We start from the raw sequence: 68,234 nt of genomic DNA on the forward strand, positions 1-68,234 counted from the left end.
ATATTTACATGAATCAGTCATGGTTTTATCCTAAAATCCCTATAGGAACAAACGATGCAACATACATACTAATTGATTCTATTGGTGAGGCAAAAATTATCTTTCTAATGCCAAGATGTTTTCCAGTTGCATATTTACTGTTTCAAACATAGTTATTTATGATCTTTTCTTTTTTTTTTTAAGTCATTTCACTATGCAATAAATCAACGTCAAACATTTCACTGTCACTAAAATGCATAAGTGTCCATCTTTCAATGGGCCAAAGTAGAAAGAGATAGATGGGAAATGTGTGCATTGTGCTTAACAGTGCTAAAGACTAATAGTTTTTTTATATAGTGCATAACAAATTAGTCCACCTAATGATATTAATGCTATTTCACAATTAAAGAGTTGTAATCATCATGCTGAACAAATGCAAAGTGTCAAAAAAGCAGTTGAGCGATGTGACAAAGTATTTCTGGGCTACAGAGCCCCACGCCCCTCCCCCTGCTCGCGCAATGCTGTCTCATAAGAGCACATTATGCTCTTTATGCTGATTATATTTATGCTAAGGCTCAAATAATCTACCTTTATTCAGTCCCCTCTTACATCAGGGGGCTGGATATTTGTATATTAAATATATATTACTGTTCATTCCTGCCCTTTACTCTAAGGCATTCTCCTCCTCTGCAAGGACGATTCAGAGCCTGCCATAAACATCATTAAGCTCTACTCTGTGGGCCACTCAGATTGCTACCTGAATGGCTGCCCATTCAATGACCAGCCGTTTGGATATAAGTGATGCCAATGGCTTTATTTCACACAGTGCAGCAGAAAGCAGACTGCTCGGAAACAAAGGTGTTAAGTCGCGCCACGGCTGGACTACCCTAAAATATTTTGTGTTTCTAGGTCCCCTGTTTTATTCAGGCGTTAGACACAATGTAAATGCTGTTGGTTAAGTGTCCGACTACTTGCTACGTGCCTCCCCCCGACCTCACTGTAATGGCAAAATATGAATACTAAATTCCTCTTAAAAAAGCAATTCCCTTTCTCGCTATGCTATGACATGAACTGACACCCCACGGCTGTGCGGTGTCTTCACGATGCATTCATGCCCTTACCTGCAGAAAGCAGCTCATGGCTGTCCACCACCAACTTTTGCGTCTGGTTATTCGTCTCTTGTATTCCTGGCTGGATCCTAGACGTAATGCAAAACAGCTATTTGCTACAGCTCGCTCGCAGACCACCCCGGTTTCACTGCACTCTTCATGCTTTGGTTTCAGACGATCATGCTCAGATCCTCAGGACCAAAGTCAGCTTTTTATTAATGAAAGGCGCAATAGAGGTTTACAGCTGTTATTTTCTCATTCCGAAGAAAGACGGCGGCCTCAGATTGATACTAGATTTATACGTTTTAAACCACATTATCTCAAGACGTCCATTTAAAATGCTTACAGCCAAGCAGATTATGGCGTTAATTCTGCCAGGTAACTAGTTTATATCAGTGGATCTAAAAAGACGCTTACTTTCACATCCCGATAGCCCCACGTCACAGACCGCTTCTGAGATTCGCGTTTGACCGGACAGCATACCAATACACGGTCCTGCCCTTTGAATTATCTTTGGTACCACGCACATTTGGAGAATTTAGGGTTCAAAATCAACCTCTAAAAGAGCTTGTTTACCCCGATGCAAAGGATTTTGTTTTTTAGACATGATGTTCGACTCCAACAGGGCTCAAGCGTCAACAGAACACAGGCTCACGATCAGATGCGCCGATTTCATTCAAAGTGGGTTTACGCAGCCCCTCAAACAATTTCAAAGTAAGCTGGGTCTTATGGCAGCAGCATCCCCATTTATGTATGCCCGCTGGGCATGCTGTTCATGAGACTGCTTCAATTTTGGCTGAAAACAAGAATGCTGCCCCGAGCGTGGCGGTCGGGATGCTTAATACTCAAAGTTACACACAGCTGCACAAAAGCACTATCGATATGGACATCACCTTTTCCTCTCTGAGCTCAGTTCAGTCTGCAGGGGGAAAGTGGTGACCAAATATGCGTCTGCGACAGGGTGGGGTGGGCAATGCGACGGCAAGCTCAGCCTTCGGAGTGTGGAATCTGTCTCAATTACACATCAATCACCTCGAGATGAGAGGTGTGATTTTAGCGCTGCAATAATTATGACTGAAAATTTACCACCATCATGTTCTAGTCCAGTCGGACAATATGATCAACATAGGTCAAGGTTGTAAAAAGTATCATTAACATTTGCTTCACATTGAAAAAGTATCATTAACATTTGCTTCACATTTCATGTCTAAAACAACACGTGATCATCTTCAAAGAGTTTGGCCGCTCCAGAGCATCTGTCATTGTTTAGTAACCTAAGCATTGCTTGAAGTTGTGACGAGCACCCATAGGCAGAAAAGAAATCTGCGCCTATGAACATGCACGTTTGTTAAGAAACGTATATCTGATACTCGTTTGCATTTTTATATCTCAAAATATATGTATACATAATATATACTTTATATTGATTATATTGAACCGGGAATCGTAAGGCATAATTGGAACCGAAATTGGAACATTTCTTCTGATACTCAACCCTAGGGAGGACAAATGCACAGTGTCGCTTATCGCTCCGTTCTGGCAATATCAACCATGGTTTCCCAACCTGAGGCAGATCTCCTCTCCCAAGAGAAAGGGATAATCTGGCACCCTCAGCCAGAAATATGGAACCTGTATTTGTGGTCTCTGGACGGCAGCCTTCATGCCTTTCAGGACGAGTGTTAAATACTTTAACGGAGGCTAGGGCCCCTTCCACAAGGCGCCTTTATGCTCAAAAATTGTCTATTTTCTCTGACTGGTGTACAGTAAAGAGACTAGATCCCGAAAAGCTGTGGCATAGAACACATTCTCTCCTTTCTTCAGGAGCTGATAGACGGCGGTTGTGAGCCCTCTACGCTTAAAGTCTATGTTTAGGCTATAACATGCAAATTACACTCCTAGAGCCGACCATTCCATCATAAAACCCAACTTTATTGTTAAGTTTCTCAGAGGAGCCCATAGGCTGAACCCACGGCGACCATGCACGGTTCCGTCTAGGAAGCTATTCCACGGTCCTGAAAGTGCTGTGCAGTCCCCCCCCCTTAGAGCCCCTCAAACAGGTGGACCTGTGATCCCTCTTATTTAAAACCGCTATCCTACTCACGCTGGCATCAGTTATACGAATGGGCAATTTACATGCTTTTCCAAATGATCCCTAGACCGAAAGCTCGGTCCTAAAGTTTTGTCTACACCGTTTAGAGTTCAAGTGGTTTATTACTCGCCCTCCCTACGACGGACGGTGAACAATTGAACTCTGCCATATTTTAAAATTCAGATCAGCTGTTCCTGAGCTTCGCAGACCAGTCATTGGGTATGCCTATCACTAAACAGAGGATACAGCAGGAAAAAAAATTTGACACATCAGCATTTTTATCAGTAAAGGGATTTTTTTAAGTGAGCTATTGACACAAAATTTCCACCAGATGTAGGCATCAAGCCAAATGTTGAATTCATACAAAGAAATCAGAACATTTAAGTATACAAGTTGAGTCATAATAAATAAGTGAAATGACACAGGGAGTAAGTATTGAACACACTTTATTTATTACTTTGTAGAAAAGCCTTCGTTGGTGATTACAGCTTCTAGACACCTCTTCTATGGAGAGACCAGTCGTCTGCATTGCTCAGGAGTGATTCTGGACCATTCTTCCACACAAATGGTCTTTAAATCTTGAAGGTTCCTTGGCCCTCTTTTTTGAACTTTGAACTTCAGTTTTCTCTATAGATTTTCTATAGGGTTTAGCTCAGGTAATTGACTGATCACTTCATTGTTTCCTTGGCCTTGTGTTTGTCCGCCAAGGCTTTGAACCGGTTCATGGAAAAAAAAGAAACTTTTGATGTTTTGCAAGGAACAGAACAGAAACCAGAAACGTTCAAAAAATATATGTTACGGAACAGAATCGTTGATTTACAATAATAGTAACCAGTTAATACCGTTATTTCTTTTATTTTTTGACAAGATTTCTGTCCAATACGACACAGTGAAGTTTATTTCCAGTTGTTTATTTCCAGAAACGAGAAGCTTTCCCACAGCAAGTAGCCTACTCAAGCCCAAGTCTCTAATGCTCAATCATAAGAGGTAAATATTGTAGGCTACCAAGTATCTTAAGATGTTTGCTTTTTTAATACTAATTATTGGTGTTATGGATCGCAGTTAATCTGTGATCCTTACATATCACGACCCACAGTTTGGCTTGCATGCGATTCGCGGGTAAATACGCAAATTTAAATAACGTAAAAATGTGACCAGTCACGGAAAGTAGTGACACAAGTCTGGGCCATTTTGAGTTATTCCGAAAGTGCAGTTTCTAAGCTTTCCAATGATGTGTAACACATGGAAATCTCATAAGATTTGGAGAAGTTGTGGCCATTTGAATATAGGAACTCAGAAAAACTCATACCGAGAAAATCGAGATGAAAGGGACTCTTCTTTACAGCTGGGGGAGACAATAGGGCTCATTTACATCTCATTTAGCTAAGCCATACCCCCTGTAAACAGATGTTCTAGCATCATATGTAGTATTTTATGACAGAAGTCCGAATGACAACATGCAAAAATAAACATGACTTTTTACCTTTGTGTTGATCACAAGTCGAATCCAGTCTGTTTCAGATGTGTGAATTACCATTTTTGTCCACAAATGCGTATAATCCGTGAAATATAGATATATAGTCTATTGTTTGCATCAAATTTTGCATGAATGTCTGGTAATACAATATTATATACAATCTGAGGACTATTAACATCGTAACATGTAAGGGTATATGAGATTACACTCCGGTAATTTACGTTCCGTTAAACACATGAACCCGCCTTCAAAGTTTGTATTTAAAATAGGGAAGTAGTATAATAGATCATCCAAACAGCGCCGTCGAAAACGTGAAGTCTTTTAGGGATGTAGCCAATCGCTCGCTCGTTCCTCCATCAGCCAATGACTTCGTGGAAAATATTGATAGAGAAAACATGTAGCCAATTATATAACAAATTCTCTCTGTAACTTATGTGTGTTTGGACTCATGCTGACCTAGAAGAACTGACATAGAGATGACGTCAAAGTACCGCAAGAGCGAGTCGAAATGAAACTACTCCGTAAGATTCCTTGAAGAGCTCTCACGGTAGTTTGACGTCATCCGACTGCGGCGCCGCATAAAGTCAGTGACGCGGCTGACGTAGGACGCGGCTGACTGTTATTTGTTCCGCCCCAGCTTCTTTTATTTTTCTTTTGTTTTGTGCGCCAAAGCTTCGTTTACAGTCTGGGGAGACGCACGCTATAAGTTTGAAAAAAACAAACGTAGCAAACATGTCTGAGGAACAGGGCAGCCAAGTCACTACAGTCACGTGACTTCACGCTCGAGCCGGAAGAGAAGACAATGCTGAATAAAGTCTTAATTCTTGCTATTTTTGAACCAAACTGTATTTTCGATGCTTCAACACAATCTTACTGACCCACCGATGTCACATGGACTACTTTGATGATGTTTTTATTACCTTTCTGGACATGGAAACCGTACATAAATTATCAATGGTTGGGACAAAAGCTCTCCGACTAAATCTAACGTTAAAACATCTTAAACTGTGTTCCGAAGATGAACGGAGGTCTTCCGAGTTTAGAACGACATAAGGGTAAGTCATTAATTACATTATTTTCATTTTTGGGTGAACTATCCTTATTTAGTAGTCACGCTGTTCCCTTTGGGGGCGGGGGCGAAAACACAAGCCGCACAGTATGTAAATATACAAACAGACAATGACGCCCCCCGCAGCATGCTAGAATCTCTGGAAAAACAAGCCGCTTTCAACTGCAAAATGTACGCTTTTAAATACACAAAAACTGCTATCTCAAACATTGAGAGGCTTCTTCGTGATCTTAACTAACAGATTCTGCAATAAAACGAAAATCACAAATTTTGGAAAAAAAAACTCATTATCTCGAAAACTTGTGCTGCGTGGAAACAACGCGGCGATCACAATAAAACGGTGTCGCGTGTAAAGCGCTGTATGGAATGCATTGCATGTAAACAATGTCATATTACAGCAGATCCCGCAGTGCAGCATTACTCAAAGTTGCCATGAAGGATACGAAAGTGAATAACAGTGTCTAACACTGTACAGCATCTAACAATGAAATCCGCCATTACGTGATCGCGCAAACTAGTTTGTAATAAGCATGTACACATGGAATCATATTACAGCACACACTTAAAAGATACAGCAGTGCACTCAAAGTTGCCATGAAGTATACGAAAGTGAATAACTGTGTCTAACACTGTACAGCATCTAACAATGAAATCCGCCATTACGTGATCGCGCGAACCCGTTTGTAAATAAGCATGTAAACATGGAATCATATTACAGCACACACTTAAAAGATACAGCAGTGCAGCATTACTCAAAGTTGCCATGAAGGATACGAAAGTGAATAACGGTGTCTAACACTGTACAGCATGTAACAATGAAATCCGCCATTACGTGATCACGTGCGTACTCGTTCGTAAACAATGCGAAAGTTTTTCAATCCGAAGCGTGCAGTCTGCTGAGGTTGCTTATGTAGGCTGAACTGCATAAGCCATAACATATTACATGATAGCAAATATAAATGAAGACAAATGACTTACAGTTTCTTCAGGAATATATCCTCCTCCGTTGCGTTTTCCATTGTTCTTCTTCTTAGGTAACGTTAAAGAAAAACGCTTCTCTTCCACAATGTCCAGACATAAATGAAGATATTCCTCACTTGTGTGTATCAAGGTTATAATCCAAACATGCGGTAAAGTCTTTAAATCTGATCAAACTTTACGCTTCGTTTATTATTGTTGGAACTGCAGGTCTCTTCATTACCATCTCAACAGCCTGTGGGCGTGACCAAATTAAAGATAATGAGCTCAGCCAGGAAAAACGGTACTCTCTTTACTTCAATGCAGATTATATAAACAGGAAATATTTGTTTTTGATTATAATTAGCTTGATTAAAAGTAGACATTTCAGGCTTTCTTTGGATATGTGTATCATGTTTGTGTGACGAGTATTCGCGGAGTTTCAACTGATTTTTGTAACGTGTTTTGAGAGACAGCTGGCGGAGACAGAAATGTCTAAATGCGTACCCTGTTTATTTTCTTTATTTGACAAAAACACAAAGATCTCTTTTTATTGTGAATGTACATTAATTAAAGAGGACCCTTCAGAGTTTCAAATGATGTCAAACACGTAAGTGTTTGATTATTAATGATGGAGTATTTTAAGTTGATTCTGCTATGATAAGGAGAAAACACGTCAAAACGTGTCCCCGCGTTTTTGGACCCCTGGGGGTTAAACAATTTAACCGCAAAAAGGCACTAAAGTGAGCAATTTTCTGTACGCACAGACGCATATGGGGTGGAATGTGTCCGGTCCAACTCCAATCAAACGTGATTATCCCTATGCCCTTCAAAGATCAGAGGCCTCATTTATCAACATTGCGTAGAAAATGTTCTATATCTTAACCTACGGATTAAATTTAGTATGGAAACTAAAAAAATCAGGATTTATCAAACGTGCACACGTGGTTCGTACGCACATCAGTAAGTAACCCTTGTTGATAAATCCGATGTATTCTTAAGCACCATGCTCGTGCACGTTCATGGTCATTTGCATTCTGAAACGCCTCAAATGAGCCATATATGGTAACAATGCCTCTCTTTATAAGTCACGTGATTGTGATTTTTCCCTCACCGCAATAATGGCGAAGAGAGCGAAAAAGAGGAACTTTACCGACAAAGAAATTGATTTACTCTTGGATGAGGTTGAAGCCAAATAACACATACTGTTTGGTTCACTTAGTGCAGGAGGAAATACTAACACAAGAAAACAAATCTGCGTATGAACATGTTACCAGTGCGTTTAATTCCATTGGATATGAAGAGAGAAAACTTTCAGAAATAGAAAAGTGGTTTGACATTAAATTATCAGCCAAAAAACACATCACAGCACAGAAATCAGTGCAACTGGAGGAGGACAGACAACGATAGAACTTTCCACCTTGGACAGCATTTATCTTTAAAAACGCGCTCCCGGCCGCTAAAACCTTCCAATAACACAAGATAAGCCATTGCACTGTGTCGAGCATTTGTCTGAGCTTTCATTTATAGGGATACACACCAATTTGACGACAAATCACAAATAAATAAACTTTAACAATGTTTGCTGTTTCTATAATAACACTAATAATTTTCAACACCTGCTTATGGATAATAAATACACACTTCTTTACACACTGGGGATGATCCTATGTAGTTCTACCACTAGATTCTGTGCATAAGCATGCCCCCAGGTGTGTGTATATTTACACACGTTTCTATGTATAAGTGCAATTTGATAAATTCCACACTTTGCGTTAAACTGTTCCTACGCACACTTTACACACACTTCTGTTTGTACGCACGCTTGATAAATGAGGCCCCTGAACTCTTGATGTATAAACTTGAGAGAGAGTTGTGCTACTGTGTCTCACACTGTAGTCCATTAAAATACATTTGAAGAATAAAGCACTGAAAAACAATGTAATTTTTACTTTATGTGGAGCGACTGTTTATGCTGCATCTTCTTCCCGAAGCGCCATTTGGAATTCGTCCTCCATCTGTGTGTGTACGCATGTTTAAGTGCACTCAAAAGCGCATACACGGAAAGACGTGTTTCAAAAAGCAAGCGAACAATCTGTCTGTCCTTGACAGAACACATAGAAACAAAATTATATCGAATTATCCCAGTATTCTTTTTCTAATAAAAACATTTGTTAAAGTTGTTTGCCAATAAACGACATGGCAGAAATTGTCTTTGTCATAATTCCTGTATAATGCTGAAACAAATGTAGACATGTCAGAATGACAGTTATGCCACTTACATAGCCTTTTTCTTTATGTTTTTAATGTAATGTTTAACTTTTTAATGTTTGATAAAGATAGAGAGGAAAATTATGTAGAATAATAATTTAAGTATAATGTCCTAATGATAAGCCTACTTATTTGTATGTCCCTCAGCTGACATGGAACGTTATTAACCGGTTTGGGAACATCAATTTTAGGGTTGAACAGGAAACATTAAAATACTGTTTCTCTTTGGAATTAACCAATTGGGAAAAAATCTGGTTCAAAGCCCTGTTGTCCACCCTCTTTTCATTTTCAGCTTTCTTGTAGATGGCAGCAGATTTTTATCCAGAATGTCCCGGTACATTTCTCCATTCATCCTGCCTTCAATAATATGAAGTCTGCCAGAACCCCTTGCTAAAAAGGAGCCCCAAACCATGATGTTTCCACCCCTAAACTTAAAGGACAAGTTCGGTATTTTAGATTTAAAGCCCTGTTTTCAGATTGTTTATGGTGAAATAGAATGGTTTTGACTGAAATTTCGACATTTGCAGCTGCCCTGAGAATTTTCGCGTGTTTGTGTTTCACCTCACACCTCTACAATGGGTTTAATGGTGCACTGGAACAATCCTTCCTAAAATGCATTAAAGCAACACTAAAGAGTTATTGCTCTTTGCTCCCCCTACATGTTAGACGCGTAATTGTTCATTAGCACTGTCGTAAATACTGCAGCATAGCTGGCTCTGATTGGATTGTAGGTCTGCCGTAAAGCAAGTTTTTGTAGTTTTCACCAGAGATGTTCACAAGTCTCTGAGCTTGAGTCCGAGTCAAGTCTGAAGTCTTTGAGCTCGAGTCCAAGTCAAGTCTGAAGTCTTTGAGCTTGAATCCAAGTCAAGTCTGAAGTCTCTGGGCTCGAGTCCAAGTCAAGTCTCAAGTCTCGTTGTAACAAGTAAAACTCTAATAACAAATAAAGAAATTATAAACATTTATAAAAAAGAACAAAGTTGCACATTAAGTAAGGTCTAAAATTAGCATTAGGTACAGAAATTAAATTAAATGGATAATAACACTGTCTTTATTGTACAAATGAAATATTATTATTATTATTTTTGAGCAATAGAAGGGATTTTCTGTTTGTCTTGGGTTGTTTGATTAACATAAATGACACAGACTTAAGTAGGTTAATTGAGGTTACTGGCTCTTTATTAAGAACAAATAAGCCCAGACTGGTTTCTGACTGATTTCTTAAGACATAAACAAAAATGTTTTTATTAGAAAAAGAATACTGTGAGATCATTTTGTGTGTATGTGCCCTGACAAGAAAAGAAAGATTTTATTTTGGCTTAACTTTTGAAACAATTCTCTCTGTATGTGCACTACTGAGGGCACTTAAACGCGTGCTCAAACACAGGCAGAGTGCGAATTCCAAACAGCGCTTCCGGTGCAGTCGACATGTATGTTCGCGGCCGCGCGTGGAGCAGATACTTCACGTGTGACGTCGTGGGCAGGTTGTAGGTAACGGAGGGAGGGGTATGACAGCGAGCTCATCAGACGTTTTCTAAAAATAAACATTGTTCACGAGTCGCGCGGCTCGAGTCCGAGTCGAGTCTGAAGTATTTGAGGGTCGAGTCTCAAGTCGAGTCTAAAGTCACTGTTTGTGCGACTTAAGTCGCACTCGAGTCCGAGTCTCAAACTCGAGTCCCCATCTCTGGTTCTCACTCGAACTACAGGACCACTACCCGATGGTTGGAAACTTCTTTAGTGCGGTTTTGGCCGATAGAGGGCTGAAAAGCGAATGTGAAAGCGCCATTCACCCTGTTTTGAGTGGATGAACCACTGAAACTTTTTTGGAAACGTTATTTTAAGGTAAAAAAAACTCTTTGGTGTTGTTTTAAACTTTCGTTTACAAAGACGTGAAACTCACTGAGTGGTCAGGGGTGTTCACTGATATGCTCACACAAAAATCGCTGCAAAAGATGCTTTCCAACAGCATTCGTTGTTAACTTGTGGACCTATTTTTCCTAACGCCTCACACCCGTACTTTCTTCCGCTTAGAGCTTGAATAATAGACACTCCAGCCCAGGTGGTGGCGCTAATCCGCCATTGCCAATTGCAAGAATAGAAACAAAGTTCCTGGCGCGGAGTAATACCTTACCTCACAGCACAACTAAGTCAATAAGTCAATGGAGTTGGCAAAAACTACGATAAAACCTGTTGGAATGCGTCTTTTGCAGCGATTTTTGTGTGAGCATACCAGTGAACACCCCTGACCACTCGGTGAGTTTCACGTCTTTGTAAACGAAAGTTTAATGCATTTTAGGAAGGATTGTTCCAGTGCACCATTAAACCCATTGTAAAGGTGGGATGTGAAACACAAACACCAGAAAAATATGTCCAAATTTTAGTCAAAACCATTCTATTTTTATCATAAACAATCTGAAAACAGGGCTTTAAGTGTAAAATACCGAACTTGTCCTTTAACTGTTGGTATGGTGTTCTTGGGGTGGTAGGCAGTGCCATTTCTTCTCCAAACATGGTGTGTAGAATGACTGCCAAAAAGTTCAATTTTGCTTTCATCTGACCATACTATAGTCTCCCAATAATCCACAGGCTTCTCCAAATGCTCTTTCGCAAACTTTAACCGAGCATGCTTTTTGTTCAGCAATGGAGTCAGCAATGGAATTTGTTCAGTTAATGGATCGTGAAAGCCATCGTGTTGGCATTTCACTTTAACAATAAGAATGATCTAAAAAGATCATTCAACAAATAAGAAAATATGTAAATTATAGGGAGTTTTTCATCTAATTTATCTGAAGGATTTTGTGAGATTCGGACCAGCTTGTAGAACCCTTTAACTGTATTATCAACACAAGGAAGACGCAGTGGTAATAAATTGGAATTTATTAACAAAAGATAAACAAGAAAACTAAAAACACTACTCAATGATACTAAAATACTAAAGAATAGAAAAAGATAGAAACTAAAATGCAAAGAATAGAAAATGTAAGTGACTGAGTTGAATTTATGGCAGAATGTTTTCTATTTCTGATAACATGAAAACCTTATTTCTAATAACCCAAATAATCAAAGAATTATTTAATAAATGTTAAAGAAATCAATAATCATATATGGTAACAGTTACTGATAGAATACACCAATGCCATGGTTTCAGAAAATATTTGGTTGTGTTATATTAAGGTTCTGTGTGGTTGAATGAGCTGTCCTTTGGTGGCCCGTCGGCCACGTATCAGGCTTTTCTTCTGCTGCAATGGGGAAAGAGTCAGGTTCAGTTCAACAGCCTTGAACACAAAGTGCTGTGAAAATGCTGATCTCTGGGAAGCACCGAGAGGCTTCTAGAAATCTGGAACACGCAGACGCGATCCTGTAGTCGGTGCAGAAGGTCCTTAACAAATCTGGAACACGCAGATGATGCAAGGCCTTTTGAAGTGTAGGTTTCCCCTTCTAAACTTAACCTTGTTGCAGACGTAGGTTATTGCCTTTATGGACGTAAGGCTCGAAGCGAGGTGTTGTCTGCTCAGTATCTGGACGCACGGGCCAGAGACTCAGAACTTGTGGTCGATCTGGTTCAGTCTCTGTTGTCGAACTCAGAACGAGGTGCTGTAAAATCTCAAAAAGAGATTCACCAACTTGGTTGGATGATCTGTTATTGTCTTTCTGAGTGTGAGACAAGAAGTTGGGTGCTCTGTTTTAGTCTCTTAGCACAGGGCCTGAGATTCAGACCTTTGAGGTGTTGGTTTGTACTCTGCTTATGTCTCTCTTTTCAGGGGGAGACTCAGAGCTTTGAGGTGTTTGTTGTTTCCTGTTTCAGTCTCTAGCATGCAGCCGGGAGACTCAGAATGATGGATTTACTCTGTTAATGTCTCTTTTTCAGGATGAGACCAGGGCGATGAATGTCTGAAAAAAGGAAATTTAATAACATTTTAGATGAAGGGGAGTTTGCATTTTGGCGCTTTCCTGATGCAGAACCTTGATTGGCTGTTGATGTCACTTGCCAAACCATTTCCAAAATACCATTGGCATTGTCCTGAGTCCTGGTGGAAGCATGTACAGATTTGTCCTTTAGTTTAGCCAATACTTTGTAAAGCCTTGCTGTGTGTTTAAGAAATTTACGATCGGCCTGCCTTAATGAGATGGTGTAGGGTTTTTTGAAAGGATGATAAGCAGATGAGCAGAGATGGATGATAAGCAGAGATGGTGTGGGCGAATCAAAACGTCATGTTCTTCTCCGCTTTGGCACGGAGGTCAGCCATAAAAGAGTTGTCCGAGCAGCCTTATCTGATTGACTTGACACTTTATGTTAACCCACCAAAATCCTGAGCCATCCATGCGCACTGAATAAAATGAAATGTTGGAGCTGACAGAACCTGAGTTTGTAAGGCAGGAACACGCGGGCTGTAAAATTTGACAAATGCAGGTCCTGTCAACTAGCAATTTCATACACCTGTTACACGCTATGTTATTTAAATGGTGCTTTCACTTGAGCTTCACGTCAAGCTTACTATATACTGGGTTAATGGGGCCCCATTCGGCGTCTCTCTGGTAAAGGCACTTACAGTTTGTTTTAGGCACGGCATTATGGGATACGTTCCCCGTAGGGTCATTTTAGACGCAATACGAAGTGAACCGTTACGTAACCCCAGTTCCCTGAAATAACGGGAATGAGCACTGCTTAGCTGGCTGTGCTTAAAGGACAAGTTCGGTATTTTACACTTAAAGCCCTGTTTTCAGATTGTTTATGGTGAAATAGAACGGTTTTGACTGAAATTTCGACATATGCGGCTGCCCTGAGAATTTTCGGATGTTTGTGTTTCATCTCACACCTCTACAATGGGTTTAATGGTGCACTGGAACAATCCTTTCTAAAATGCATTAAACTTTCGTTTACAAAGACTTGAAACTCACCGAGTGGTCAGGGGTGTTCACTGGTATGCTCACACAAAAATCGCTGCAAAAGATGCTTTCCAACAGCTGTTTTAGCATTCCTTGTTAACTTGTGGACCTATTTTTCCAAACGACTCACACCGTACATTCTTCCGCTTAGAGCTTGAATAATAGACACTCCAGCCCAGGTGGTGGCGCTAATCCGCCATTGCCAATTGCAAGAATAGAAACAAAGTTCCCGGCGCGGAGTAATACCGTACCTCACAGCAAAACTAATACAAGTCAATGGAGTTGGCAAAAACTACGATAAAACCTGTTGGAATGCATATTTTGCAGCGATTTTTGTGTGAGCATACCAGTGAACACCCCTGACCACTCGGTGAGTTTCACGTCTTTGTAAACGAAAGTTTAATGCATTTTAGGAAGGATTGTTCCAGTGCACCATTAAACCCATTGTAAAGGTGGGAGGTGAAACACAAACCCCCCAAAATTCTCGGGCACCCGCATATGTCGAAATTTCAGTCAAAACCGTTCTATTTCATCATAAACAATCTGAAAACAGGGCTTTAAGTGTAAAATACCGAACTTGTCCTTTAAACATCATGCAGCGAGAGTTCCTTTGACTGCGCACTTCAGTCGAATACGGTAAATCTCCATTGCGTTCGACCTCGGATTTATATAGGGCGTAACCCTGCCCCTTTTCGCGGGCTCAAACGACATTTGTCGGTAATTTTTACTGACGTTAACCGATAGACTTCAATCGAGGGGTAAACAGTAGTTTCCCCTTTTAGCGTCAGCTAACTGACTCAATGCTCGTTCCCATTATTTCAGGGAACTAGGGTTACTTGAGTAACCTTATGGTTTTGTTGAAAACCATGTTAAATTTTGGCTGTTCAGATTATGGAAATAAAGTGTCTTTTGTCTAATCCTAATGTTGGTGAGGATTACAGTACTTTACAGTACTGCATTATGTATATTGTCATGCCTGAACTAATCTCTCTGGTCTTATAGACGTTTCATCAGACGCACGTGCAGTGACCCGATTACGTGTCTGAGTGGAACTTAACTCCCGGTCTCTGTTTGTTTAATCATCTGATGAGTTGCTAAACTGAACTCTTTTAACAAATACTTTGTTGAAAATAATAAGTGTTTTGGTTTCTTAAAGACAAAGGAAGACGGCGATCATGGATTATTGCTATATGATGGGAGGTTTGGCAGCCGATCTGTAGTTAAGATTGCATACAATATATAGTACACATTTTACACAGTAACTCAGTGTAGTTTTTGATATGCTTTAGCAATGATTTAAATTAAGGTAATCTTGTTGTTTATTTAGCTTGTTCAGAAATAAACTACTCTTAAAGGACTTTGTTGTTATTGATTTTTTGCAGAGTTTACCGGAAGTTACATGTGTTCCACAAAGCCATTTGTTTATGTTGTTACTGCTGAAACTGTCTATACGCTCTGTCTTTGTCCTTGCTTCCACCATTGTTACAGCCAGATGCATTTGATTTACAGTATATACGGTTTCATTGAACGCACGTGTGGTGATGCGATTACACGTCTGAGCGGAACTTCTGGTCTCTTTTTGTTTAATGGTCTGACTAGTTGCTAAACTTTACTCTGGAACAAATACCTCGTCAAAAATAACAACTGTTTTGGTTTCCTATAGACAAGGGGAGGCAGGGATCATGGATTACCACTAACATTATTTGAAGGGACTGTTTGTGTCTGTGTGTGTACCTGGTAATTATAGGAATGGGATAGGAATACAGTATTTTTGTGACCTTGTGGGGACATTTTGATGTCCCCATGAGGAAACAAGCTTATAAATCAAACAAAATTTTAATGGCCTAATTCAAAGTGCCATATCAGCATTAACCTTTCAGTTTGCTGGTATGAATGCACAGCACAGAGAGCACAGGAAACATCCCAGTTATCACATTACACATGCATGTATGTACTGTAATTATATAGACATTCATATTATTCCTTCAGGCAATATGGTAAAATTTCAATACTGGTGTTTACATAAACATTAGTTACTTAACAGCAGTAGCTGATATTCTGGGATGTCTGCCCATGAGTGACTATCTCTGGTGGCCATGTATCATCATGCCAATTCATTCACAGATGGTCCAGATTGGTCCATCGCCCTTCAGGTATGTGTCATGGTGCACATATAATCAGAGATTATTTTGTTCAAAATATCCTAAAAATATAATGAGGGTTTCGATCACATCTAGTTACCCTGCATGTCAGACTGTCCTGCTCATCCATTTATTTTTTCTGACAATATCAGCAAGATTTGGATTTTATGTTGTTACTGCTGTGTGGTGATGAAGTATATTATTTTCTTTTGCATCTGGCCAGCATGTTTTTTTTAGTAAATGGGGGGCAACTCAGTTGTATGGAATTTTATGTACGTCTTAAAATTAAACAAACTATTTTTGTTAAATGTGGAGATGGAGCCAACAGTTAGTCCACAAAGACCATTGCAAAGGAAACAGATAATTCATCAAGGCCCCATTCTCTGTTTAAAGTCTAGTTGCCTGTGTCCTGGAAGTCAGCCATGCAACTTTAAAGCCTGACACTTTAGTCAGTATACAAGATCTGTGTGCAGCCTATACAAAGACCTGCTGTCAAAGTTTAGCTCCTGGACATGTGCACACACCTCATGGTAAATTTACAATTATTTGCTGATGCAGGCATTTTCAGTGTGTTTTCTTTCCTCGAGTTTCTGAGCCAGGTGTTGTACAGGTATCAAGAGGACACAGAAACTATTCTTTTGGTTGGGTCAGCATTCCCCAACCACTCTTGGTTTCAGCAACTGTTGAATGGCCCTCAGAAGGAAGAAATAAAACACATTATTTTTGCAACCTGGAGATTGCAGGAGTCCCAAGGTGTGTGTGTGTGTGGGGGGGGGTGGATGGCTAAAATTTAAAATGATTAAATACAAATGTAAAACAACAAGGTGCTCGGGGTGAAAATAAATATGCATGTGAGGACTAATAAGATGAACCTGAGGGGGATAGTGAAGAGAGAGAGAGAGAGAGAGGAGAGAGAAACAAAACAGAGACACACCCACAGACGCCCCCAAAAGTTTTACATTCTGCAAAGGGCATCAGCTAGGACATTGTCTAACTTGGGAACACATACGATCACCAAAGCCTTTTGAAAATTGGCAGCGCATACAAACATTAGCTTTCACCAGCAACTATTGGGAAGCTATGAGGCCTCTGTTTGTTGCCGAAACCAGATCTTGAGACCGCGGCCTCACCCACAAAAGCTAACTGCACAAAGCAGTGATGCAAGTGGTGTGAGAGGGGATAGAAACGCGACAAGCGTGAAGGTATAGGAGCATGGCTAAGGGATAATCCCACGAGACTGGCTCTACCAACACTTATGCTCTAAAATGTATGCTCAATGAAAAATAAACTGGAATTAATTCAACTCAGTCGGTCTACACAACGTGAGACAAGGGATTGCTGTGTGGTGGTTTACACTGAATGGCTAAACGACAACATCCCGGACTCTTCCATTCAACCTGCTACCAAGGGGATAGACTTCCATCACTCTCTGGTAAGACTTGCGGAAGTGGCTTGTGTGTGTAAGGGAGCGTGCACACCAAAAACTTTAAAATGCGACTGAAAACGCCCGGAGGACGCCAAATGCCAGCTGTTTTTTCAGCTGAGTGCCAGCTTTCTTCAGCTGAGTGCCAGCTTTCTTCAGCTGAGCGCTTTGGTAGCTGTGATACTTCAGCTGTGAGCCGGTTGGTTGTTGTGGTAATGTCCCGCCCCTCTTCCACCGTGATTGGACAGCCATGTGAGAACTGACATTGATGAGCGGAGCTTTTCACCCAAAGTTTAATGTTTTTTAACTCTCGGCACTCAGCGTTATAAGGGGAAAAATCACAGAGCACTGGTTTTCAGCATGAAAGAAAATCGGTAGCTGCTGGCTTATTTGAAAAACGCAGGGCTTCCATTGGAAACAATTGAAACATGCGCCGGCCGTGGGCGTAAAGCTTTGGTGTGCATGCCCTCTTAATCAACAAAGAATCTTGCAACAATGCTGCAGTAGTGTCAAAACACTGCTTGTCACTGTTGGAGTGTATGTTTGTCAAGTGTCAACTGTTCTATCTGCTGAGAGAGTTTATGGCTATTGTTATTGTCGCTGTGTACATTCTCTTGTGTGCAAACGCTATATATGCGCTTCGCGAGCTGTTCAGCTCTATCAGCGAGCAACAAGCAAACAAGTATGGCTTAAAACGCTGATAAGAATGTGATACCCTAGTGATAGAACAGGGTAATGGCAGAACTACTGGTTAAAACCGGGATGATGCCACCTGCTCTGAAGATTTGGGGATAGATGGACCTATGCAAGGCATACCAAGTATGTATCCTACACGCCTGTTTGGTACTAGAAAGAGATCATTTTAGTTAAGTAACACAGGTTGAGTCTTTACGTTTAAAATTAACGAGACCAGACAGTGAATGAATGGGGAAGGGCAGTTAATAAAGGGAGTGAGATAATGGGGCATAGGTGATAGGGATTTATACTCTGTTGAGAGTGAACGAGGGGAGGAGAGAATGATGAGGATGATAGTGCCGGTGATGGAGTCCTGACACTAGACTTGACCCGGCTTTTATAACCAATTGCTTCTTTGACTGAAAATACGCCATGGAAACAAATAAAGGGTTCAACAGACACAAAACATCATAAGAACATTGCAGTATCGAACAAAAAAGGGTAAAGAAATCTTGACACTACTGAATGCAGATTATATACAGAGAAATCAGTACTTCATTTATTGATGTTGTGGAGTTCCTAGCATTTGATCATATTGATGAAGGTGGGAGTGGAATGTTTATGTCGTTACTGGAATTTAGCATTAGGAAAGACCCTCAGCTTGCCCAAATTGTTGAAACAATTCCAAAAAATGCCACCTAGACAAGCCATGAAATTCCAAATTAACTCATTGCTGTAATGAGCAGCATTGTAACTGATGCATAGTTGATGAAATTTGGTGATTCATGTTTTACATCGAAAGTAGACGGAACCAGGGACCCCACTGGAATGGAAAGTACGTGCACTGACAGAATAGTTCAAAAACATCTGTTTTGACAAGAATTTACGAAAGCATAATAAGCATTACAACAAACTTGCTGAGTTCATTATTAACTATCCATACAGCTTTGGCGCGAACATAACGAATTGTTTAAAAAGAACTTTCTCATTAATCTTCATCTAAATTAATAAATAATCAGATATTTGTTTAAAATTTCAAATAACAGTATGCTCCATTATTTAAAAAACAGTTTGGACTTAGTTCAAAACAAGCAAAATGATTTTAAACAATAAGTTATTTAAGAAATATTTAATTCAAATGTTTCAGTTGTTATTTACTTACTTTATGTTAATTGCAATTCATGTCATAGTAATCTTCAGTTTAAATTTTGCTTTTAAAATGTTAAATTTTCATATTTTTATCAATTTACTTGACAATGAAGCTTGCTTTAACTTGAAGTAATTAAAAGATAATCTGTGACCGAAGTCACACTGAGACATGGAGTTATTAACGAATATTTTATTATCAAAGTGCAGCATTTTATCAAATTTTCTGGTCTTGTGTAAAAAAAATGTTCATGGGTGAAATGGAAAAGCGTTTCAGTGAACATAATCCAAAGTTGGCCGCAGCGCTTGTCGCTCTTGATTCAGAAAATGAGCCGTTTTTTTTACGTTGAGTCTTTAAAGCCTATTATGAATTTAACAAATTGCACCATTGTGGAAACAGAATGCATCATTGCAAAGCAATATACAGAGGAAAGTCAACAGAAGATGATGGTTATGATGGAAAATCTAATAGACGTCTACCATAGCCCAAGAATAGACGATATATATAAGTTTAAAACAAATGAAAGCAAACACCTTGAACACCTGTTGACTTTGCCTACATGTTGGAATATCATACATCTTTAAGTAATTTTGGCCAAAATGGCATGTAACCAAATTCAAGGCTATTTAGGGTAGAAGTGGGTTACTCATAGCCGGTCTATATTGGGTCTATAGTTAGCCGTCATTTCAACGTCTTTGTTTTTGCTTGCTGGGGTGAAACGGCCTTTATGATAATGTCGGTCTTGTCTACATGTCATGATTTCGGTCTTATTGGCTGCTTTGTCTTTGTTTCACTATGTGTTGTGTTTTTGTTTTGACAGCTCCACACGTGCGCGTCCTCCACCTGGTGATCTCATTACCTCTGACTTCTCTCACCGGCGTCCCGCACCTGATTCTTATTATTGTCCAATCCGGTTTGATTTAAATTCCCCTCGTTTCCTTTGTTCTTTGCAAGTTCGTCTTTGTATGTTCCTGCCTGCTAGCTTGTCTAGTCCTAGTCCTGTCCTGTCCTGTCCTGTCCTGTCCTGTCCTGTCCTGTCCTGTCCTGTCCTGTCCTGTCCTGTCCTGTCCTGTCCTGTCCTGTCCTGTCGTAGTATCTGTCTCCTGTAATAGATTTTGGATTACTCTCCGTGCTCTCTGCTGCCTTTACACCTTTAGATTCCCCGCCCCGCTGTCAGTCTCTCCCGAGTGGTGTGTCTACCATCAAGCCTCTGTGAACACTCTGTCTGTGGATTCTCCAAGCGCCTGTCTCCATCTTGCGCTGTCCAGCCGCAGTGCGCTCTCGGGCGCGTAATTCTGCGTAAGACTCAGACTGCCGCTGTGCGCTATCCAGCACGGACTCTGCTGAAGACTCTGACCGCCTCTCTCTCTCTCTGTGCCCCGCCAGGATTCTCTCTCTCCGTGCCCGCCAGGAACTCGTCTGTGTTGACGGACTATTGTGGATGTCTTACAGTCCGGCTGAGTTTCCCACATCTGAGCCCTACAAGAGGATATCGCTGTGTTTCACCTCTCCAGTGTTTCCAGTTCCCCGCACCTTTTCACATGGACACAGAGTGTTTTTCTCTTATACATTTTGCATTTCATCTGAAGTCATTGAGTGTTTTTCTCTTATACATTTCACATATCATCTGAAGACATTGAGTGTTTGTCTCATATACATACCTGATTAAAAACCCTCTGTTCTGGGATTCCCGTGTTGTGTAGTTCCTAACACTACATCACCAATCCCAGGAATTAAACTGTTGCCTACAATCCGTGTGTTTGTTGTAGTCCAAGAAAAGAGATTACATTGTAGCCTATGACTCCCGTCATCGTTTACTTTGGGGTTTGTACCTTTTGCATATTGTTTACTTACTAATACACACACACCAAATGAAATGTAAAATCGTGAATCGGACCATTGGTGCTCTTTAAATGATGTAAAAATCATTTATGTATGTTCAGAATCAGAGTGATTTAAGTCTGATTAAGTTTGCGCAGTGATCAAAAAATAAGTTTTAAGTGCAAATAAATAGGTGTGGTTCTATATATGATTTACAAATTGACATTGAATATACCATAGACACCTTGGTATTGTGTTTAGACAGCAATTTCAGGTCAACATTATTTATCATTATTATTATTATATCAATATAAAACTTGAATTTATTGTTTTTCTACTTTTTAAAGTATTCCTGGCCAGACTTGCTGTGTTTTGGCAAGCAAAACCCATATTTGCAATGTTTTGAAATTCAACTAGTTTACAGTCTTTTCCCCACTAATTTGCATCCATTATATCTCCAGATTGAGGAAATGCAAATGATGCCAGCTTTCCCCCATTAAAGATAATATCATTCCTCATCCATTTAAACCCAATAATTATTGCAATTTGCTTGTTAATACACTGCCAATTATAAGTGGGCTCTTGGCAGGAGAAATTAGAGGGGTGTTCAAAGCCCTGATTGGGCGGAACATTCTTCTCTCTTCAATGATTTCACTATTCATGGGATGAAAATCTTCAGTTTTAAGATGAATGTACAGATGCATCAGTGATGGTTTCCTACCAAAAGAAAAAAAAAACATTTCAAAAGCCTGATGAATCTCGGTGAAGTTTTATTTTGAAAATTCCACGCATCAGCATAAACTTTGATTTTGATCAGTTCTCACTTTACAGAAGCAACTTCTACATATCCATTTACATCTCTTCCCAAGGTGGCAAGATACAGAAACTTGACAAATGATGTTTATTTGAAAAAACTTTGCATGCAGCTGACAATGATGTTATCTTCTTCACTTGATTTATGTTAGGCTTGTTTCCATATTTCAATGTCATGGCCATGTTGAGCATCTTTTGACACACATGCACTTTACTTTAAATGCACTTTTGCTGTTTCACTTCAATCTAATTATACACTACCTACACTTAATGTTAACTTAAAATACCTACAACATTCTAATTCCGACTCTTCACAACAAAGTTCAACACTGATATGTAGTAATATTACATATTATATATATAAACAAATTGATAAAGTTTAATTCATATATAAAAATGTGCATTTTTGGCCAATGCTGTTTACATTCGGCTCCAATCGGGTTTGAAAGAATTTGCTGTCTGGCCAGACAGTTTAATATTATTGCGTCTGTATCAGGTCGGTTTGTCTGAAAAGTCGACTGACTAAGGTACAGATCTTTGGACCCGAAAAGACCTCCATCTCTGCCCCCCAGTCTAGATTAGTTTGAACACTGACATGTTGTCATGGACAGAAAAGGACAAGATGGGTGTGATCGTTTACAAGGTTTATTAACAACAGTACAGATGGTAATCCAACAAGCAAGTGAGCAGAGGAGAGATTTACCCACCTTCCCTCCCCTGGTCCCGCCTTCGCTTCACCACCCTCCTGGACTCGTTTGATGTTTTTAGGAGTATCTGGAATAATTGGCCACTGATCATGTGAAAAACTCTTGACAATGAATCCACTCACAGATGATGCTATATTATTTCACACGTTATGACTTAACTGTAATTAATTATTACACAATGATATTCTAAACAGTGTTGTTTCACAGATGCTAGAAATGCATCTGCTTGACTTATCACCTGCAAACAGCCATAACACCATTTGTCAGACAAAAAGAGATCATCCTCAACCATTAGGACACAATATTATAGAGACATTATGACTGTCAGAGTTTATCGGTGGTCAGCGAATATCTGTCCTCATAACATTGTGATTAGTGTCACCATCGATTGGTTCGGTTTTGAAGTGGGGTGTGGAAAACTGAACCTTCTCTTGACCTTTAAGAGTAGTTGTGATAAAATGAGTGGCAATTCAAATGATTTAGTGATTCTTGCTTCAGTTATATCTTTTGCTCATGTCAGATGTCATAGCTGCTAATGTTCAGATTTTTTGCACACAAGCTTTCTTTTAGATGTTTTTTGGCAAAACTTAAATTTTGCTCTTTCCATTTCATTTGAGATGATTAAAAAATGAACAATAAAAGAAAACATCCTTATTTTTTTCTCTCTCTTTCTCTCTGTAGTTAGCATTGCTATTCTTTTATTAATGTGGAATGAATGCATTGCGATTTTAATTAGTTGCCCTCTAGGAACACAGAATGTGTTAAATAAAGATCCCAGAAAAATTTGTTTAGGGTCATGAATAACACAAAATATAAGAATATGAATGTTCAGTAGTGTCTGCTTTGTAACCTTGAATGAACCCCTTGAATGAAAACAAGTGCCTCCTGTGCCTCTTGTAACCGAAAGATGCAGCGATATGTACCAGAAGCAACACATTTCAGGTTATACAGAAATGTAGGCAGAGCCTGAATTTCCAACGAGCTTTTTTAGCAATAAACAGTATTGCTCCTAAATAGTCTCAGTCTAGTCAGCGCCATTTTGTTTGTACGCTGTAGTGTAACTTGCAATTTTTATAATATTTGATTTTTGTATTTTTTGTATTTATTTAGTAAACGCTCAGTGATTCAATTGAATAACACTATGAAAAGTATTTTGTGTAAGTGGATCTTAGTAATCCATTCTTCCTCACAGTCAAAGCAGGTTGCGGGCCAAACTCCGGTCATGCATGCGGCCTGGTTCTGCATTATCCCAAATCGTCTCAGGCCACAGAGCCACTTTGCCTGCCATTAGCTCACTGCTGCACTGATGAGTGTTGACAGACATCGAGACTTCAGCTCTTCATGTGGATCTCTCAGGTGCCTTTGGGACTCCCATAGTTGGATTCAGTTCCAGGTCACTAAGTCAAGGTGAGTGGCCCACACACAAACCCACACGCACGCACGCACGCGCGCACACACACTGCCTCAGTGAGCTGGAGGAAATGTCAGCATGTCCCATGAGGAACTGGTTAATGTCAGGCCGGGCAGCTGGCATGATGCGGGCCGAACGGAGAGTCGCTCCAGCTGTGCAGGTCTTGTGATTCAATACTAAGGGCTTCTAATTGTGACATTATTGATTGCTGTACCAAACCTCCACTTTTCCCTGGATAAAGAAGATTGATAGACTTGTCATCTTGTCATTAAGGTAAAAATGTTTGACCCTCATGTATTCATTTTGTTTAATAGTGGAAATATGTTTAAAATTTATGCTAGTCAAAATAAAAACACTTTGTTGTGTTGTATATGCGTAGATAAATACTGTACACCAGGGGTCTCAAACTCAAACTGGCTTGGGGCCATTTCCGAGATTGACATTTCATCGGAGGGCCGCAATATTTCTGTAAATGTGCTATTTAAATTATTTTATTTAACATATGATATAATACGATATGAAAAGCAGTGGTATATATCTTTTTAACATTATTTTATATAAGTAAATATTTTCCTAACCGTATCTCAAATAACTTAAAACATTGCACTAAAATAACAAATTAAATTTCTAAATACATTTATGAACTATTATACTTTTTTAATTATACTTTTGTTTTGATTTATTAAGGATATTTTTCAGTCACAGTTTTGACTGAATTATGTTCCATCTCTGTTATTCAATGGTTTTAATGAATTTGCTATTATTGTAATATTTGGAAAATTATTAAAAGTGAACGTGATCCTAAAAAATTTGAATGGGTAGTCAGTGTCACTGCTCTATGTGTAATTGCATAGCAAGCTACATAATAATATAGCCATACAGGTATAGATATGCTTCATGATATACTTCATTATATATAGCAGTATACATACTTTTATTCTCGTACGTTTCTGTCATCTCTCATCTTTTCCTAACCTGGACACTTTGATGGCTCTTTATCTCATTCTAGTTTAATATGTGTTGCATTACATCTACCGCTCTGCCTCCCAATGCCTTGACCTGGTGTGAACTCAACCCACTGGAGCTCTTCTCTGAGTAACAGCTAAGGATCCACCCGGAAGTTACAAATCTTCTCTGGACAAACATTACAAAGTCTCGACCAGATTAACTTATAGCATGGTGACAATAATATGATTGACACGAGGTGCAGATGAGGAATTAAAATCCGATCACGCATTCCGTTATCTTCACCATTATGGAGAGCTCATGGCTGCATAGCAACGGAAGACGCCATGCCACAGGAACGCAACCTCCCGAGCATTTGGAAAGTAAGAAACGCCTTGACTCGTCTTTAACATTCATTCTTAGATACAACATGTGAACCCTTAAACGTTTAAATAAAAAATCAAACCTTTCTGCGGGCCAGATTATGTTATATTGTTGAAAGCAGACGCAAATGTCCCGTGGGCCGGGAGTTTGAGACGACTGCTGCACTCATGTACAAAACCGATCTGCTAACTTGTTTGTGAAGAAGACTGCATGTGTTTCAGATGTGTGAAATAGCTGTCAAGAGCTTCATCTAATGAATATGTCATTTAGAGCTCCTTGGCGTATATTTACCTATTTACATGTGTAGCTATTTGCACAAATGTACTCAGTAAATTACCAGCAAGAACCTCACAAGTTGCACACGCTGTTTGTTAAATGCCAAAGTAAATTACCAGCCTTTATGTGGGATCTTAGTAAATCAGGGCCATAGACTTCCTGAATTGATTTGTTTGAACAAACAAGGTTTAGGGTGAGAGACGTCCTAAATACAGCTGAAGGCTGAATGAATAGAAACGTTAATGAATCTGTGTAAACTGAAATTAGGTTTGTGTGTGAAGCTGTGCTATGTTTCCATGTGGAAGAAGCATACAGGGGTATTGATGTGACTGACACGATTGAGATGACTTGAGTCTGCTGGATGTAATGTAAATTTGAGGAAAATCTCTGTGGTTAAATGAATCACACAAAAACAACAAGATCATTTCTTAAATAAAATCAGAAAGAACCTGTCATGTGATCATAAATCAGTCTGAATTCAGTTTAATGATTTATTTGCAGTTGTTGATTGTATTGCAAACAAGCCAGTGACAGTTTTGTTTCACAGCAAAAAGTGCAGAGTACAAAATAGTGTGAAAAGCTTACAGATTATGTTTACCTCATGAAAACAGCTTATCAAAGCATCATTAAGCCAGTCGACACTCCCTCCTCTATATCAGGAGCTAATGATCCGTGTAATGTCTCCAATTCCCTACGGATGTGCTGGGTTTTTCTCTCTGTGCGAGACTGTTTGGCAAGAGATGCTCATCCAGACACGGCTGACCTTTCGTGAGGTTTCAAAGTCCTTCCGTGAAGAACATGACCTCAGTATAAAGGGCTTTTAAAAGCGTGGGGACACAACGGCAAGAAATGAAGCAGTGCTTATAAAACCGAGAAAGAAAGCCATTGTAAATAGTAAATAGTTTGGGAATTGCGTGTGTGCATCAAATAAAATCTTGACTTGTGATCTGGGTGTACATATGGTAGGAAAATGAAGCAATTAACCTTTTTTTGCAACCGTGCCCTTTCACTGGAGTTGTGTAATTAGATGAGTTAGTGAGTGTGAAGCTGAAGTCATCATCACATAACCTCCCAACAGACTAAAGCAAATGTCTGCTGCCAACCTCTGCCACCTGTCCAGCAAACCTCTTATTCATCCAGGACCAGGTGAACATTGCTTACATGCTGAAACATTTCACCGATCATTTAACTGGATCATTCAGGTTAAAACACATCATCAACACCAAACTTATTCATCTACCAAAGAATCCTAAAACATTATTCCAGTCTTGTCTACTTGAAACTTGGTCTCGGTCTTGGACTCAGATTTGTCATGGACTTGGGTGCATCTTGACTCGTACTCGAACACACTTTTTAACCTGGATTTAACCCCAAGTCTTTTCGAATCCTATTAAACAAAGTCAATATGCATTGTCATGATCAAATAGTCCAGATCCATTGAGCACAAGACACGTCAGTGTGATTTGGCGTGTTTGATGTGTTTGACTTCAAACAGCCGCTGTACAGACCTGTTGGTGTATGACATCACAGTAACATAAGAGCACTTCAAGAACAGGAAGGTCTGAATGTTCTTGTGTCACTCTCGTGGTGCTGTGATGTCATACACGGGTCGTTCGGCACATCACAGCATGAACTCAAACACACATATACATGAGACACACAAAACAGTGCTTGAGAAATTAACTTGGATGTTTAATAAGTTTGATTGAGTTTTAGATAATCTTTAAGTTATCAGGTCTGCCTCAGCCTGTCAGTTTGTGTGAGCCCTGTCGTACTTTCTCAGTACTTTAGTGTTAGAAAATCTGCTGGCAATCAACAACGTTTAAAAGGGACATTTCACAAGACTTTTGTAAGATAAATCTTTGATGTCCCTATAGTACAGAAGTTTTAGCTCAAATTATCACAAAGATAATTTATTATAACATGTTAAAATTGCCACATTGTAGATGTGAGCCATATTGTAGATTGATGCCATGATGGTGGTTTGTTGAAATTAAAACTCAATTGTGGGGTCAATTATTCTCTCTCTCTCTCTCTCTCTCTCTCTCTCTCTGAACTAAATGGCAGTGCCATGTTTGGATAGTGCAAATTAAGGTATTATCCCCTTTTGACATCACAAGGGGAGCCAAATTCTAATGACCTATTTTTTCACATCCCTGCAGGAAATAGTTTACCATATTTAAGTTACTGGGTTGTTTTTATTCACATTTTCTAGGTTGATACAATCATACGACTATAGCACTTAAACATGGTAAAAGTCAGATTTTCATGATATGTCCCCTTTGAGAAAGATTCTGTGAAGCATTAGGCTACTTAAAATTCACATCGAACCAGAAGAAAGCCCTTCATGAGGCTGAATGTAGCAGCTCAAGAGAAGGTAAACTTGTTTGTTACGTCCGCAGTGACACATTAAAACGTTCTTGTGTTATGTGAAAGCTGTCCGAGGCTGTGCTGTTGTTTGCCAATGTTGTATAATTTCATTGACCACTGATTAAAGTTCAGGTATGTTTTTATCTATTTATGTTTTATATGCTTCTATACATGTATTGGAAGGAAAGATTCCATGTTAGGATTTGAATTTACCATTTAAGTGCAATTGACTAAATGCAAATAAAGCATTATAAACGTATTTGAAGAGTTTGGTTCCAAAACGCAATAAATGTTACAAAAACATGTTTTCTATACCAAGAAAGTGACAAGATGAAAACCACTATTTTCTGTTACAAACTTTCACATAGCACACTGTAAAATGTAATAGCTAACTTTACTTAAAAATAAATAGTTATGATAACTAGTTGCTACATAATTTGTTGACTCTACTAGCTTACAATACGTTGACACGACATTTTGGTGTGGAGAGTAATTAAACTATTCATACTTAAGCAACCTTTACTTGAGAAGTATGAGTGAGAAAGTACCATCATCAATATTCGGGGAAACTCGATAGACATCGACAGACTTCGAAGATTGCACATGCGCAGTTCCTCTTGAGACGTTGGACACCCACCATCACCACGTGGCAAGAGAACGTTTGTCCGGGCAAGTTGTTTGAAGGTAAGAGCTTGCAAAAAGTTTAATTTGGGGAGGCCATCTATGAAAACTTAAGTCTGTTTGTAAATTAAATGTATTTCTACAATTTAGTAAAGTCAGTGCTACGTTCTATTAATATTCTGACTTTGCAGTGATGCACCCGACCGACGTTTTAAACTAACCCGCCCGCGACTCGGACCGCAATTTTTTTTTACAATAAATATTGTCCCAACCTTGCCTGCATTTTTTTAAAAGTAGCAATTGTTTAAAATAGTTAATTAGCATCTTTATTTTCAAACGACCCGAATATCATTAAAATATTTTTGGATGACTCATAACCTGCGGGTGAACTTTCTCAAACTGTAAATATGAATTGATATTGGCAAACGCAATGTGCTTGTTAACTGTTGCTTATAACTGTCGATGGTGCAGAAAACTTTAGCTTAGCTGTTAAGCAGAAGTTCTGGAGTTCAGAATTTTATATTCGTTCGGTGGGTTGCATTCGATTTTTAATTTTGGAGATTCTTATATTCTTTTTTTTACATTGTTATCGTTAAAGTTATTGCGGAGGATGTTCTTTTTTTGTGGATTTAAGACTATTGGTCTTCCTAGTTGTCAATCATTCTAGTAATATGTTTACGTAGGCCGTCGTACGTGTCCGTACCTTTCTGCCCATGCGCACTTTCAGGTGTTGGTGTTGTGAGTAACGGTTTGCGTTCTCGTCGTGTTTATTTCAAAATGTCTGAGGGTCGCAATAGAAAAGGTGTCTACAGATTTTAGGTCAAGAAGAGAAAGGACTCTGAAGAAAGAAACAAGACCAGTGTTTTTGGGAGAGTAACGTTATTTCATACGCTGGCGTGTGCTAAAAGCACAGGTTGGGCCTCCCACTGATGCCTCAGTGGCGAAGTTTCTACTCGACAGGTAGAGTTTGGCATGCTATTTGGAGAAATCCATTTAAAAATCACTGCTAGTAAAAGTTGATGTAAGCTATGATTAGCGATGCTACTGCACGATTAACCGAAAAAAAAAAAAATCACTATATGAATCAATAATCTCGATTCATACATACACGCGATCCTCTTTGTAAATGACCGCGATTCTCTTGCATGTTTAGTATTTTCCTGTATTCAGATACTGCGTTCATGTATTTACATTACAACAACCGAGATGTTATGTCATTTCAACTTGCTTACACTCCCGCATTGTAAAACCAACCCATACTCATTCACCAATCAGACCCGATCGTTTCTCTCATCTCTTCTCCTCATTTGCGGCATTTGGCTGTCACTCGCGTGACGTGGAACAAAGCAGCAAGCCTAAACACATCGATTTACTTGATGGATTTGCAGCGGCAATTTTCAAACAAAAGAGAGGGAAAACGTGCGCAATTGCGGAAAATCCTGGTGGCGACGGAGAGAGTGACGATGCAACAATATTGGTTTCGAAACAAGGCAAGGATATAAGTTACCTCTGGCCGTTTTTCAATCGGAAGGCTGCAGCCTCCGTATGCAGGCTGCATACGTCATCGAGCCTGGTTTAACTTAACTGACCATTACATTCGGAAGTCATAAACGTATTACAACAATTTACAATTAACTAGTAATAATAATAAACTTTATAATTTTTCATATTCTGAAATAAGACAGTCTTGATGACGTATGCAGCGTAGAAATGCGACCCCGGAAGGCTGCAGCCTTCAGATTGAGAAACGGCCTCTGTGTCATCGGTTAGTTCTTTAAAGGTTTCGTGTTTTTAAAATTTTAAGATGACCAGTTTGATTAACATAAATGGCACCTCTCCTTTTTTGTACAATTACTTTTATTTATTAGTGTCAACATTCTGTTGTTTATGTTTAACAGCAACACATTTTAAGTTTCTCATCTTCTAAAAGAAGGAAAAGCAACTTTAAAGACACTTTATTATAACTAAAAGTCCGGTGTAGCACATTTTTCTTACAATAAACATTTTTCGTGCAATAAATGTTTTTCGTGCAATAAATGTTTTTTGTTGAAAATATGAGAATCGTTTGAGAGAATCTGGATCTCAATTCCCATGGAGAAAAATCATGCAGTCCTCCACGAATCGTGCAGCCCTAATGCTAGCCCTGGCACAAGCAGAGGTGTAAAGAGTAGCTGAAAGCCATACTTGAGTAAAAGTACAGATACCTTACTGTAAAAATTACTCCACTACAAGTTACAAGTCACCAATTTAAATACGACTTGAGTAAAAGTATTAAAGTAACCCAATTTAAAAGTACTCAAGTATTTTTACTCGTACTGAATGTTGGCTCAAAGATGCACTAGTCCTCAACACAAAGAGATTTGTAGGTCAGTGAAAACCAAGAAAGTTTGTTAATGATGTTTTACTTCCTAATTTAGAAAAGAAATCAAACCAAATTTTACCTGGCAGAACAAACACAGATTAAACATTGTCATTGTCTTTTGACAAAAATTTAAAAGTTTTAGTCATATTTTTGTCATCTGAATTGATTTAGTTTTAGTCTAATTTTATTCAACTAAATGACATGATATTTTAGTCTAGAAATCTACATTTAATTTAATTTAAACCCATTTAATTTTAATCTAGTGTCATTGTGTACTTGAATGTGCCATGCTGACAAATATATAGCCTAACTTTGTGATATAAACATGGTAACACTTTACAATAAGGTTCATTAGTAAACATTAGTTAGCTACATTAGTTAACATGAACTAATAATGCTGCTGTAGATTTATTTATTTATAGTTTGATGTTATATTGAGGTATGTTATCAAATGGATGGATGGCTATGATTATATTCAGTATCTATGATTAATGTAGTTGGCTGAATAATAAAACTAATTCATTTTATGTTGTTTCTTTTGTAGGTTCTGATCATTAGCAGAAATCGTGGTATGGACTGGAAGTGTAAGTACTGCTTCTTGTCTTTTGAAAAGAGGGCTCAACTCTTTAAACACTACCGCTTAAAACATGGTAGCTACACCAGAACTACTCCAATTCCTTGCCTCCATGCAGACTGCATGTTATCGTTCAAATCGTTTAATGCCCTCAAAGTGCATTTAACAAGGAATCACAATAGGCAGATGAGTGCATCCGATGAAATCCCTGTGGTATTCCGTTGTCCTCATTGTGATTTTGAAGAACCATGTACAGAAACTATTGTTTTATCCCATTTGCGCCAACATCTCAAACAACAGGAAATGGTGAATTGTCCATATAAAAATTGCACGTTTCAGAGCAATGTCTACTCAACATTTAATGCTCATAAAAGTAAAGATCATAGGCTTCTCAGTGAGAAGGAATTGAAACCTGACATCGCCCTGCACATAATTGCTCCTCACAATTCTGATCCAGATGAAACACTTTGCAATGATCCCACAGATTTTGCCATAGAGGAAAATGAGGAAGATGCTCCAGTGGAAAATCTGGATGATTTACAGCATCAACTAGAGCATAATTTAGCTTCACTCTTTCTTAAACTTCAGGCAGTCTTGCATATATCTGACATGGCACTACAGGAGATAATCCAACAACTAAATCAAATTATTCTTCTATCAGAACCCCTACTGCGTAAAGACATTCAAGCTATCCTCAATGAACATGGTGTCATTGACAATGAGTCAGTTGTGAGGGAAATTATGAATGCCATCAAAGACAATAACCTGTTTTTTAAAATGACTGATACTGACCAAGTGCTCTCCACAGCCAGTAAAAGAACATCATATTTCCTAAACGAATTTCCACTGGTAATGCCAATTGAATACAAGTCGCTGACATATGTTCCAATTCTGCCGATGTTGCAAACATACCTAAACAGACCAGATGTTGTTGATAAAATTCTCAGTCAAGATGGTGCTGTTGATGGATTCAGCTCGTACAGAGATGGCACTTACTATCACCAGAATGATTTCTTTAATACTGAGGCCTTTAGGATAGCGCTTGGCTTCTACATTGATGACTTTGAGATTGCCAATCCTTTGGGCACTTCAAAAAAAAAGCACAAACTGTGTGGCATTTATTGGGTTCTTGCCAATCTTCCTGCAAAACACCGATCCTCTCTCCACTCAATTCAGCTAGCAATGTTATGCAAAGCAAGTGCAGTCAAAGAGTGTGGCTATGCTAATGTCCTTCACCCACTACTTCATGACTTGGCAACTCTAGAAAAGAATGGGGTTTATGTTGAGCAGTTGGGTGAGTGTGTCAAAGGAACTGTGCTGTTTGTGTCAGCTGATAACCTGGGTGCTCACTCTTTAGGTGGTTTTCAGGAGTGTTTCACGGTGGAGCATCCGTGTCGATTTTGCATGGCAAAGCGGAGTGACATTCAAAACAAAGAGGTCCGGTCAGGGGCATTTCAGCTCAGAACCTGTCAGGATCATGACCGGCATGTTTCTGAAGTTTTAGAGAATCCAAATGTGGCAAAAGAGTATGGTGTGAAAGCTCCTTGCGTTTTTAGAGAAAATTTGGAACATTTCCACACGATCACTGGATTTCCACCCGACATAATGCATGACCTTTTGGAAGGTATAATTCCTGTAGAGATGTCATTGTGCATTAATGATTTAATCTCCAAGAAGTACATCTCCCTTGAGTCGTTGAACCAAGCCATCAAAACATTTCCCTACAAATTCACAGACAGAACTGATCAGCCTCAGACCATCCCAGCCACATTTGCCTCTAGAGGTACCATTGGTGGAAATGCCCACGAAAACTGGGCACTAACAAGACTTCTCCCACTTATGATTGGTTTTGAGGTCCCAGAGAATGACAACACATGGGAAATATTAATGTTGTTAAAAGATATCCTAGAACTGGCATTGTCATTCAAATATTCAGAAGATTCCCTTGACTTTCTTGACGCAAAGATCTCAGACCACAGAGATTTACTTTTAACAGCGTTTCCTCATTTTACACTGCGACCCAAACATCATTTCATTGAGCATTATCCACATTTGATGAGGATGTATGGGCCACTTAGAGATATGTGGACAATGAGGTTTGAAGGGAAGCACAAATTCTTTAAGCAAGTCATCCGCAATACAAAAAACTTTAAAAATGTCCCGCAAACTCTGGCTGTCCGGCATCAAAGAATGATGGCACACCATGTTGACTCCAGTTCATTTTTCAAGCCACAAATCCAAATGGACAAGGTGACTGTTTCTCTTGTGTCATCGTTCCCTGAGAATATTCAGGACTTGCTGAAACAGAAGTATGCAACTCAGAACACTGTCCTTGTTGCATCATCTGTTAGCATTGACAGCATCAAATACAGTCCAGACATGATTGTGTCTATTGGTGCTTTTTCATGCCTACCTGAATTTAAGCAAATTCACAAAGTTCTTGTCATTAGCAGTGATGTTTTGTTTGTGTGCAAAGATCTGACATCATGGTATAATGAGCATCTGCGTTCTTATGAGCTATGCAGTCATGTTACGGTACTGTCAATCAACAAGCTGTCAGATTTTAATGACCCGTTTCCTCTGGCAGCCTACAGAATTAGGGGAAAAACTTTTGTAACCCTTAGACATTATATTTTTTGTTGATTGAATGCTGAAGGATTTGAGGTCGGAAACTAAATTGCACTTTTATCAATCCTTTACAGAATCACAGCAAGAAATGGAGAAGACAACGTTCAGGATAATTGTACATGACACTGATATCAGGAAAATTACTCTTACTGGGAAGCCAAAGACCCTTGATTCACTTGTTCAACAGCTTGAGGTGGTGTTGGATCTTCAGTACAAGTTCTCCCTTCAGTACGAGGATCCGGAATTCAACAATGCTCTCGTCAACCTCACTGACATTGCTGACCTGCTTGACAAAGCAACCTTAAAAATCATCCCCCTAGTGCCAGCAGCCACACCAAGCACACAAAGCTCACCAACCACATCTACAGCAGACACAGAAATTCTCCCTATTTTCTCTCCTCCAAGTCGATCCCCATGGCCAGAGATCTTTGAAATTCCCAATTTCCCTGTGGATGTAGAGTACAGATTACGCCAAAGAAACCTACTGTATATGAGAGACAAAGCATACTTTACCGTGCCCAAGGAAATGAAGCATGAGATACTTCAGAAAGTTGTGGAGACAATTTTTACTTTCAAATCATTTATCACTGATGAAGAGTGCCAAGATGTTGCACGTGCACTGATTAACAAACATCCATGTCTCACTGAACCAGCCTCCTCCACTGGATGCGGAGCCTGGAAAAATAGCATTAAGTTCAAAGTTGCCAATTATCACAGGAAACTGCGCAGAGCTGGATGTGTAGACGTAGCTGTAAATCAAGGACAAAGAAGCGGAACACCTCAAAGAAGTGCTAAAAAACCCAAACGATGTGAAGTCAATTTTCTTCCCAATTTTCCTAATGGTGAAGATGAGAACAGCCTGGAGTCCAAACGACAGGAACTTGTAGAGGAGATGAAGAAACGGTGTCCAACTGCTACTTTGATATCCAAGATTATGGACAGCACATATGCCTTGAGAAGACAGGAGTTGGTGAACTCTGAACCTCCAGTGAAGGACACAATAGAGAGGTGGCCTGCACTCTTTACAGAAAGTCAGGTAAAAAAATCTTTTCCATCTTTAATGTACCAGGTTCCTAACTCAAATCAAAATTCCTTAAAGGAAAAGTCTGGTATTTAGCAATTTGGATCTCATTTCTGTTTTGTTTTGGATGAACTAGAGTGGTGGTTTCATTATTGTAAATAGCAGTTCCAGAGTTTGATCAAACAGTATACTAACTAACTAAATGCGAAGTCTCAGTGTTCCACTGCTGTACTTGATGGCTAAAAATGTTCTATGAAGCTACCTACCATTCTTTGTGAAGTGCCTTACTGTCAGCTTGCTTTCATTAGATCTGATTCGATGCAGAAGTTGCAGTAATGTATGTTCCTTTTATAGGCTAGTGTAATGCTAGTTTTCTGGACAGTGTGACCCAGTGATTTGTTCTTAAAACACCTCCAAAATGCCTTTATTAAATGCTCATTGTCTGTTTCTTTAGGTTATGGCAGAGTTCTGTCGCTTAACCAGCAAGAACCTCAAAATTGAGTTTTTTAAAGAACTGGACAAATACACTCCTCGCTGTCTTGACATTTTCAAGTCCAAGGGTGGACGTGCCGGCCAGACACTTAAGGCGTATTTGCATCAAGTCGCACCGGGGGTAAGTTTCTCATGCACATTAATTATTTAATGGTGTCAGCAAAATAGTGCAACCACATTGTATTTGCAAAGCTGTTAATTGATGGTCCTTAACCATTTATGGCTGCTATGTATGAAATTATCTTTCAGAATACAGATGTTACTGCTAAGCGAACAGCAGTCCTCCGTGGCCTTCTCATCCTACTTGGAGATGAGAACAAAGACTTCTTCATGACATGCTTTGTAAGTAGTTTCAGGTCCTAATTTACAGTGGCCGAGAGGGGTCACAACTAGTCTTGTTGCGATGGTCGGTATAACCGGTGATCCGGGAGTTCAGCCGTTTAGATCACTTGCCAACTGCATCATCGTCTTCCATTGTCGTTTTGATTTTTTTCTTGTAATTAAATCATTTAGTTTCGTTAGAGACGGCAAACACTAACAACTGTGTTAATTCAGCGGAGCTGAACGCGTGACACATCAGAGCAGCAGGAGTCAGATTTCATTTATTACTTTTAGAGTGTGCGGGGCAAGCTGACAGACCAATATATATCCAGCGACACAATTCAGGGCACCCGTCTCAGGCCGGAAGTGATGTTGAACATATATGGTTTTTGTAGCGTTCTTATTTTTACATCAATTTTAATGGGATTTATATGTATAGTATTTGAAAACAATATCTTGAAAATACTAAAACATAATTATATAACTGTTGATTTATTAACATTTATGTTCATGTAGTTAACTAATGCAACATCATTGCATAGAGTTTTCAATTTGACTATTAATTTAAAATATTTATGTATACAAATACTTAAAGGGTTAGTTCACCCAAAAATGAAAATAATGTCAGTAATGACTCACCCTCATGTCGTTTCAGACTTGTAAGACCTCCGTTCATCTTCGAAACCCAGTTTAAGATGTTTTGTATTTAGTCAGAGAGCTTGTTGACCATTCATTGAAAATACTGTCCATGTCCAGTAAGGGTGTAACGGTTCTCGGTAAAGAATCGAATCGTCCCGTTATCCTCCCACGGTTCGGGACGCACATAATTCCCATGCTGGTCCATGCACAGTAAATTGGTACATGTAGTATAACAAGTGCTCTTAACCCTGCTGCAAAAAGCAGCATACCAGCAAGACAAGCATTTGTTGTGTTTTGGTGCTGGTATGCTGGTGACCACCAGCTAAACCAGCATCAAATCAGCATAGAGCAGCATAATTCCTATGCTGGTTTGATGCTGTTTTTCAGCAGGGAAGTGAAAATGTTGATTTTGGCAGAAGTTAAAAACAGCTTAGTTTTTATTTTTGTGACCAAAGTGTACTGAAACATACCGAAACCGTGACCCTAAAACCGTGATATGCACCGAACCATGAGTAATTTTAACCGTTACACCCCTAATGTCCAGGAAGGTCCAAAAATTAAAATTATTCAGCATTGTCTTTTCTTCTGAGTCTGTTGTGAAGCGCATGCGTGAGACTAAAGTCACGTGACTGCTGTGATGTGGATGACGTGTTGTTCTCAGAAATTTTTACGAACGTTTTTTTTTTCAAACTTACAGCCATAAACGAAGCCAGGGTGCACAAAAAACAAAACAAAAAAACAGCTGGGGTGCACCAGATAACACGTCAGCCACGTCATACGTCATCCGTGTTACTGCAGTCACATGACTTTAGTCTCGCACATGTGCTTCACAACAGATGCGGAAGAGAAGACAATGCTGATTAAAGTTGTAATTTTTGTTATTTTTGGACATCTTAAACTGTGTTCAGAAGATGAATGGAGGTCTTACGAGTTTGGAACAACATGAGGGTGAGTCATTAATGAGATTATTTTCATTTTTGGGTAAACTCTTTAAAGACACAGTGTATACAAGTTTAATGTTAACCTTTATTTTTTAGAATTCAGATAAACACAAACAAAGTGATACTTGTTCTCTTCATATGAACAAACATTTCAACACCAAAAAAAAACAGGTAAAGTTTAATTTGATTGTGTTATTACAATAAAAATCATAAATGGCAATATATTGCGACTCTTGAAAAGAACATTTACTGAATTCACAAAAAAAATAGATTCCATGTTTTCCTGAATTAACAAAATCTTAAGGGTTCCCTGGAAATCTTACATTGTTTCATGAGATTGTAAAATCTAAAAAGAATGAACTGTCAGCAAAAAATAAAACACAAAAAACTGTAAAAGACAACAGGTTTAATGTTTAAAAATAAGATGTAAACATGTCTACAGAATTGATACTTGGCGATTAAACACTTCACTTAATATATATAGTGATTGTTTATTACTAACTAGGGTTGTGCCGATAGACGATAGTATCGTGTATTGACGATCTTCTGACATATCGCCAATGGCGGGCTTTCATGGCAATAGTTATGACGATAGTTTGCGAATGGTTATTATTATCATCATAGTTTTACATTAACACCCACATTGCATGCTTTTCTTCGCATGAGGGTTTGTGATGACACGCTCGCATTAATGGCATCAGTTTTAAGAAGGTTGCGGTCATGACGGTGTTGCTCTTGTTCTTTTTTGTCCACCAATCAAGTGACTTGTTATAATGAGTAAAAAATTAACAAATAAAAAACGAGTAAACTACTAAATTACAGTGGCGTTTAATTCAAAAGTGAAAGTAAAATATGCACATGTGCATTTATAAGCCCCCTCCCCCTGGTTTGTCATACGCTGATTAACTGGTGGGAAACTTTTGTCACCGCAACTACCCTAGTCACAACACATGCACTACAAATGCCACAGCACCTCCAAATTTGGAAACAACAGTGTCATAAAAGTAGTCTATTATTTTCATATATGCCATATGCAATTTCGACATGCAGTGCAAACTGCACAGTACAATGTGTAATGCATAGGTTATGCTTATCGGATCAAATTTAAGTTAAAAGGACCTCCAGCTAGTTTGACAAATTAGCCTTATTGGATTAGCCCTACCGTGTGCCCCACAAACGTGATAGAACTACACTCCAATGTTTTTGTTGTAGCAAGATATTTTAAGACAGCGTTTTACTAGTAAGTTGCCATTGTTTGTTTGACCCATAATGCATTCTGTAATGTGATGTAGACTGGTCCAAGTGCTGATACAAACATAAGGCAAATAAACTATAACATTATCAAGTTAAGCCTTTACCTCAGTTAGCGAGAGAAATATACCTTCCTCCGTATTTACCGCATGTTCAGGCTCGAATTGGAAAGGCTGAATGGCAGACTTTTTGCTCACTAATTGAGGTAATGGCTTTACTTGATAATGTTATAGTTTATTTGCCTTATGTTTGTAGCAGCACTTGCATTCTGGACCGTGACATAGACCAGTCCAGAATGCATTATGGGTCAAACAAACAATGGTGACTTACTAGTAAAAATGTTGTCTTAAAATATCTTGCTACAACGAAAACATTGGAGATGTTGTTCTATCACGTCTGTGGGGCAAACGGTAGGGCTATCTCAATAAGGCTAATGTGTCAATCTAACTGGAGTTCTTTAAAAGGATCAGGCCCAACATGTGTGGGTACATTTCATATGCTTCCATTAGGGTAGGATGCTTTGTTAGCAGCAAGCATAAAAGCATCAGTCATATGACCCACTATCCTCGCATACCCTTTTCACTAACTCCTGATCAGTTTGCATGTCTGTTTCATGGTACCTGTAAAAAAATATTCTTCCACATCTTCAGTTGTTAAAGGCGCTCTAAGCGAATCTGTGCGACGTCACTTTTTGTTGATGCTTGAACTGTTTTCAAACAAACTGAGCGTAGCTAACTCCTCCCCCTCCCTTCCGTGCTTTCATGAACACGCCCACATTTTTGTTGTCGTTTATTGGCTGGAACACCTTGTTTTTTTCGTGTTGTAAAGTTGAGCCACTGTGTTTTTATTGCCGTTTGTGGAGCCTGGGCTGTTTACAGAGATTGTATTTTTTTACAGTTTGATCAGCGGTCAGGCAGCAAGCAGATAGTGAGGAGATGATTGCTGTATGTAACAAAAAATTAAGGTCTAAAACGTGTGAATTCGCTTAGAGCACCTTTAATGAGAGGTTCTGCTAATCTCACACACTGTAAAAAAAAATTGCCGCTCTAACTAATTTTCTAGTGACTGGTAACCTTGAAATTTTTCACTTGGGCCAATAGATTTTCTGTGAATTGAATTTTATCAATTGTGGCAACGATCTGTAAACATTTAACTAAATGGGAAATAACAGGTTGAGCCAATTAAAAATAAGAAACCATGGTTTTTGCCCAAATAACTTTTTTAAATTATGGTAGCATTCTTCTTTTAATTTACCCAATCTGGTTAAATTATATTGGTAAGGAACCATGCTGATTTGTTTATTTCTCGTTGTCGTAATAGAAAAAGAAAAACTATTTTGTAACATTTTATTCATTTTTTATTTATTTGTAATACCTTAAAATTGTAAAAAAATTCACACAATTTCACTTGAATTTAACATTCTCACACCAAGTAAGAGCTTATGAAACTACTTCTTTAAACATCTTACAAATATTTTCAAAATTGTCAAAACACTATAAAATAAAATAAATAAAACCAGATCAATACAGAATATCCTCCAAGTTTACACTTCTGAACATTTTGAAAAACTGCTGCTCTTAGCTATTTTGCTGTTCAACATTATGAAAAAAGAAAATACAGATTTATAGAAATACAGTTATTTTGGTATTGGGAATTTTTCATTACTTTATTATAGTTTCACTGAAAATATCTTAGTTAAACTATGTTTCCTGTAGTGAGACTTTAGTAAATGTGTGATTATATGGTTATCCAACACAAACAACAGTAAAACTATGGTTAATTTTCTAAGGGATTTGCATTGTTCAAGCAAACCTGTATACTAAGCGCTACTTCGTGTTGGTTTTGAACTCGATTACTTACAGTACCGTCAACGCGTTGATTATTTAAACATCTCGTCCGTTTTGGTCGGTGTCCGTGCACTTATTTGAGACTTGAGCCGTTGAGTCAAGGAATATAAACATCAGCTGAGACAGAGAGCGTCGCTTTCATATCTACCCCTCGTGGATTTCCTGTTGCAAGATGACGACAGCATGTGCTGCGCAGATCGATTGGCACATGAGATCAATGTAACGCGAGAGTGATCAGCTTTTGAAAGGCTCTCGCCTAACTGATGTAATAGGTTGATTTGTCTGCGCAGTGCTGCATGTAGTTTAATACATGTAAACAATGCGCCCGCTTCGTGACGTCCAGGTCAACTACAGATGCCCCTACACTTGTAATATATTAATTAATTAAAAAACATGACATTTTATCTCTAGAAAAGGGCAGGTTCGCAAGCAGCCTTTCATGTAGTGTGCACGTGTGGGCGTCATACGGCTCAGCGGCTCTTAATAACAAACCGTGCATAAATCTCGAAAAAGCTAATAGATTTTCACACAAATATATTATATAATAAATATAAATGTAATCTACTCACTGTGAAAGTTGTAGTGGCCTTGCTATTTCCTCACTAAATGAAGCGTTGTTAGCTCAGTGCGTTACACTGAGGAGAAAACATATCTGTTTTATGACAAACAAACAAAATCTGGCTCTGCAATATGATTTTTATTTGTATTCTGTAATTTTTCAGATTTTCACTAATTTTAACTTACCATAACTTTATTGTGAAAATGTCGATCATCAACTCCCGTGCACCCACATTTAAAAACACTGAAGCCAATTATTTTCAGGTGCATGCCCATACGCTTTCTGGCTCAAACTACGTTCAGTCAACTCAGTTTTTTCATTTGACACGATAAATTGGCTGAGCAGAGTTGAATATGTTCTTTGAATATATGTTTTTGTTTTACCCCTATACATTAAGTTTTAATTGCCACAATGAATTTTTTGTTTGTGGAGAATTATTTGAAAGCAATTATGTTGAGTCAATACTTAACTTTCAGTTTCCACAATTTTTTAAAATATACATTTTTTACAGTGCAAATGACCAGTGTAAGAATGACTACCTATCAACCTCTTTTCTAAAGTGGCTGTTGTGTGTTTTCTACCTAAATGCAAGGTTGTATGTCAATGTGAAATTGTGTAATATCTCGTGTAATTGTGTTTTTAGGACTGTGATGAACCGGACCTTGCCAACACCTCCATTGGGATCCTAACTGTAATCCCTGAAGGTACCCCACCTCTTCCTGACTCGCTGAATCTGGAGTCTTCAGCAACTGCTCTTATTCTAGAGGGCACGATTGTCATGGATCATCTGGAAAATCTTCCAGCTGCATTTTGCCAACTGTTCGGGCTTATTTATGCCCTGAATTTGAAATACCCGGAACAGATTAAGAACACGATGGACTTTATCCAAAGAGTTCTACTCTCACTGGGTCACAAGACTTTAAGGCCCAAAATTCAATCACTCAAAAATCTTCTGTGCAGTGAGTAGTGAAGTTCTTTGTTTTACAAACACACACACACACACGCACATTTATGAAGATGTTTCAATGTTTGAAATGTTTTACAGCCTTCATAGGCTTTTGTTGAGCCTTTTGTTTTAGATCCGCAGTTCACTGTATTGATCTGTTTTGATCAATTGAAGTGTCTCTCCCTCTCTTCAGATTGCTTTTCATTTAGGGCTGCACGATAAATCGCATATGATTGTCACGCGCATCTCGTCAGTAATGCCGGTTCCTTGATTAGTAATAAATCGTCATCAGCTGCTTTCATATGGAGCAGCATTTACTACACAGAGCCGTAGTTCACTGACAATCGGGGCAATTTCACATTAATTATCTCGGACGTATATCGCCTGCGATATGGCCCAGCTTGTCAGTGAACTACGGCTCTGTGTAGTAAATGCCGCTCCATATGAAAGCAGCTGATGGCGCTTTATTACTAATCAAGAAACCGGCATTACTGACAAGATGTGCGTGACATTCACATGCGATTTATCATGCAGCCCTATTTTCATTTAATTTATGGAGGTGTTTCCATATTCGAAAGTGTTTTACAGCCTTCGTTGAGCCTTTTGTTTTAGATGTACAGTTCACTGTATTGATATGTTTTGATGGAGCAAAGCTTCTCTCTTTCTCTTCAGTTCAATGTATTGATCTATTTTGATCAAGTGAAGTGTGTCTCTCTCACTCTTTCACTCATTCTTACTCTCACACACAGAGAGGCACTAAAGATCTTAGATTGCTTTTAATTAAAAAAAATTAAAAGCAGGTGTTTTTAGTATTTGAATGTGTTTACAGCCTTCATAGGCTTTAGTTGAGCATTTTGTATTGAATGTGCAGTTCACTGTATTGATCTGTTTTGATCAAATAAAGTGTTTCAGTGATTCATTCAAACTGTTGTCTCTCTTTGTTTCAACAACTTAAAATATTTGGGTAAAGTTTACTCAAATATTTTAAGGCAATCGGTTTCCTAAGATTTCCTTAGTATTGTGAACACTTAGCCTTGTAAGGATAACTTGCCTTAATGAGTAATGCTAACTGAGCATAACTTTGTTTTCTGAACTGATATTTCCTTAGTGAAAGGAGCTAATGATTTTTGAGTTCACTGTACTACCATGACATAAGTTGTCTGGACTAACATTTTTTTAGTCATAATAACTAATGATTTTGCATTAACTGTACTCTAGTTTACTACAACGATATTAGTTATCTGGACTATCATTTTTTAAGTCATAATAACTAATGATTTTTGTGTTAACTGTACTCGAGTGTACTACCATTATATGAGTTGTCTGGACTAACATTGTTTTAGTCAAAATAACTAATGATTTTGCGTTAACTGTACTCAAGTGTACTACCATGATATGAGTTTTCCTTACACATTTCTTTTCAGCTACAACAACTTAAAAATTGATTGTGAACTTTACTTTAAAAATTTGAGGCAATCGGTTTCCTAAGTTTTTTTAAGTAAAGTCAACAAATTACTTTTTACAGTGCATATTTAGGTTATAAAAACATAAAAAATTCAAATCCATAACTTGATTTTCAAAGATTTATTATAAATATGAATTATTTTTTCCACAAATGCAAAAAGTTTTTGAATCAATATATAAATGTGCATTCATCTTTGCCATGTTATATTCATTAAGTTGACTAGTGGCATACACTGATTAAAAAAAATAAACATTAATGACATTAACCAAAACACTTACTTTGTCATATAGTCAATGCTGCGGTTATTCTTGGGACATTGTTGCTTAACATTTTTCACAGCGAACAGCTGTAAAATGTTTTGGTCCTGCTCGATTTTCGTTAACTTTGAGTCAAATAATGGAAAGTTTTTATGAGATCCCCTAGGGTCAATGTGTTAGCATGACAGAGTTTGATGCTGTCAGGAGAACAAGCAACCGGCTCCCGAGTGCCTCTCGTGTAAATTATTAGATGTTGATGGCTTACGTTTCTTTCCGTCACAGAAAACCACCACAGGTTTAGCAATGCCATCAAAGTATTATTTTGTTTTTGTTTGTTTGTTGATCATGAAGTACAAAGTAGATGAGGAGAACTGGAATTCCGTGTATTCAACGCTCCCCCATTGTTGTTTACATTGCGTGGAATGATGCGCTTTAATTTGTGGAGCGGATTTATTGCATTCTGCAGAAAAGGAAGAGTGGCGTTTATTGGGAGAAAAAGGGAGAAAAAATGACAGAATAAGACGGCGGATATTGGATTTTGCGTAAAATTAAGAATTAACTTTTAAATACTGACCTGATATAATACTGATTCTGGCAGTAACTCATTTTTTTAAAATAGCGTTTATTGCGTTTTTGGAACCAAATTCTTCATTTGTAAGTTTTGTATTATTTATTAATAAAGCAAATAACAGTAATCAATAATAATAATAATAATAATAATGGTGTTAAAGCAGCATAGCAAAAATAACCCAACAAATTTGTTATTTTATAACCCAACCAATTGTGTAAAACTTTCTACCCAATGCATTGACTTAAAATAACCCAACAAAGTGTTGATGCTATAGTAACCCACAACTGGGTTATCTGTTGGGTAATTTTTAACTCACTTGTTTTAAATGTGTAGTAGACCTGGTGTATGGTGACAATTTTATTTTTTTTAACTTAACTTAACATGTTCTTATAAAGATTATATAAGTCTCAGATCAACTTTATCTGGACTCAGTCTTGACTCAGACTCAACACTCTCTGGTCTTGATTTGAATCAGCTGGTCTCGACTACAATACTACATTATTCTTTTGAATAGTTATACATTAGGTAATATGATTTATTATAACAAGATAAGATAACAAGATATAACAAGATTTCCACATAGTGGTCATATAAAAATTCTTCAAAATTGTCAAAGTAAAGTGGTTTGTGCTTAAAACAAATCCCTTTTAAATTTAACATGATAAGATGTAATGTAGTTTTAAGCTGACACATTCAATAAAAGACTCTTTGGAAAGATTCATTACATTGCTACAGGATCACAAAGCAATCCATGCTAAAATGTGCAACATAAAGGATCTTTATCTTTTAAAATAACATTCAGAGTTAGAGATGATAGACACAGTTAAGAACAAAAGAAGATTTTGATTCTTCCTGATGTGATTTTATTTAAGATAAAACACTGGAGATTGTATTTTGGATCAGGTCATGAATCTTAATTTTCCTCCATCCACAACCCAAGCCAGCACACAGAGTAGATGTATATCACATTTATACAGGCTCCCCCTCGTCTGAAGTCATATGTGCAAGAGTATGTGCCACAGCTTTAATGGCCAAATCAAAGAGATTTACCTGACCTCTTATAATGATACAGTACTGGACCTACAATATCTTCTTCTCCAGCCTCCACAAACAGCACACTTTCTTTCTTAGTGGTTGTGTGGGAGATGCTATCGTGTAGACCATTAAACTACATCGTATTAAGGCTAGACGGCAAATTCTTGCTGCTTCAGAAACAAAGCTTTGTATTTTATGAGCATGAATGTCAACATTTATATTTTAAAAGTGATCGGCATGATAATCATACTGTATGACAGTCACAACAATCCCTTGGCATTTTGTGCATAATGTTACTTTACATTTTTTGAAACCAGTTTTAATCATCCACATTTATATTTGCCTTTTCGTCTATATTAACGTTTCCATCTTTGACAATTGATGTGTTACATGCCCAAAACATATCTCAACATACCCTACAGGATCAGCACAAGAGAACTTTTTAATTTTCTAAATCTGCAAATCTAATCTTGCTCAACATTATAAGCTCTGTTAAATATAAAGATGCTTTATGGCAGCCGTAGAAGATATCATGATTAAATCAGATCATTTTCAGAAGCCGTTTACTATAGTTAATGGCAGCTACAGAGAGTCACAGCAAGACATTGAAGAGAAAACATAAGAAAAGGGAAGAAAATTGGTAATGTGACAGATATTAGGGTATAAAATGGCGAGATATAAGAAAACAGAGCAATGGAAAGAGAAAGCAAGTGTGCTTTAGGGCTGTTTATATGGGCAGGTCAGGACCAACAGAAGACCATTTTCACTGTAAGAGTGACGTATGACCCATAAGAGCTAGCTGCAGGAGCTGTGTTGTTTCATCCAGCCCTTGCTTTCATCTTTCTTCTCTATATCATTGCCATCTGGGGTCCAGAAGCCATCAAATCAGAAAGGCAAAGTAAAAGAAAGCGAGCAATTGAGCAACATCAGGCAATGACTCAGAGATGAAGAGGATACCCTGAGACTTTGTCCTGAAGCTCCAACACTGTATCTGCTCTCTCTGCACTATGATTAACCATCCTGCAGAGGAGAGTGCATTACACCTCCCCTTAGGATGACATGAGGGTGCATGGTTCATAACCCTACTCAATGACAATCAGGACACAAAAATCGAGCAGGACTTAGAGATGAGCAAGACATCAAGGCCAGCCGGACACGGAGACCAGCAGGACACAGATAAGGACATGAGCAGGACAAAAAGATGAGGGGAACATGGAGAACAGAAGGACACAGAGACCAGAAGGACAAAAAGATTAGCAGGGCACAAAGATGAACTGGACACACAGAATATGAGAGATGCAGATATGAGTGGAGCCACGGACCAGTTGAAGACCGGATGTAGCATATAAGAAGTTCTGCTTAATACGTAAGTCCTATACTGGTTAGGGCTTTATGAGTGAGTATCAATATTTTCTAATCAACATAGATTTTAATTGGTAACCAGTGTAAAGACGCCATTAATGGGGTTATTTGATTAAACTTTCGTGACTTGGTAAAAACTCTAGCTGGTGTGTTTTTTACTAATTGTGACCTTTTTATTGATGATGAAGGACAGCTGCCCAGCAGAGCATTACAGTAATCTAATCTAGATGTCAAAAATGCATGACATCTAAGGCAGATAATATGTTTCACAGCTTGGCGATGTTTCCAAGGTGGAAGAATGTTGTTTTTGCAAGTATTGTTTGCATAGCAGTGGATGCTGATCAAATGCTTTCTAATAATATTTCCAAGGAGTACTGTAGCATGTATTTTGAAAATGACAAAGGCCCTAAGACAGATCCTTGTTGTGATCCATGTTTTACCTTATTTTAAATGTGTCCTAACTGTACAAATTAAACATACATTTACATTAACCCTTATTAAGTTACAAAGGTTAATCAGTCAAGGACAGTGAGTGTTTATATTATCAAGTATATTAAAAGGCACCCGTTTCATTGCTAAAAACAATGTTATTTTGTGTATTTGGTATAATACAATGTGTTTGTGTGATTAAAAACACATTATTTTCCACATTTTTGTAGAATCAAAGAATTATTTTGTACATTTTTTCTTAGCTGTTTACATTTACTTAAGACAGAACATACTATATTTACAAGGATACTTGCAAATATAGGCATTTGTCATTATTTTGTGTGCATTTGCATTGCCACATTCTGGATCATTTGACGAGGCTTGGTTGTGCAGACTGGGACTGCAGTAGTCAACTCTTGACATGACAAGTCAAGTCTGATTTTTCTGACATTAAAAAGTGTAAACTTGCATCACATACTGTACTTGTTGTGGCAAGGTGGGTTGTAAAGTTCACAATTCTAAAAACCTCTCTCAGAAAGCTATATTAGGGTGGGGGATTTTAAACGCATGGTTTTGCACCTATTTAGCATCCCTTCAGGCTTAACGGCAACCTCATTATGAAATGCAAGCATTTGACGCTGACTGGCTGCCTTTACTGCCACTCAAAAGAATGTAAACTTCGCCTTCTTCAGAACACGGACAGACCATTTTACAGATAGAAGAGCACACCCCGGAACGCGACTCGACATTTCGCCTTGAACTTTGCAAACACTGCTGCAATTTACTGTACTTCCTGTTGGAGGTGAGAGTCCGGATGTATGCAAATTATTTTGAAGGGGAGGGAATTGAATGAGAGTGGGGGGATTGAGATGCATTTTACGTAACATGTATCCGTTGTTCAGTTTGTGCAATTTCTGGGCGGACATTTCTAAAGGAGGAATTTCTATGAAATGGAGATGTTCAGAATGTCTAGCACTTTCTGTATGTTCGTGAATGCGGGTAGACTACCGTTATTCAACTAAGGTCTAAGGTAAAAACTTATTTTCATTCTCTGTCCTCTTTAATATATTTTCCTTATTACTTTCAATTTATTTCTATACCTATAACTGTTTCATGACTGACTTGATTAATAAATTATTATGAATTTGTAATATTTGAGTTTAGTCTCCTTCTGGAAGTAGAGCTGACAGATTTCTGATTCTACTCTGATCAAGTCTAAGGGATTTCCAGAAAACAGGGTGGAGATACCTACCTCAGAAGATATGCAAAATCATCCTTTTTTTTAAAAGGATAGCCTCTGGGATTCAAGAAATAGATGACAGTGCCCAGATAATGCTGTTCGATTGTGATGCTTAAATAGTCCATAAAGTCCGACATCAGATAAATGGTCCTTATAATGTTTCTTCTGCTATCAAAACAAATTTGGGCTGGCTTATAGTTGGAGACGTATGCCTGGGTAATTCTCACAAACCAAGTGTGTTTAGTTAGAAGAAACATGTGTTGGACAATGCAGAACTTCATAATTCACCCCATGTCAAAATCACAATAACTTAAAGAACAGCTTAAGTCTCAAATGTGAAGTACAAGGTATCCCTCATGTCTATAAAGGGCGATTTATAGTCGTGCGTAGGTGCTACGCCGTAGCTACGGCGTAGGCTATCCGTAGCCTGTGCGTAGCTCTGCGTAGCCTGACGCGCACCTCACAAAATTCCTAACAGCGCGTCGGACCTACGCGGACCGCAAGCTCTGTGATTGGTCCACCAGAACCCCTCCCGTCAGGTAAAAAAAACTGCGTCATAGGTATTTCCGGTTGAGACGGTGAAAACAAAGATGAGCCAAGTCGAGGAGTGATTTAACTAAAACTGCAACATAAGTCGCTGTTTATTTACTTACATCATTGCTGGTCTTCTCAAATTATACACAACAAGTTGCTATTTTTTCTTCGTTTGTGGGTTAACTTGCTTAGCTTCTTCTTCTGTGACGACTTCTGCTGCTACTGTGGTTACACGCGTGATTACTGCCAACCAGCGGTTTCGCGTGTCTTTGCACGTCGACGCGGACGGCGACGCACAAGTATAAATGAAAACCGACGCGGAACCTACGCCGTCGCTGCTACGCCGTAGGACCTACGCACGAGTATAAATCGCCCTTAAGGCTGTGTGTGCAAGCAGAGAACACCACCATGGCCGTTCAGAGTTCAGACGCACAAAGGATTACAAGCCCGCTCTATCTGTTGTCTCCTCGTAGTAATCAAGTATTTTAGATATAGTGACAATAGCTGTGTCCCTTACAGACAACTAAGTCCTTTTCATGTATGCTCTTACACGTCTCTACTCTCTTTGTTGCATTTTGCTAAAAAGACCAGAAATTAAACCGCAAATCTTAGTTTTTATTCAAAGATTGTTTGAAAACCACCATCCAGATTATGCAGCTCACCTAAGTGATAACAAAGAATGCTGGTATTTACCATGTTTGGAGATTTATCACCCTAAAAGCCTAATTCAATTAGAGTGATGTTTGATTCCAGTGCCCAGTATCAGGGTTTTTATTTGAATAGCGTCCTTTTGACAGGACTCCAATAAACAACTGGGTTGTTATGTATGCTGATTCGATTCAGGAAAGAGCTATTTGCTGTGACTGCCAATATACAGCAAATGTTTTATTGTTTCACAGTGAGGGAAGACACAGAGATTATCCGGGGTTCTTGTGTTTCTGTGATATGATCTCAACAGGGATGAAATTCCATGTATTCAGAAATAGGAAGTCCCCAGCAGTAGCAATTTATGGACTTCATCTGTCAGCCAAAGAATGAGAGCTTATGGTTGTGAAACCTTTGTGTCTGATGTGATTTTACCTGTAATATAATATAAATATAGACATTTATGTGGACAGTGGTCTGAGATGATTTTCAACTGCCTATGAAGCTTTTAGCTTGTTTCAGAGGACACAAGCATCTGTGGCAGAATCCAATTTTTCGTCTTTACAAGATAATGTCAAACAGTCCATCAGTATTGGCAGCCTTTCCACCTGAAGACTGCACTAGGGATGTCAAAGATTTGGACTTCGGAGATGAAACCATGCCTGCTCAACATCTGTCTTCTTGTGGCATTCTCTCCAAAGTCAACAGCTTGTATGACCCTTTATGCTTTGCAGCACCAGTCACAATTCAAGGATGCTTCCTTTTAAAAGAGCTGTCAAATAAATGGGAGAAGCCCTTTCCAGAAGAGAAATGAAGGAATTGGATAGAAAGACCTGGATAATTCATGTTCAGAGAACATACAACTTGTGTCATAGCATTAAACTATCCACGAAGATGTGTTAACTGTCGAGACATCAGGTCTAATCTTTGATAAGATAGATTTTATTTCGGACTCTATTAAGTTTTTCTGCAACAGCAAGAAAACCAAGTTATATTGGGTAACATACACAATCAAATGTGTATGTATACAATTGTGTTCAAAGAATCAGCCAATCATCAAAGACATGTGTCTAATCAAACTGCCTGTACTTCTTCCGAAGTATCCTATCCCGAAGCATCTGAATAGTGTGACCTCTGCATCACCTGACACCTCCAGCTATATAAATGCATTATGGATATTCTTTTTTATCAGAAGGCCAGTGAGGAAATTTTGTTCAGATTATGGGACTAACTGCAAGCAAAGAACTGTGATTCTTTAAGATCGTGAAGGACACAGACATGCAAAATATCCCAGCAATTGCTCTTGCTCCTGGAAATTCAAATTTCTGCAATAAAAATACAAGGCCCAATGACTCTTGCCATGCTTTTGACACAAAAGTTTTCTGCTCCTTCATATCCTGGAAACTTCTCAGGTATTCACAATGCTCAGGCAACTGTGGAAGCAGGTGCAGAGCCTTGTTGACAATTTCTGATACCACTGAAGAAGTGAATATCTCTTAACACTAGAAAGTCGCCACAAGTGGAATAGTACTCAGCCTTTCTTAACATACCCAGAGCAGTTCTTGAACTTCTAAAGAAAATTGAAAGCCTTCGCAACAAGTGGTCTTTGACTATTTTGACTAAAATCTTTCTAAGAGCTGATAAGTAAGTGCAAAGTTGAGTTTCTAAAGGTGGAACTGTAAAAAAATGTAAAGTATCTTTCTACTGAAGAACATGGAAAAAACAGAATGGTGGGATTCCCGGAGTGCCAGGGTGCCTGGAACATACTGGAGTGGCCACACAACTGATCAAGGAGGCACGATAGGTAAATGAAGACCTAGCAGTGCTTTGGCTAGACCTTGCCAATGCTTATGGGTTGATCCCCCAAAACTGGTCAAGACAACCTTATACCGACACAACATACCCTGTAAAATTAAGGACCTCATCCTGGATTATTATGGGAAATTCAGGCTGAGAGTTACTTCAGGGAGCATAACATCAAACTGGCACCGGGTCGAAAAGAAAAATCATTACTGGCTGTACGATCTCCGTGATCCTTTTTGCCCTAGTCATGAAAATGTTGGTGAAGGCCGCTGAGGTGAGTGCAGAGCCCCCCGTCCAAGTCTGTAATCCGCCAGATCCCCATCAGAGCATGGATGATCTGACTGGCATTCAGGGCCTGGTAAAGCTCAATTCTTGGGCTACAACGAGCTTTACTAACAAAATTAACTAACAAAATCTAGGTCCATGGTCCTGAAGAAAGGCAAAGTGGTGGATTTCACTTCTCTGTGGATGGAGTATCAATACAATTTATTACTGAGAAACCTGTGACTAGGCTAAGCAAGGTTTTTGGTTGCAGCCTCAGAAATACAGAGTGAGTCCAATTAACCATCAAGAAGCTCGAAACTTGGTTATCAGCCGTGGACAAATTTGGCCTACCTGGTAGGTTCAAGGCAATGATATACCAAGATGGCCCCCCCGAACTCTTGTTCTGTATTCTATGGCCTTTGCTGCTATATGAGATGATGATGTTGACAGTAGAGACCCTGGAGAGAAAAATCAGCTGTTACCTACAAAGATGGCTGGCTCTGCCATGTTGCCTCACCAGTGCATTGCTATATGGCATTATGTAGCTAGCATTTTAAAGTGAGGGAACACTCTCAGGTGATGTTACCCTCAAAAGCCAAACAGTTGCAGTTTTGGGAGTATGCCATGATAGCTTACAGGAAGCAAGAACTATTACAGAAACCTATTTTTGTGATAATAGGTTTAACCTCTGGGGTCTAAGGGGGTTTTAGGGCCCTGGGGAAGTTTTGACATGCCCTGACATTTATGCTTTTTTCAGTTGCTTAAAAACATATTAATGGCAATGTTTTTTCTTTAAAATGATGTGAAAATCATTTGGCCTGCTCATTCACATAAAACCATATATTGATTGACAATTTCTCAGACAATTTTGCTTGGGAAAGGCTGTATGGAGGAACAAAAGAGTTGAATAATGAGCCACATAATGAGCCTTGTGGGGATGTTCTATATATTAATTCTATATATATATAGATTATTATTAATTTCACAAGTATACCTTTAAAAACCATAGTAAGCATGGTAAAGAGTACTGTTTGGCCATCGTAATGAACACAGGGTTAGTGTTTGGTTGGCCAGCGAGAGGTTTACTTTTGTGCAGTAAAAAGCTCAAAAGAAGAACAGCCTATCGTTGTCTGGACTCTTATTTGTGTTTTTGTAATCATTATAGTAGAAACGCAACAAGGGACATGCGTGATAAACTTATCAATGTTTGTTTACAGCCACCGCCATTGCTCCCTCACGTGTTGATCATGAAAGCAGTACATGTGTGCACACGCGAGTGATCCTGTGTTTAATAAACTTGCTGTGCGGATTGTAGTGTTTGCAATCGCGTATTTTATAAGAATTCCAAAAACCGCGTCGAATTTCCTGACTCGTGTGTTTGTGTCAAAGTTATAATCGTTAACGAAAACGAACGAAAAAACGAAAACTAGGTGGGAAAAAACATTGTCGTTAACTGAAATAAAAATAAAAACGAGGCATTACAAAAAAAATGATAACTAACTAAAACTGTAATGTGTGTCTGGCAAAACTAACTAAAATAAAATAAAATTATAGATGAAATGTCCTTAGTTTTCGTCTTTGTCTTTTATAGAGCAAATAATGTTCAGCTTCAAATTCCTTTCCATGGGTCTCTCACTCACGCGGTGTCACACACACACATTCGCTAATTAATGACTCGTTTAAGTTGATTCCTTACAAGGTGTTGCAAATAAATGAGTCTTTTGAGTCGATTCTTTACAAAGCAAACGGGCCAAACATTTTGAAATGGTTCGCGAATCAGTTTAAATGAATTGTTTAGATCGCTGCAAAAACTGAATCGTCTGATGCGGTTTTGCTTGTGTCTAGAAACACGCAGAACATAAAGAGTGTTGGATTACGTGAATATGAATTTACTAATCTTTTAACTAAAAGCAAAACTTCACACGTGTACCCGCCATTATATACGCACGACCTGTTCCTCGTCAGAAACATTTAAATGCGCGCAACCTCCAGAAGCACTGTAAACACGTGACTGAATGAAGAAAGTCCATCTATGATTGACGTCTGATTCGCTGTCTACTGTACTGTAAGTGCTTCTCACAACACACACACGTGACATGAGATTCACAACATAAGAAAACGTCTCGGTTACGGATGTAACCCTCGTTCCCTGAAGGAGGGAACGGAGACGTCACGTCGTGACCGACGAATTGGGAACTCGCTTAGAGAGACCAATCTGCTTCGAATACTACTAAAACGCCAATGAACTTGGCATTGAGATATTTGCATAATGCTGGCGCCGCCCCGCCAGGTGCGTATATAAGCAGCCGGTGCAAATAGGGAAATTAGCTTCTTATTCGCTGAGAAAGCCGGAAAGTGTGACCGGCCGTAACAGCAGGTGGCAGCACCTGTGGCGACGGGACGTGACGTCTCCGTTCCCTCCTTCAGGGAACGAGGGTTACATCCGTAACCGAGACGTTCCCTTTCAGTCGGTCACTACGACGTCACGTCGTGACCGACGAATTGGGAATCCCTACCAAAACGCCACTAGGGGCTGACCTCTTCCAGTGTCTGCGTAAAGCCCTCCGGTTCCACTTAAGGATAAGGAGAATTAGGTTTTAAGGCAGAAGGCCGGGCACTAGATGTTCCTTTAACCCCACAGAAGTGCCAGCGACTGGGAAGCGCCCTACCTGAGCGGGATAGGAACGCTGCGGAAGCCACCACCCGTCTTAAGGGTTAATGGTGGGCGAAAGTCAACCGTAGTTGAGGTAAAATGACAGCCGTGGCTGTGTAAGCAAAGCAGTGCTCTGCTAAGGGAAACGTGGGCTAGTAGGATTAACCCCACGGAAAAATACTCACAAAGGAACCCGGTGGGACACAATGTGGAGCCCGAGCCAACACGTAGGTTCGCGAGGATGCAGCTAGTGAAGGCTGACAGCCAATGCTCCGCAACAAAGGCTGCCAAGGCAGCGGAGGAAGAACAATTCAAACCATTACGCATTTTTGTTCTGAAGGCCTTCCATACTGACACAGTTATGAAGCATCAGATGGAGGCTGCAAGCCGACCTGTGAGACTGTTCTCCGTGCTCCCCCTGGTGAGGAAAGAACACGAGAGGATACAGGCTCAATACGAACACTGTAAAATCTAATGAACGTATTAGGTGTCGCCCAACCAGCAGCTCTACAGATGTCTGTTAGCGAGGAACCACGAGCTAGAGCCCAAGATGAGGCAACGCTCCGTGTGGAGTGCGCTCTCAAATTAAAGGGGCAAGGAATACCCTGAAGATTATAAGCCAGGGCGATAGTATCAACTATCCAATGAGACATCCTCTGCTTAGTGACAGCTTTCCCTTTCTGCTGGCCACCATAACAAACAAAGAGCTGGTCTGAGGTCCTGAGGCTTTGCGTGCGATCCACGTAGAGTCGCAGTGCGCGTACGGGGCACAACAAAGCCACGGTTGGGTCTGCGTCCTCCGGGGGCAGCGCTTGCAAGCTCACCACTTGGTCTCTGAAAGGAGTCGTGGGAACTTTGGGCACGTAGCCTGGTCTGGGCCTCAATGTTACGCTTGAGGCAGCAGGACCAAACTGAAGGCACGAGTCGTCAACAGAGAATGCATGTAAATCCCCTACTCTCTTCATTGAGGCCAAAGCTAGCAGGGTCAGAGCTTTCATTGATAAAAGCTTCAGACTCGCAGACTGCAAAGGCTCGAACGGGGGGGCCTGAAGGGCTTTCAGCACCATGGACAGGTCCCAAGGAGGAATAGAAGGAGGGCGCGAGGGGTTTAGCCTGCGAGCGCCTCTTATAGTGTAATAACCAAATCATGCTGGCCAACTGATCTGCCGTTGATAAGTGAGTGAGTGACGAGCAGAAATAGCGGCGATATCAACTTTAATGGCGAAGGGACAGCCTACCATCTAACCTATGTTGAAGATATAAAGCACAATGTTAATGGGGCATTCTCTGGGGTCCTCGCATTGCAAAGAGCACCAGGTGACGAAAAAGGTTTCATTAAGCGCGTAAGCCCGTCTTGTGGACGGTGCTCGAACCGCGTCGATGGTGTTAGATACCGTTTGCGATAAATCACCTAAACCTTGCGCGCGCTCAACGACCATACATGGAGATCCCACGGGTCGGGGCGCGAGTGCCAATGTGCCCCTTCCTAAGAAGAAAGTCCTTCCTCAGGGGAATCCGCCAGGGAGGGCTGTCGCGAGGAGCATTAACTATGAAAAACCAATTTCCAGTCGTCCAGTACGGACGATTAATAAAAGGCTCTCCTCGTCCTGCCTGACTTTGCACAGTGTCTGTGCGATTAAGCTCACTGGAAGGAATGCGTATTTGCGCATCCCCCGAGGCCAGCTGTGTGCCAACGCATCCACGCCGAGGCTGCCCTCGGTTAGTGAATAAAATAGGCGACAGTGGGTATCGTCCGGCGACGCAAACAGATCTATCTACGCACAACCGAACTTCTTCCAAATTAGCTGGACCGTCTGGGGGTGGAGTCGCCATTTGCCGGGGCGCGCAGCTCGAGAAGCGCGTCCGCTGCTGTATTGAGCGAGCCCGGAATGTGAATGGCACGAAGGGACCTCAGATGCTTCTGACTCCAAAGGAGGAGATGACGAGCGAGATGCGACAGGTGACGAGAGCGCAAAACCGCCTTAACGGTAAATAACGCAACAGTCGCAATGTTATTGGTGTCGGCTAATACATCCTTCCCTCGCATCTCCATAGCGGAGCGTACAAGTCCCAGATATACAGCGCACCGCTCGCGGCAGTTGGGGTGCTATGCACACCCCTGAGACTGCAAGCCCGTCATACGTGGCGATCATCCCGTGCTAAGGGCATACATGCTACAGAATGCCAGGAGACCTTTCAGGGGGCATTGTCTATCGGAAATGCCGGGTCTACCACGGGGAAGTTGGAATGACACGCAGGTGTAATGTTTACACGGTGTATGCCGGTGCGCCACGCTCTCCTCGAGACTCGATCGTAAGCCAACGCTGAAGCGGTCTCATATGAAGCAGCTCGGGCGGTGTCACAGCCGCAGCATGCTGTCATATGTCCAGGAGCTTCTGAAATTGTTTCAGAGGGACCGCGTACTTCCCTCGAATTAAACCGAGGCAAGTCAGAACTGACTGGTTGCGCGCTCTTGTAAAACACGCCATTTAGTCGATCGAGTCTAATTTCCATACTGAGAAAAAGGATCCTCTGCACGGGGCAAAGGACTCTTTCCCAGTCGACCTGAAGATATAAACGAGCGAGATGCCGAAGCATTAACTCTCTGTGTTCGCGCACGTCTGCCAAGAACGGGCTATTATAAGTCGACGTACATAAAAGCAGAATGCGAACAACCCTCTCTCTGATATTTTAAAGCCGTGACTAGCACATGGAGACACGGAGAGAGAGAGACAGCTCGAATGATGTACTTAGTATTAATATGCCCACCCCACGACGCAGAGCGAAAAACGGTCTAAAGCGAGGGGAGATGGACACATAAAGTACACGTCTTACAGGTCTAAGGCTGCAAACGATCTGAATATTGAAACACGAGCCTCGGCGTTATCGCCCAAAAGAACACCTTTGTAGAGCCGGTGCGTAAATCAAATCGACCGTAACCCGCCGCGTATTTTGGGTACTATGAGATAAAGGCTGGAAAAACCCTATCATCATCATCATCATCTCGGTAAGAGGGACCGGCTCGATACATCCTTCGCCAACAGGACATCGACCTTTGCACGCAGTACATGTGCATCGGGCGCTTTCACCACAGTGAAATGAAAGCCCGAGAATTTTGGGGTGTGCCGGATCTTGTAATCGAGGCGGATTGTGCGTAAAACCCAACGAAACGGGCTGGGAACTGAAGCCAAGCACCCAGGCACCGTACGAGGAGAATTAACGACACTACCGAAGTACCCGCGGTGGGGCAGCGAAGCGAGACAGGTGGGACTGCCGGTGCGTCTGCTGTGACAGCATAAGCATCTACAGTATGTGTGTGTGACACTGACCTGAGCCCGCTGAGGGTGACGGTCGTCTGGTCTCCTCAGCGGAGAGCACAGACTCCGAGGAGGGTGCTGGTGGTCCCGACTCCTCAGCGGAGAGCTGGAACTCCTCAGGACACCCGCTGGCGACAGAGGAGAGGGAGGAAGAGCACGTAAATGCCCGCTCACATCTCTCTCGATCCTCTGGAGACCTGGAGAAGGAATAGGAATGCACTCTTTTTGTGGTTTTGTGGGTGCCGGCTGAGAAGCCGGCGGAACGGAACAAAACGAAACCAAAGATTCTCCACCCGGCCCTCTACCGGTGGAGGGAGCGATGCCATCACCGTCTCCCGTAGAGTGATCCCATCCGAATCCAGGTCGCCCGTCTCAGGGCCGCTTCGATCTCCGTTACCACGGGAAGCGGGTGGGGCGGGCGGGGCGGGCTGCCGACGGCTGTTCCCCCTCCGTGTCCTGGAAGATGTTCTAGTGGGGGGGGTGGAGGCAGCCGCCGCAGGGCGCCCTCGGCGAGGAGCAGACGGGGCCGCCGGCGCTGGAGGGCGAGATGCAGGTCGCTTGCGCCGGGGCATGATCTGAGCGATCGCCTCCGTCTGCTTCTGGGCGGCGGAGAACTGCTGGGCAAAAGACTCCACCGACTCACCGAAGAGACCAGCCTGGGACACGGGAGCGTCTAAGAACTTGTTCTTCTCCGCATCCGACATGTCCGCCAGACATAGCCATAAGTGGCGTTCCTGGACCACCATAGTGGACATGGCACGACCAATCGCCTGCGCTGTCACCCTCGTAGCGCGAAGAGCCAGATCAGTGGCAGCCCGGAGCTCCGAAAGGACAGGCGAGTCGTGTCCTCCCTCGTGCAGATCCCTCAAGGCCTTCGCTTGATGAACCTGCAGCAACGCCATTGCGTGCAGGGCTGAAGCCGCCTCTCCACATGCCTGGTGGGCAGCGCCCGTTAAACCGGAGGACTGTCTGCAGGCACGAGAGGGGAGGGTTGGGCGGTCCTTCCAAGAGGGAGCGTGAGCCGGACACAGTTGCATCGCGACAGCACGCTCCACGGGAGGGATCCCCGTGTAACCCTTAGCGGCTCCGCTGGTGAGGGAGGTGAGGGGGGAGGGCTGAAACGGCCGTAATCTCATGGAAAACGGCGACTTCGAGGTTCTAGTCAGCTCCTCGTGCACCTCGGGGAAGAAAGGCACCGGTGGAGAGGGTTGTGACACCCGGGCAGCTCCAAAGAACCAATCATCCAGGCGGGACGGCTCGGGCTGAGGGGGGGGAACCCACTCTAACCCTACGGTCTCCGCCGCTCGAGCGAGCACGGCCACCATCTCTGGATCGAACTCCGGCGTCCCAACCCGACCAGAGGGAGGAAGGGCGTCGGGGTCCACGTCAGGGGGAGGAGGCCCACCCTCGGATGCTGCGGCGTCGGTGGACCCGGAGGGAGGCACAATGGATTCTAGAGACATCGTAGAACACGACGCTGAAGTCTCCATCGGCACATCAACCGGCTGTGGATGAGGAGGCTGAGAGCATGAGGACGAATCCCCCGACCGGCTCAGCACAGTGATGCGGAGGTCGTCCTTTGAGAGCTTCACAGCCGCACCGTGGCGGCGTTCAGCACTCGCATGACGAGGGTTGCGCTTTTCCCGGAGGAAAGACAACCGTCTCCGCAAATCCACAAGGGACATGCTCTCGCAGTGAGAACACTTACCCCCAGCGAACGCTGCCTCTGCGTGCTCGATGCCCAAACACGAAAGACAACGCTCGTGACCGTCCTTCGGACCCATGTATTTGCCGCACCCAAGATCGCACGGACGAAAAGCCATCCTGAAAAGGACGCTGATGTCCGGAAATATACGAGAGAGTGGCTGCCTTTAACAAGGCACAAAGCTCTCTCGTATCACTCTTTTAGGGAAATTCACTCAGATGCTTAGTTGATGAGCGCACAGGAAGGCAACGCACACACTAAACTCAAAACAATAAACAGATGTAGAGCCGTGGAATAAGCGAAGCGTCCGCTGTGGTACTGCTAGTACAACCAACTTCAGCAATCAGATCCCAACAGAGTAGAGTAGCTTCTCAGTAGCAGATACTGCAGGCTTTCGAAGCGAATAAAAGCTAATTTCCCTATTTGCACCGGCTGCTTATATACGCACCTGGAGGGGCGGCGCCAGCATTATGCAAATATCTCAATGCCAAGTTCATTGGCGTTTTAGTAGTATTCGAAGCAGATTGGTCTCTCTAAGCGAGTTCCCAATTCGTCGGTCACGACGTGACGTCGTAGTGACCGACTGAAAGGGAACATGAGTTCTTTTGTAAAATCAGTTTGTATTTCATGTAAGTATGTCCTCTCAGACAACCTTAGGAAATTCTCTGAGTTAACTTTAATATGCATAACTGAAAGCAAAACTGTGTCGGTTTACTTGTCTGATATTTCAGCTATAAGCTGTATACATCAACATTAAGTTTTCAGACAATACGGCAAAAATCCTCAGTTTGCTGTGGAGTCAAGAAATGTCTAAACATTAAAAGATAAATAGACAAAAGTACAGAAATGTCATCTGTTTTAACATACACACTATTCCAACTCAATAAAACAAAACGTTTGTATTTTAATACTATCTAATGTGGCCACGTTGAGACCATTAACTCAGAAGTGTTCGAGTGATGAACTGTGTCCTAATGCATTAATTGTTCACACACATATGTAGTGTCAGTTTGATCCATTTCTTTTGAATTTTGCGTTTGGGTACAACATACAAGTCAGCATTAAAGGCTGTTTTTCTTTGTTGTTAAAGCATGTATTTTGAAACATAATCAAAGGTTGATCAAATGTGACTTCTGTACTTCTGGCACACTGATATTCATCATACCAATTTCTGGTCTCCACAGCAAACTTTTGTCTTAACTGTCCTGATACTTATGGTGTGCACTGTATACTGTGTGTGCATGTATGTGTGTGTTTTTTTCTCAAGAGTAACTACTAACTTGCTTCTTGAGTATTTATTTCTTTAGTTACTTCTTTTCACCTCTGGTTATTTGTCATGGTCTTTTCTCACACTGATCTCTCTGACAATCTGACAGAAATGTCTTGTTGTGGCTCAAAAATGTAATGAAAACCTGAAAAACTAATTAAAACTAAACTCAATTTGAAAACAAAAAGTCAAAACGAAATAAAAATAAAAACTAATGAAAAATGCAAAACTATAATAACCTTGGTTTGTGTATGTGCGTTTCCCTTTGCGTGAACTGTTTGACGAAAGACAAAGAAAACACTCCCGTCTGGATATACTGACACACATACGCAAGTAAATAAGGATTAAGATGTCATGTTTTGTGCAATCGGATGAAACAACAAGGAATGTAGAGGGTTGTGGATTGCGTATCCATTGACTGCAGGAGGCACGAGTTATGCATATGGATGTTTCTGCTCGTTCACTTCAATGGCGCGGGGGTGTGGCGATCTCATCTCATTACAGTTAAACAGGTAACAGGAGAAAGACGATACCTCTCCTCCTTCTCATACAGTTTACACCGAATGACAATATCTGTTTTCAATCTCACTTACATCATTTAAAAGGAGACATTCCAAGCATTATGTAGACATTTATCTTTTGTTTCTATGACAAATATTCGTTAAGTTACAGTTTATTTTTCTGACACGTTTCAGAAAGGACTTCACTGATTGAGAGAGAACAAAACGCGCATCATGTTTATTTTCTTAATTTTGCGAAAAGCACAACATTCTGTTTTTTTGGGAGTGGACAGGAAAAAACTAGACACTTTAACGTTTTAAATGATGTATAAATCCTATCTTGTCCAAAATCAGCAGAGTAATCTAAGTCTCTTTGCGGAGTGATAGAAAAATAAAGAGTTTGCCCGCGCCGCAGTCGACCCCAGAGTGTTACATTTGAAAAATAACTTTGCAAGACCTGGGAATTTGAGACCTCTGTGAACATCTCAGGGTGTCCGCGCGGTAGTAAAAGAATCTACCAAAATTAAGGCTCTTGAAAGTTAGTAAAAGGTAACAAACGCAATTTGACTTGGTAGTAATTTTTTTTTTCTTAATATTTGTGTCTCCATGTTTTAACTTCATCTAGCATAGTTTAAAAATATATATGGTGCTAACAGGACCTGAGTGAGTCAGAGTTGATAGCAGTTTAAGCAGTCGGTGCTGAGCGCACACACTTAACTCGTAGTATTTTCTCATTCGAGGTTACGCGCCCACATCAATTTTCTGTCCACTTGGTGACAAAAGCTTAACATTGTACATGTATTTAAGCACCGCAGTTTTAAATTAAGTGATTTTAAGCCGTTGAAACACAAACAACAGTGCTATATGCACGCGCTGTTTCTGTTTGAAAGGAGTGTTGTGAGTGTTTTTGCCACTGTATTAGCCTCAAATACACACATGCGTCAAAATTCCCGGCTTTTGCAAGTATCCTCATAAACGCGACCATTTAGATCTTAAAGGTAGGGTAACACATTTTGAAAAATGCTAACGGTAGCCGCCTAGCAATGAAATCCCGATCCCACCCTCAAGTCAAATCGCTCTCCAAAGTCACGCCTCTTTCCAAACACATGAACACGCACAGATCAGACAGTCACATCTCATGTCTCATTCACCAGTGAGAGAACTCTGCAGTACAAAGTGAATAACACTTCCAAAATAACCAACATAAACAACTGGTTTACATCAGAATTAGTTTAAGCACACGTTCGGTTTTGTAGACGTAGTAACTATATCGTTATGCTAATCCGTAAACGAACACAAATTTCATAAGCAACACAACGTTTCATCAAAGTATAATATCTGAATCCATCTCAATACAAACATATCGCGTACCTACCTTAGCAAAATAAACAGTGCAACGACCCTTTCAGACCCTTTGCCTCCTGTAGCTGTTTGCATCTCGCGGTAAAGCAGTAAAGTTACAGATGTTAATTTGGATTTTTGCTCTTGCTGATCCAGGCAGTTTTTGCTGTTGTTGTTATAAAAGATGCATTTAGTTTTGTTGCTCCTGTGTAGGTTGTCAATTCAGCAGAAAAGTTTGGTGTTCTCGCTGTTTACGACGTGAACGCGCCGATGACGTATGGTGTCTGCGTGGACTCGCTGCGCGGTGGGAATTCAAATTACACTTACTTATGAGGGACATAAAAGGAAACGTCCGTTCGGACCGAAATCTATGATTTGTTGAACATTTTTTGGTCCTACGCCTTTCACAGATGACATAAATTTTTACAAATACATTTAAACAACTTAACACAGTGATTGCTATCAGGATGTGAGGAGACTTTTAACCAGCATAACTAAAAATGTTTCAGGATCAAATCTGTTACCCTACCTTTAAGAGAAAGTAAACCGTGATAAGAGCAAACGCATATGTAACAATTAGGGGTGCACGATTCAGAAAATTTCACGATTCGATTCGATTCCGATTTTTAGGCTCAAGATTAGATTCAGAATCGATTTTCGATTCAAAAACGATTCACAGTATGTAAATGTAGTTTACTTTTTCCTATGTGACTGATTGTAGTAGCTATACAATTTTAAAGAAAATAAACACAACAAATTAAATGTAGTTTGATATTACTTTATGTCTTTATGCAAAAATAAAAACTAATATGAAGCAATTAGATGACCCCTTTTATCAAACTCTATTAAATACAATAATCTCTCACTGCTCTTAACTTAATCACTTTTCTATCTTTAATAAGATTTGTACGTCAAATTGTACACGAGTTTGATTGGAGTTGCTCATTCAGGGTTCATATTCATACTGTATTCGAGCTATGACTGTAAACAGAACAAACCCTGAATTATTTGTTTATGTGTACTGAATAATATGAAATACAAATTTCTGTAACACAAATGTTGCAAGGTTTACAAAAAAGTTGTATTTGTTCACATTAGTAAATGCATTATGAACAAAAAAATTACAATATTTTGTATATGTCACGGATCGGACCACAGACTTTGTGAGTCACGCCCCTTCCTAGGTTCCACCTCGAGGAGGTCCCAAAGGCACCCCAATGACCAGACACACGAGAGAGATAAGTAAAATATGAAACAACTTTATTAAATTATTTATAATCAGTTTGGGAATGGGGAAAGGGAGTCTAAAATAATCCTCTCTCTCTCCTCCAGGAGAAGACGGGGGCTCGGAGAAGGTAAGGGGGGAAATCTAGCCCACAAGGGTAAGGGCCTGCAGGGAAAGGACAGGACGGAGCTTCTTCGTCACTGCGCACACTTCCTGCATTGCTGTTCCCGTGGTGCCCTTCTCTTCTCCTGAAGGCAGATCAAAACACACACAATCAATATGGGGGAAGACGGAGAGCAACTACCTGGGCCGGGCTGCGACGTATCTTCTCGGGCTCGGCTCCTCTACTCCAATGGCTCCTGTGAGTACAAGTGAGTGACAGAGGTAAGTTGACTGGGACTTAGCGTTGTAGGTGAATCGTAAATGGCCTTACGGACTCTTCACCCCAGATTTACGAGGCACACAAGGTAAGTATAACCTGGGCTCAACGTGTAGGTAGGTATCAATACAGTCACGGGCTCTGGCTCTGGGCTTACGAGTTTCACAAGATGTATGTAGCTTTAGTCCAACGTGTAGGTAAGTATCAACAACTTTCACAAGCTCTGTACTCGGGGCTTACAAGTTTCAAAGGATGGGTATAGCTTTAGCTCGGCGTGCAGGTAAGTATCATCAACATTCACAGGCTCTGTGCTCGGGGCTTACGACCTTCACAAGGTGGGTATAGCTTTAGCGTGACATGTAGGTAAATCTCAATAACATTGAAAAAAACCATACGTCACCTCTTGGATTCGTTCAAGAGCGAGGAGAGAGGGAGTTTTTACCGGCGTCCGGCTGTGGGGCCAAGTCTGGCAAATGACACCTCCATGGCACAATTCAGGTAAAACAGCTACCGCACATTCGTCCTTCTGGACTAACACGTCCTCTTCCCTTCCTCCTGTAAACAGGCAAAGATCTAGACAGTGGGGTGGCCAGCTCAGCTCACACAAGGTACACACACAGCAATCAAGTTTTCCTACAACACTCCCAACACTCTGACGATATGATTTTTCCCACAATGTTCTCACAGTACCTCACTTGACGTCCACAATCCACTTCCTCTGGACCGGGGTTGTAGCGTGCAGTTATGAGATTGGTGATCACCGTCTCAGCAGCTCACACTCGTTTCCACAGAGACCTTCATGACCTGGGGCGAGTACAGACGACAAGAGACACGGCACAACACTGCAAAGCTTCAGGTGCACACACAAAGACAGACTCACACACTGCACGACACACACTTCAGTGATTAATTAGGTCCGTAGTCTTCACCTGGCCGAGATCCGCCCTGAAGGAGACTTGAGTTCACTGGACCAAACGATGACCTACCCAGGCCTAGTAGCTCCGCAACACAACACCAGCTCGTCCTCCAAGACTTCGGCTCGACCACCTGTCTCAACATAACACGGTGGGGCCGCTAAACAGCAGATAACACTCCAAAACTGTTACTTGTATCCGTCGTAAAGGATATCTTTGCTCTGTACTCACTATATCCGTGTCGTTCACCTTTCTTCCTCTCCGTTTCTCTCCCCTTAGATGACTCACCGAATGCCCAGCAGTATTGTTGCTTCGCCCAGACCTTCAATGCAGCACACACACTTGGTAAGTATGACTTTCTCCAATTTTGCTTTTGTCACCCCTGTTTAGGATCTTCGTTCTCCTATCCTTTCGTTCGCATAGCGAATCCACAAAGACTTCAGCCTGTATTCTCCCACACTCGTGTTCCAGCCCTCCGCTTTACTCGCAGCGTTTCTTCCCAAACACAACAACACTCACTCGTGGCGTCTCTTCCTCCAACAACAACAACTCATCCCTTTCATCCTTACGGCCCCGCACTCTTTCCGCTTGCCTCCAAGCAATCGCCGGATCAACGGGGCCTGCAGACTCTTCAGGAGGCTTGTGTTTGTTACTTCGCCCCTGGCAAAAATCAGCCCGCCTTCCTGCATCCTCAATCTTCCTTTTATCCTACTTCCAATCATACAAACCACCCAGTCAACGATCGCTACATCATTTTGCACACCTGCGGTGGATTTCGCTTGATTTGGGGTTGCCCGGGGATACCCGGAAGTGACTGTGTTTGTAGAATTCGGTCCGGGCGGAACCTCTTCTCTTGCTTTTGGTTCCGCCCTATAAGTCACTCCGTGACATATAAACTGTAAACATTGATTTAATTCTTGTTTATGTCATTACAGTTATTGATGTTAGTTTGAGGTGCATTAACTAATGTTAACTGTTTCAAATTTGATTTAAAAATTAAAATGCTAAAATTAATAAGATTTACAATTAATACATAAATAAATAAAATAAAAATTATAATTGTTATATAAACTGTGATATATTTTATATATATGTATGTATGAACGCTTGTGTCTTTGTCACCTTTTTCACCCCTGATGAGTTTGCACCCCTGAGCTAAGAGCTATGGTTAACTCAAGGGCTAGGGTTAAGATAATGACAACTGAAACTCAACTCGACACTACAAAAACAAAACACATAATTGACAGCGACAATACTTAATGATCACAATTAAACATTAGTGTACCTAATATGTATGATGGGTGTGACACTTAAACCTTATAGTAAGTGGCGCTTTGCATACCCCTCCCACACCCCCAAAAAACGGGCTGCTGCTTGATGTCGTGTTGGTTATTAATTGGTTATTTTGTCCTTTCACTTTACCCGCGCCCAGTGTAGACTTGGTGTAAAGAAAAATTATAATGTAAAAATTTTATTGTGTTACAGTGTGTGTCTGAAAGAAGTACGTACTTGTCCTCTGCTTTTTTCTGTGGTGCATTTAACAGGTCCCCAAATTGTCAAAAGGGCAAAGAGGAGTCAAGAATAAAAGAAATCGCGAGACCAACAGGAGATTTGAAGCTCATGGCAGATGCGCATGAGTGATGATTCACTGGGAATACATCCACTACATCCAGAGTGGAGACTGACATGCAAATTACACTCGCCAAATTTCATTGGCCTTTTCTAAAAAGATCACAGGTAATTGGGGCTCCCAAGAGCAAACCCCTACATCGACACATTATTACTTTTAGATAGAGATTCTGATTACAAGTCTGGTCTAAGAGCAGCAGTGTGGTGTAATTATTGAGTTTCTTCTATGCTGGACTATCATTGTGGTGATATATATTGGATGGATCTGTCCCTAAGTTGCTCATAAATACAAAAAAACAGTGTTTGGTAGCTTTACATTCTATTTAGTTGCAAAGCAGATCAGACTTCATGTCCAGTATTTTATGCTGACTTGATAAATCTGAATATAAACTCTGGTCTTCACCATAAACTACAGAGTGACATGATTTTCCATTTTTTCTGTGCAGGTACAGTAAGATGTGACATACAGCAAACTTTGACATTTTACTTTTACAAACATATCTTATGCATAAATAGAACTGGTATCATGTCAATGTCCATTTATTTCTATAGCACTACTAAACACAACACCAGTTGACCAGTGTGCTTTACATAAATAAATAAAAAATACATGAATACAAAATACCTACAACACATTTCATCCTTAGGCATATGCCAAATCAAAAAGATGTTTTTTTTCTATTTCATGCTACTATTATAGTATATTTTACCTTAATTAAGATATAAATCACTTACAATATCAGATTCTGCCATGATGCCTTAAGAACTCTCTCGTCCTTCTGATCTGACCTCCTGTGTTGAGACTTTTATTATTGAAATTTTACAAATAAGAGAGGACAAAAGAAAGAACAATTATATAATAGACAATAACATAATGAAATAAACATTATGGACTACACTGTTTCTGATGTAGTGTTTATCTTAATTATATAGCTTAAATAGAAATAGGCTACATAAGTTAGAAAAAATATTACATCAAATACATTGTCACACCATTTTACACTGGCATGTCAAAATAAGATAAATGTTTTTGTATTCCAGTGTGTCTATATATTGTATAAGACGATATGTAACAGTCAGAGGTTTGGACACATCTGTGTACTCGTTCTTTACTACTAATACTTTCCCAATTTAACAATAATAGTGAAATAATAAAAAATGACAAAAATGTAATAATAAAAATTATAAGAACATACAAACTATATTTTAGCCCATTAAAAATAGCCACTATAAGATCAATATAACAAGTGTTAAGATCATAAGGAATACATGCTTAATGTTTCTTTTTTTACAGATAAGGTCTAGTACATGGGGATCCGAAGTGTTATCACATGATCTGCCAAGTCTAAACCCTTTAAAGTGGCAACAGTCAGTAAAGAGGAAGCACACATTGCAGCATTTGTGAAACTCAGTAAGGCTAAGCATAATTTTAAATGAAAACACTCGATATCATTCCTCTGCTTGAACCTACATTACACTTTAGAAATGCCAAGTTACCTCAATCATTTACTTCCTTTATCAGGGTTGCTTGCCTTTCATATCGAGAGAA

The 68,234-nt window shown here is 40.2% G+C and overlaps 1 protein-coding gene and 1 long non-coding RNA gene across 2 annotated transcripts; both read left to right on the forward strand.

Moving 5' to 3' along the window:
• The first annotated feature begins 29,326 nt into the window (after positions 1-29,326).
• On the forward strand, positions 29,327-34,776 carry LOC135744556 (uncharacterized). The gene is made up of 3 exons (XR_012335353.1): positions 29,327-29,529; positions 31,476-31,515; positions 34,208-34,776. It is a non-coding gene; the product is annotated as an uncharacterized lncRNA (long non-coding RNA).
• Positions 34,777-34,888: 112 nt separating this feature from the next.
• LOC135737442 (uncharacterized) lies at positions 34,889-42,171 on the forward strand. The gene is made up of 4 exons (XM_073812625.1): positions 34,889-35,169; positions 35,609-35,767; positions 35,896-35,988; positions 41,848-42,171. The coding sequence occupies exons 1-4, from the start codon at positions 35,026-35,028 to the stop codon at positions 42,169-42,171; spliced, it is 720 nt and encodes a 239-aa protein (XP_073668726.1). The 5' UTR covers positions 34,889-35,025.
• Positions 42,172-68,234: the final 26,063 nt, after the last annotated feature.

This window comes from Paramisgurnus dabryanus, chromosome 18 (assembly GCF_030506205.2).
Source record: "Paramisgurnus dabryanus chromosome 18, PD_genome_1.1, whole genome shotgun sequence".
NCBI classification, from domain to species: domain Eukaryota; kingdom Metazoa; phylum Chordata; class Actinopteri; order Cypriniformes; family Cobitidae; genus Paramisgurnus; species Paramisgurnus dabryanus.

Excerpts from the sequence above, each read along its gene's own strand:
- LOC135737442 (XM_073812625.1), top strand. The coding sequence starts at position 35,026 with ATGAAGAAACGGTGTCCAACTGCTACTTTGATATCCAAGATTATGGAC. Across the intron at positions 35,170-35,608 it reads CACTCTTTACAGAAAGTCAG|GTTATGGCAGAGTTCTGTCG; the intron begins GTAAAAAAATCT and ends CTGTTTCTTTAG. Across the intron at positions 35,989-41,847 it reads ACTTCTTCATGACATGCTTT|GACTGTGATGAACCGGACCT; the intron begins GTAAGTAGTTTC and ends TTGTGTTTTTAG.